General features: G+C 39.7%; 2 protein-coding genes across 4 annotated transcripts; both read right to left on the reverse strand.

The window, feature by feature from the left end:
- Window positions 1-953: 953 nt before the first annotated feature.
- Window positions 954-23,801, reverse strand: slc45a2 (solute carrier family 45 member 2). Of its 2 annotated transcripts, XR_013910360.1 has the most exons (8): window positions 23,040-23,745; window positions 20,316-20,492; window positions 9,701-10,062; window positions 8,290-8,433; window positions 6,182-6,305; window positions 6,029-6,084; window positions 5,500-5,705; window positions 954-1,237 (listed from the first exon to the last, which is right to left on the reverse strand). XR_013910360.1 is itself a non-coding variant. In XM_026173515.2 (7 exons), the coding sequence occupies exons 1-7, from the start codon at window positions 23,509-23,511 to the stop codon at window positions 1,016-1,018; spliced, it is 1,707 nt and encodes a 568-aa protein (XP_026029300.2). In that variant the 5' UTR covers window positions 23,512-23,801; the 3' UTR covers window positions 954-1,015. The 2 variants fall into 2 exon arrangements, 1 of the variants encoding a protein (XP_026029300.2); XM_026173515.2 differs by lacking the exon at window positions 6,029-6,084 and having other exon boundaries at window positions 23,040-23,801.
- A 13,291-nt stretch (window positions 23,802-37,092) lies between these two features.
- On the reverse strand, window positions 37,093-60,350 carry amacr (alpha-methylacyl-CoA racemase). Of its 2 annotated transcripts, none has more exons than XM_026161512.2 (6): window positions 60,215-60,350; window positions 56,313-56,569; window positions 55,747-55,890; window positions 53,274-53,434; window positions 39,733-39,919; window positions 37,093-37,797 (listed from the first exon to the last, which is right to left on the reverse strand). In XM_026161512.2, the coding sequence occupies exons 2-6, from the start codon at window positions 56,557-56,559 to the stop codon at window positions 37,388-37,390; spliced, it is 1,149 nt and encodes a 382-aa protein (XP_026017297.2). In that variant the 5' UTR covers window positions 56,560-56,569; window positions 60,215-60,350; the 3' UTR covers window positions 37,093-37,387. The 2 variants fall into 2 exon arrangements, with proteins under 2 accessions (XP_026017297.2, XP_026017296.2); XM_026161511.2 differs by lacking the exon at window positions 60,215-60,350 and adding an exon at window positions 59,874-59,961.
- Window positions 60,351-68,766: the final 8,416 nt, after the last annotated feature.

Here is a 68,766-nt window from a genome sequence, read left to right on the forward strand (position 1 = left end):
TCCTATACAGGAAGTTGATTTTGGCTCTCTGAAAAAAAAAAGTCTTAATCTATGAGTCTTACCTTGTAGATAATACAGGGTTCTGGAGCTGATGTGGGCGAGCCTGACTTGACATCCAGGTGTCTTACCCTTTGTCCAAAAAGCTCTAATTGGTTGTTCTAGCCTTTAATATCTTCCATTGGGGCCAATTGTACAAGCCTGTAAAACCAACCCACACTAACAAGTGCCACGATCTAGGAGACGGGAGCTGCATTAACAGGTGTGACTGATAAAATTTGACCTGCAAGGCTACTCTGGCTTTTTTGTAATACTGAATGAAATGAAATGAAATGAATGATATTATGGCTCAGACGTGGCAGAGCAGAGATGAGTGAAGTTATAGCATACAAAGAGCTGAAGCAGAGTTTTAAAAGTAATGAAGTCATCCACTGCAACCACTGTCTATACTTCTGCTGTGCTGTTGATTTTTTCGATCTTATTGATCTGTTCCTGTCCAATTCCTTCACTATTGGTCCCTTCACTATTCCGGGCCATTTGTCAACCAGTCATGCCGGCGCACAGATCATTCAGCAATGTGGATTTCAGTGAAAACCCCTCTTGGTTTGGTGTCTTCATGTCATGAACCCTTTGCAGATGGGTGGTGAAATGTCTCCAAGAAGCTAAAAGAGATCCAGATGCCTGCAAGCACTTTAGACTACTGCTGTGAAACTTTGTTGCTTAATGAACTAACAGTATCAATAGCTACATGAAATTGTTTATGTGCATTGTAATGTGGCAAATATCTGGCCTGCAGCACCACGAGACAAGAGCTGAAGAAGATATCAGTTGCTGTTTTAGCCAAAAAAGACAATTTTTAGGATCTATCAGACCAGAGAAACCTAAAAAAAATTGTCATAATTAGCAGTTAATTGGCCACTGAGGTAAGATTAAAAATTGCAGACGTTATGATGATATAATTAGCAATCATTGTTTATTTAAAACAATATCATTAAAATTTGTATTTGAGCAGAATCATTCATTCCACATATCTGATGAAGAGGACAATGAAGATGCAGCCGAGCAGAGACATGGTTGAAGCTGAGAGGACCACCACGATCACACTTCCTGCCGCGTTGACCAGAGCACCGAGCCCCACGCCCACGATGATCTGAGCCAACTGGACCATGCAAGTGAGGGCGGCACAGTCCATTCCCGAACCTCGAGGACTTTTATTGCTTCCGTGCAGCTTCAGTTGTTGCTGGAAGCACAGGAGGTTGTAGGTTTATTAGAGAAGAGGAGGATGGCGGGGAGGGGAAAACAAGAGAGCAATATATGGAAACATCAATTTCAGTTTAATCAGAGAGGCTGTGGCAAAAAACACAAACAAACAGCTGGATAAACAGACGGCTCTGAGAATATGAAGAAACAGCTTCTTAAAAAGATAGATTCTTTTCAGCCTCGCTTCAGTTGTTGCAAGTTGAATTCCATCAAACTCTCACCTGATTTAGTTCAATCAGGTATTGATTGACCGTGACAGAAAAAAATAAACAATTGATTTTTGAGGCAACCACTTATGAATGACATTGCAGTTTATCAGAATCAGAATACTTTATTGATCCCTGGGGGAAATTATTTTTTGTTACAGTGCTCCATTATAAACCAATGTTTTATAGATGAACTATATAAACTTTTTTGAGAATGTTGCAGCAATACTATAAGCGGTATTAAAACATTTATGTGGACACTTAAAAAAAGGGAAAAGAAGTTTAGTGTTATTCCAAACCTTTAAAATGAAAATCTGATCTTTTATTTTCCGTAATTGTCGGGCTATAAGCCGCTACTTTTTGCACAAGCTTTGAACCCTGCGGCTTTTAGTCAGGTGCGGCTTTTCTATGGATTGTCCATGATTTTTGTCATATCGTAAGACGATTTGTTTTGTTTGTTCCGCTGTTGTACGGCACTACGTTGCCTGGCGGAAGGGCATGTGATCAGACACACAGTATCGGGGTTCAAGAGTGGTATGTTGGTCACATGTCCATCCGCCAGGCAACATAGTGCCCTACAAGTAGCGCGAAAAACAAGCTTCAAAGTAGCGCTACGCGTTCAGCGGGAGGCGTGGATGACGAGCGGCAATAAACTTGCGAAAAGCAAGTTATGCTCAACTTCGGTGGAATCTGACAGCGTGGAAAAGTGTGAAAACATCCACGATCACCAACGGATTTCGAAGGGCTGGACTGCTGCATGATGGAGAGGAGGACACCGCCACGGCCCTTCAGAGGGTGTTCGACTCTGACACTGACAACGAGGATTTCTTTGGTTTTGAAAGTGACAACAAAGGAGAGAAGCGGAGAGTGGATGACGAAGCCACCCTGAGCCTGTTCATATCCGACACTGGAGAAGAGGACTTTGGTGGTTTTAGTGCGCAGGAAGATGGTGGTGAATGACTGACTTTTCTTGAGCCTAAAAGGTAGTCCGAATCTATTTTTCTGGTGTGCTGTAGGTTATTGTTATGTACTACATTTGTTACTCATTTATGAAGCACAGCACATGTTTCGTACTTGTAATTACCGCTACTTTTACATATACCTAAAAAGTTGTGCAAATATGTACCCATAACTTGTTTTTCAAAATATTAATAAAAGGGATGTCTCCAAACAGCCATCTCTTTCCTGACAATTCCCTTTGTGCATATTCTCTTACATATGATAAGTCAACATTGAAACACCTGCGGCTTTTAGTCAGGTGCGGCTAATGTATTGTAACGTTCACAAGAACCAGACGGTTGGGGTCTCAGTTTGTCCGTTTATTCGGCACATAAGCCAGCGGGTTGTTAACTCAGGGGGAAGCGCTCTCGAACTACACCTCTCTTCAGCCTGGCACCCACACAGAACAACCAGGTCCCCCCACCCCTTCCTGTACACCACCCTCACTACTTCCTGCAGCCCAACCAAACATGAATCTTAAAGGAACAACAACAGTGTGCAGAGAAAACCAACATGTCACTGTCCAGTAACACTTAACCATCGTTACAGTATGTACAAAACAGGATTTTCCCCTGATTTTAGCTTGTGCGGCTAATATTCAGGTGCGCTTTGTAGTCCGGGAAATACGGTTATTTTTTTGGTATTTAAATGCATAAATGTAACTTACATAAGTGGCAAAATCTTGCCAAAAATCTTGTTCTGCAGAACAGCCTCTAACAATGATGTAACACTGAATGATGCAATTTCAAATTCACAATAAAATATGAATGCCTGTGTACTTGACTGACAGATGATTGCTACTGTTTGATATATTTAAACCAATTAATTCCCCATTTAACAGGTATAAAAGGTGCATTACAACAATTTAACACAAAAACGTCAGTTCAGTCGTTCGTTCTATTGATGAATAAATAATGACATATATTTATGGTTTTGGAGAGCCTCGTGAATATCTCTGGTTTCCATTAGGACTTTAAATACTTCTACAGAAAACCGCCAGAAGGAGTAGAGTCAGTTGTGTTATGGGATTAATAGTTAGGATAGTTTTTTCGGGGGCTTTAAAGTGCCTCATTCTTGATCTGTCTTTTGTAAATACTTGAACTTTAAAGGAGTAAAATATGGGACTGTGCACAAGTCTTAAGCCACACCTCACTTCTTTATATGTTGCTTCCAAGGAGCCAGATTTTCCTGGAATAGTTCTTTAGACTTTCTGAAGATCTTTCAGAGTTTGTCTGTGCATGCTGGCTACCTTTTCACTCATTTTCAGTCCACATTTTTAGAAGATTGACTGACCTTGTTTAAGAATACAAAGAGACCTAACTCAAGAGATGAACCAGCGTCGTGTCTACACATATCAGACAAAAAAAGAACCAGTTTTTAACTTGTTACTTTAAACACTTTGTTACCAGCAGCCTGATGAAAAAACTTTGGATTGTTTTCCTCATTTCCTTAGTTGAATCTATGAAAAATGCCAAAGATAACACAGATACACAACATCCAAAGACTCAGAATATCTCACCATGGCGTGCAGTTTGTGCTTAAGAAAACTATACACCAAGTTGAGGACAAAAGTTGCAGGCCTAAAGGAAAAATAAAAAAAATCTGCAGCAGATGTACAGTATCTGAAAGTCATGTCCTTAAGAAATAAAAAAATAAAAAAGAAACCAGCAGAGACCTGACATACCTGACAGATTTAGCAGCCTCAATGCAAATGTTCTCAGTCGAAGGTTAGCAGGAAGGGAAAAGGAGAAAAGGCAGAGGAATACCAAATTATAAAAACTGGAAAATCAGTGGCAGCAGGTCTTATGCAGTGATGGATCCATATTTGAAAATTTTGGTTCAAATCAGAATGTAAAGAGGAGGTCAGGAGGCATGGTCAACAGTGACTGGTACAGCCATCTGTAACAACACAGCGGAGGCTCTGTGATAGGTTGCATTTCTGCATGAGGTGTCTGGGTTCTTATCAAAATGAATGGAATTATTAATACAGAAAAGTACCCTCAGATTTTAATCCTCCATGGAATACCATCTGAAAAGTTGCTTATTTGCAGAGGCTTCATTTTCCAGCATCAAAATGATCCCAAAGACATTGCCAGTGCAGGGTAGAAAAATCGGATAGAAAAACACAAAATAAAATCAGCCACCAAGGACCCCCCTAAAGCCAAGACCTCAACATAAATGAAGCAGTGTGGGATCATCTCAACAGACCATGGAATAAAGGGCAGCCAACATCCAAAGAAGGGCTTTGAATGTCCTTCAAGGCGCCTGGAGAACTTGCCTGAAGACTAAGAAATGACAAGAAAGCCGCCTGAGAGAGCTCAGGCCCTATTGAAGCACCAAAGTGGTCGTACGAAACATTGACTTTCAAACGAATTAGAATCAGACACACTCTGTTTTTGCCTTACATACCGTGTTCCCATGTATATTGACATATTTTTCCACATTTTCTGACGAAAATATAAAGATTGAGGTGTGGCTTAAGATTTTGCACATCACTGCAATGCTTTATCTTAGTCTCCAATTTTGATCGGAAAGCATGATTAAAGGAAGTAGCTACGCTAAATGTTCCAGTCGTTATGTACCCTTTTAAATCGAAGTTTTCATTCACATCATTCAGAAATGTTCGATCATCTTAATTCTTACAGTATGCTTCTTAAAAAACACCAGAAATAATCATTTCTTTTTATGTTTTTACTGTAATCTGCAAATTATTTTCTTGATTGATTGCTTGTCAATCAATTTGTTCCTGTTACAGTTTCACATAAGGACACATTAGGGCTACATTTGATTCATTCCCAAAACCAAAAGTTATACTAGGAAAAAGATAATTATTTTGGAGTATGGGGTTATTATTTATCTGCAAACTGACAACAAAACATGTTTTACACTGTGGAAAAAACGGAAAATCAATACTATAGTTATGCAGTATCGTGTACAATATACAAATGTGCTCATTTAAGAACCATGTGATCCTTTTAAACTGAGGAAACCTGAACAATTCCTTAGCTAGTGAGTGTTTCTACTGCCAGTTTATTACCTCCTCCTCACGTTGATACTCTGCTATCAGGTTGAATGGGATGGTGTAGAGTGTGCTCGACATGACACCAAACACACTGCAGAGGACGAGCGTTGCTATGATGTTGGGGAAAAGGCCAATCAGGCTGGTGCCCAATCCAAACACAAGGTAGCCCATAAAATATAATCCCTTCAGCCCGATGTATGAGAGGAGGAAGCGCTGCACATCTGAAAACACACAGACATGTACGTCACGGAAAGTTAAAATTACTGGTGGATCAACAAACCCGCATGAGGCGTGTGGAGTCAGGGTAGATAATTATGTGAACATTAGATTAGCGTACATTAGATGTACCAAAACCGTCTGTACATATAATTGGACATTTCCTAGAAGCCAAGACTCCTTCTCAACAGCAAAAGACTAAAAAAGCTGAGTTCATGCCAAGCCTTCATTATTTGGCTGAGCTTTACCCTGTATGTAGCACAACAGTTCTCTCAGGTTCACATGTGCTGTTTAACAGGGGATGTTTGAAGCATACATGTGGACTTACGTGTTCAGAATAACGCAGGTCAGGATGCCTTGGCAAAAGCATGCTAAGGGAGTTCCCTGCAATCCCAAAGCAAAAGCAGTAATTTCCCTTTGTTATCCATTTCCACCTGCCACTCTCTCACATAGCTTCCCCTCACACATTACTGCCACTTACATGAGTAGAGAGCAGAGGACACTGCATTAATGCACAATCCCCAGCAGCCAACTTCTACTCCCCTCTCATATGTGGCATAGGCGGTAGAGTTGTGATCGGCGTACGGATTCCCCTTATACACAATCTGAAACGAGAGGAGGGTCATTTAAAAAGGAAGGATTTGTATATCAGATACTGGCCAACTTCTTGTTAAAATCAGGCTTTTATTTTTTATTTTCCTTATGAACAAAACATCTGTAGCCCTGTTGCAGAACAGGGAGCCTGACTATGCATTTCTCATTGCAGATAAGAAATAAGCCTGCAATTTTAGATAAGTTGGTGCATCTGTGCTTAATGAAGCGAGGCAGAGTCATGGTGTGAAGAGCATCCTTTGATCAGCATTCACACTGTGACACTGAAAGCATTCATCATAATGGCACATGTCAACAGAGGATTGCACACAACAATAACAACACGCCGCACCTCCCTTCACCCTCCATCTGCCCCCACACAAGCAGGCAGCTTAATGGAGCTTGAACGCAGATACATGTTGCAGTATGTTGCTTTTCCTCTCTAATGTTGTTGCTTTGAATTGCTTTGAACCTTACCTCATTTGAACGCAAGTCATTTTAAGGGATATCACATAAGTCTGATATGATTTTTGTTAATTGTTTCTGCCAAAGACTAAATTGCCATATTCAAACAAACTAACTGAGTAAATTAGATAATTATATGTTATTTGTTTTTGTTTTGTTTGCTTGGATTATTGAGACGGTTTCCACATGCAAGGATTTTCTGTTTTTATTTGGAAAAATTATCGCTGTTCATATGAAAATTCAAAAAAATCACCGTCAAGAACACACCAAGGCCATTGAACAGGTGGTGATTAAACCCTGACTCCTAGATCTGATGGCCAATCAGAAGCTCACAAGCACTAATGCTGCTCACAGTCTGACATCACAAAAATCATTGCTAATGACTATGTTGTTAGCCAATGAGTGTGAAGGAAGGAGTCTTCCAAAAGCCAATGGTCACCTATAGACAGACCACTAGCTGTAACAGACTGGAATAAAAGCAGCACCTTTATATTTTACTTGACACATTTAGATCACAACACACACACACACACACACACACACACACACACACACACACACACACACACACACACACACACACACACACACACACAAATTGTAAAACAATTGATAAAATAGAGAAAATAACCTTATATTGGGGAAAAAAACCCCTCTATTGTTCAGATATTGTGCATATCTGTTTAAAAATTGACACTTGGATATGCAAAAAATAACAGTAGTTCTTTATAACACCACTTGAGTTTATCCACCAACAGGTACTCTGCAATTTCCTGTCGGGAAGACGTGTTCAGAACACCACGAACAACAAATGGTGTGTAATATCGTGAATAAATAAGTATTAATGTAAGGGGAATCTTTTTTAGGTTTCCTGTATCTAAAAGAAGAAAACAGCAATATATCAAAATATTTGATTTTTAATTCATCAAATATTGCATGTTGGCTGGGCTCTATTCATGACCTTTTTAAAAAATGATTTTCTTAACTTGCTTAAATTGCTTGTTGGTATGTAAATTGATTAAAGTAATGCATCATTAAGGGCTTTGAGATTGGTAGACCTTAGAAATCAGCTCAGTTAATTTGAGAAATTGAACTGGATCCATTTTTGTTAGTGCCTTTTGTAGCATTTTTAGTGCAAATATAACACTTGCAGTGTGGTTAATTGGACTAATATCCAGCTGAAGACATCTGCTCTGAAGTTTTATTGGTACAGTTTATAGTTGCAGCTGTCTAGCAACAGCTGGCATTTTAGCAGTCCTCATTCAAAAACGTTGTGGTGAGTTGGCTGTAATTCTAAACTCAAGGCTTTAGCAAAATAAACACTTTTTTCTCATCTATTCCACCAGACAAAGGCCTTGGCGAGAAACACAATCTGACAGCAACATGTGAAAGAAAGGACGCAGCGATGATAAATATCAAGTAGAATTGTAACCTTTATGAGGTCGCAAATGGCCCAGCTTTCTAAATAAGATTATTGATTGGTTACTATTTGAAATTCTAAAAAGCTCACTGGAGACACATGCAAATCAATACCTGTCCCATGAAATCGGTAAAGAAAAGCATATTGCAGAGGAACGCTGTCCATCCCAGCAGGTGGCTGACACACAGGCAGCGGTAGTGACTTGGCATATTGACAATAGCTTTTATCAGCAACCTGAACGTCATCTTCTTCTGGTCCTGCAAATACACAAAAACATCACAGACATCAGTGCCAGCAGCTAAAAAACTGACAGGAGGAAAAAAAACCCTCTCAGAGTGCTCATTAGTCTGCTGGTATTTCACGGCTAGTGGTGTTTTTAGCCCATGAGTGACAACACTTCAAAAGACTCTACAATTAAAAAAACATGCATGCCCCATAAAAGGCTGTAATTAGATTGAATGAAGGGATTCAGCATAAAGGACTACTACTAAGGAGTTGGCTTTAGGATTAAGGATAGGAGATGATTAAAGCAAAAGGAAGACTTGAAAAAGAAAAAAACAACTACGCTCTTTGGAACAATCATCCCTTATTAATTTTCTAGTGTAGCAGATATATACAGAGCAATTCTTTTAGCATCTTTTTTCTTAAACCTTTCTAATATAACAGGCAAAAAACAAACAAATGTGAAGCATCAATGGAAAGCTGAATCTACAAAAGAAGGAGGAAGAATATTCAGGCAAAAAGTCGACATCATAGAGATAATTCATCAAACACTTAAATGAAAACTGTAAAGGTGATTTTGAGGAAGGTGATCACATCAATCCCTCTGAAATGTAAAAGACTGAGATCACATCAGTCAAATATATAAGTCTAGAAAATCTTTGGAAAGTTTGGATATACTTTTAATGCAGGAACTTATAAAGTTGGAAGTTGTATTGTCTGCACTGAAGCAGTTGTTGAGATGACACTCGGGCAGATGTGTTCTATTGGTCTTTCCTGAACACTCCGCTGACCCCAGCCTCACTCTGTACTTATAGGGGTTCTTGAAAGGCATTCCTGCATCTCAGCGGCATTTGGGATACTCTGTGGAACCCTCTTAGATCCTGCTGGGATAGCATAGTTTTTCAGGATTTATACAAACTTGGAGAGTTCATGCCAGCTGCATGGCTGGTGTCAATAAAGCAAAAGGGGGGGGGGGGGGGAAATCAAGTACTAAGATATTCTGCAAAGCATTCAGCAAAGCAGGAGTAGTAAGATGAACTGGCAGGTGTATCAATAGTCTTGAAACTCCCTGAATACTGCATCCCACATCATTTACTACTGTAGAGAAAGTATTCAAACTCCTATAAGACTCAGTGTGTTATTTCCATAGTTGCGTCTGCCAAGCGTACCCTGACTAACCATTTGAATCTCAATATAGTCTGTGGCAACTTCAAGGTTTGACTAGTTTTATTGGCTCTCTGTATTGTGTAATTCACTTAATGCACTAAACTCTCTGAAAGACTTTTTATGCATGTTACATACCTCTTTGTTTGGCTGTTTGACACTTGAGGTCACTGAATTGGCTTCTCCCAGGGCTGAGAAAGATCTGGGCCTGAGATCTGTGACAGATGCAGAGACTACAGCAGAGACAGGCTCCTTAAGTGCTCCATAACTATTGCTATGAGAGCTCAGCAGGCGAAGAGGGCTGGATGGTGAATCAGATGGAGATGGTGCCTTGCCCAGAGGTTGCTCTGGAATACTGAAGAGGTGCACAGTGAGGAAGATGCCCCAGGTCAGCGCTGAGAAGAAATAGATGACCTGGTACTCGGATCCAAAGAGACGGCCCAACGTGGAGTGACCCCAGTCCATAGCTCCCACCAGGTAACCACATGCTCCGCCCAGGCCTGGTGCACACAGAATGAAAGATTGATAGATTCTGGTAATGTCATCATACCAAGATCTAAAAATCTCTATCTGATCTTTTATCCAGGCTAAAAACATCAGAAAAAGTGGGCTTCTGCTTATTATTAAACCAGTTTATCCAAATTCAAATCAAGAGCATCCAGAAGAAGATTCATCCCAAAATCTTCCATCAGGTAATTCTTAAATCTGTATGTCATCAGGACTAGACTGGTTAAATTTGACCTCTATGGAAAGGGTGCAAAGAAAAAGAAAACATTTGGTGAACATGTCATTGAACATACAATTATGTGACTCAATGCCTTGACATTTCCTTTATAATGGTAGAAATGTTCTGGTTTGTTGTTGCTTCAGTGCCTGAGGGGCTGCTGTGTTTGCGATCTCTGAAACGACTATGAATTTTGCATCATATCAAAGAGTGAAGAGAGGAAGATGATTAGAGGCCATCTGCAGGAAAGTGTAAGGTGATGGATTTGAAACAGGCAGCACATGAAAGACATTCCCCTCCAAAAAACCCTGAAACCCTGGGAATTATGCATTGAAAAATAGTCAAAAGCAACAAGCTACAAAAGCTAGTTTTTGCTAACAGCTTCTGGTGCCGAGAATAAACGTACTTTTTCCCATAAAAGAAAATTAAATTATTAAATCAGTTGGATCAAATAACCGATTGAAAAGTGGATTTTATCTGAGATATTATTCAAGCAAACCGCATTTATCTGTTGACACTCTTTAAAAGAACCAAATGTGACTGTACATACAGTATGTTCCATAAATGAATAGAAAAGTAATTTTATTACTTTTACTGGCACACACCACTGGACAAGCACATTTCAAAACTCATGACAGAAAAAAATTGAATATTTTCAGATGTGGGAAAAGTAATATGTTGTTACTGTACTTACATAGAGTTTTTGGATACCTGTGCTTTATTTGAGTATTTAAACACTTGTTACTTTAGGTTTATTCAAACGGGAGCTATTTGACCTCACTCACCTTCCAGACATCAAACTGATTTCACTGTAAATGGAGAAACAGTAACATATAAAAGGGAATCCTTTTGGTGTATCCCACATCGGTTCTTATGACACATGACGAGATGAAATAGCGCTGCAGAAGAGGAGCGAGCACAAAGGGAGTAATATTTTTTTAAGTGGCAAGTCATTTTAAATGCATCTTTTAAAGAGCTCAACAAATGTCAGCAAACACAACAGTCTGTGCAGTTTGTCAGACAGTGTGAAGGATCACTGCTGTATTTCCCAGGGTGAGAAAAGAATGAGAGCGAAGTTTACTCAACGATGAGGAAAGAGGAGAGGGGGAGGAGAGATTGTTTTTAAGTGCTGCTCAGTGACATTTGATAGACTCAGAATTTAAAGCTTAAATGTCCTCAATTTCATAAGCTTTTGATATCAGCTTTATACCTGATGTGTTGATGAAATTAGTTGTTTTTTTTTCATACTGTGAAATATCCTGCAAAACAACTTTAAGTATATCTTTGCGCTATTCAAAGATAACATGAAAATACTGGGCAATTTAGTGCAAGATACACTGGTTACTTTTCATTGCTGTGGTGAAGTTTACAGTGATGCACTGTTGAACTGGTGCAGAGAGTTTGGTTATACCAAGGGTAGTAGGCATCAATATAAATTTAAGATGATAATGCTTATTAGATTTACTCACTGAATCCCACCTTTATACAAGGTTTATGCTGTCTAGGGACTGGAAATCACCCACTGTGGATCGTGTGGTTATATCTTGTTAAATTCGGTGGGTTAAATCAGACCTAAGGCAGCGCTGCTCAACTGATCACGTCATGCACACAAACTCCACTGGGACTCACAAAAGAAATGAATGTGACTTACTTCTAGTGTTTTGTTTTGTTTTGTTTTTGTCCCAGGCTGTACCACTAACATTGATCTTTTAACGTTAGCTTAAAACTTTCATTTTTGCTAAAGCATATAGTTAGGGCTGGATCAGGCGACCCTGAATCCTCCCTTAGTTATGCTGCAATAGACGTAGGCTGCCGGGGGATTCCCATGATGCATCGAGTGTTTCTTCTTCTATTCTATGTGTTAATAGACCTCTCTGCATTGAATCATACTTGTTATTAATCTCTGTCTCTCTTCCTAGCACGTTTTTTACCCTGTCTTTCTTCTCGCACCCCAACCGGTCGCGGCAGATGGCCCCGCCCCTCCCTGAGCCTGGTTCTGCCGGAGGTTTCTTCCTGTTAAAATGGAGTTTTTCCTTCCCACTGTCGCCAAGGTGCTTGCTCATAGGGGGTCATATAATTGTTGGGTTATTCTCTGTATTTATTATTGTAGGGTCTGCCTTACAATATAAAGTGCATTGAGGTGACTGTTGTTGTGATTTGGTGCTGTATAAATAAAATTGAATTGAACTGAAAATTGATCTTAGTGTTCCCACAACTTCTGAATCCATTCCTAACTTTTTCTGTTTAGGCAAAGTGGCCCATCTATAATGTAGGTAACAGCAAATAGAGTTTTTTTTTTTAATTCCCTTGTTTTCCTCTGCTTGCGTTCTACATAGCAGATGTTTAAGCAGAGTACATTCATTAGAGTCAAGGCTGAAAAAATATTCCCACGAATTAATATTTTTTTATTAACTCTGCCAAAGTGTTTATGTTTTTGGTAGCATGAGTCATGTTGTCTGTAAACACGATAGCTTTTCACAACAGCTTGAAAAGCTTTGAATGAATTCTGGTAAAACTGTGTAGGGGTGTAGAGTGGGGTCAGGCTAACAAATAAAAGGTCTTCAAGGTCAACTTAATGATTTGTTGGTCAAAAATTGACAAAAAAGCTTTACAACTTAGAAACTATGATTCTTGCAAGTGTGTACTACAGGTTTTAACTGTTTAAATACATTATACAGACTACAGTATAATGCTCCTGAATACATTTTAAATTTATTTTATTGTATTGTTTTTTTGGAAAACCGAATAAGCTGGTGAGCAAAAACTTTCACTTGGCATTTATTATTGCATATTAAAAAAATACTAAATGAATGCTACACATGTACTATATCCATAACAATAAAATTGATAAAAAATATATATATATATATATATATATATTCTAAATTTTGTCAAGTATATCAAAATAGGTTTCAACAAAACGAACAACAAAAGCCTGAACTTTGCAATTTTTTTCACTGCACTACAAACGTCTGAAAGTGTGTTTAAAAAACCCCAATGAAAACAAAATGAATTCATAAAAAATACAACACTGTTTTCTTAAATACAAATACTGCCCAGAGAGTGAACTGCCACGGTGAAGGTTTGCACTCTTGCAGTGTTGCTTGTTAAATGAAATTGGCAGGTGGAGGTTCAATGAGGTTTGCACAAAAGCTGTTTGTGGAGTTGAAAAAGAGTTACTTTTTAGTGTTTCACTTTTATTTGCATGAAGAACCTGAATCAATACTTCCATTTTTACCAGAGTATTTCTAACACAAGTGTTTGTGCTTAAGCTCAAATGTAGATTGTCTGTACTTTAATGTCAGTGTTAAGATTAGATGACATAAGCTAAGATCAACATCCAGGCAATGGATATATCTCATCAGGAATCTGGATTTAGCCTGTCTGTCACCGTCGCAGCGTACTATTATGAAGCGAATTATCACCCGCACACAACGCTGGAGAGACATATCACACCAGTCTTTGATTAACGACACAGCCTCCACACTCGAGATGGACCGCGTCATTATCGAGCATTTTGCTTAATGGAGACAGCTGTCTCTTTATGTCAGCGTCATAATTTTGCTGAGCTATGGATAGCTCAGTGAACCTTCAGTGAACCCTCAGTGAATCACTGCCTCTCTATAACTTGGTGGCTTTTGCAACACATAAAAGTACACCACTAATAGTTTTTATAATGTGATGAAGTTATTCTTATAAAGCGCCTATTCTAAAATGGCAGGAAGAGACTGAGTTTTCTTTTTTAACGTGATTACGTGTTTAACTGACCACATGCCATAAGCAAAATAACCAAATAACAAAATTAAAAAGACAGAATTACACAGCAATTCAAAAAAAATGTAGGCAATCACTGTGTAACATGTTAATCAAAAAATAGATTTCAGTGATTTACAAATTTCATCAATTTTATTTTATTCACATTAGCACACAGAAAACTTGTTTAGAATGAGGACAAAGAAAGATGTAGGGGCCATCCTACATTAGAAAATCCCATGATTTTCTAATTTCCACTTTGCCCGTTTGCAATGAGCTTCGATCATGTTCATATATGGCTTTTTTGTGCGTTTCTGAGCCCCTGCAGTGATTTCAATGATCGCATCATGCCTGTTTTTAGTGTAGTGCAGTCTGAGGTCCAGACGTTCACGGGCAGACAGTATTGATTTTCAGCCTTGTCCTGTGCCCACAGAGATTTCTCCAGAGTTTCAAATCTTTTCAGGATGCTATGAACTGTAGATGATGTTCTCTAAGACACTTTTTTAAATACCCAATCGTGTTACTGACATGTTTCCAAATAACCTAATTCATTGTAAAATGTTCATTCAGCTCTTTCTTTTTAGCACCTCTTACTTTGAACATTTTGAGATGTGTTCAAAATGAGCTCATATCTTATAGTAAAATGTTAAAATGTTCTTTGTGCTCTATTGTGAATAAACTTTATTAGACTTGCAGACTGTCTCATTTTGTTTTTACACAGCATCCAAACTTTTTATGAATTGGTGTTATAAAACTACTTGATTGTTTTTGTTGAATCACTAACTTTGTCCACTAACTCTTGCCTCTGCAGCCCTCTATAGTTGCTCACCTCAATAGAGGCTATTTTTCTACATTTTAGTCATTGGCAGGTACAGTAATAACCACTTCAGGAGTCACGCTTCACTTATGTCTGCATGACTTGAAGATTGATGTGGGATCAATTCCTGGTTCAAGAGAGTTCCTTTCTTTTCTTTCTGGTCTTTTCTACCACTGTAATAGTTGAGATTTCTATTGTCTGCACCTACAGTTTCACTCAAGTAAAAAGTAAAAAAAAAAGGCTGAAGTGGTTAGACTCAAGGCTGATTGTTCTCAGTCGTGATGGTGCTGCAAACAGCGCATAGATTTGTCATCATAAATACTGCATCCCAGCGTGAAGTATTTTATTAGGACAAATACCCCCTTGCCACCACAAAAAGTACAATAAAGGATTGAGCCATTGAGCTTTTTTAAACAACAAACCTGTTATGACAATCACTTACATACAATAGTTCAAAAAACATCTCCTTATTTATGACAAAGAATTGGCTGTATAATCTAAAAAACAGGGTTTATAAAGTCTTTGTCATTCTCTGCAATGATCACATGCTTTCTTAGGTCTTTTTCTTGGTCTCTTTTATTTCTTTGCTTTCTTTTGTCATTGCACAAAAAGGCCTCATACAATTGCGTTCTTTCACTATACTCTGAATACTGTTGTAACATTTAATCCTTCATTAAATATTAGAATCAAGGGTTCCTACTCACACATTGCCGTAGCAATGAAAACAAGAATGCTGAATATCAAATGCAGTTTATCAAAGCTACATTTAAAAAATAATCCTAATTCGTTTAGGAATAATGCAGGACTAACATTGTTATAAATAAGAAAAAAACCCAAGTTTCACACCTTTTCCAATTCTCCAAAGTACCCCTGGTGGTACCAACAACCTCATCTGAGCAAAACAGCAAGCTTTAAAAAGCACTGCTGCAAACAAAAGTCCACAGATAAAGTTCATCTCCTGACATTAATTACAACCCTAAAACTCATATCTTTGCACTAAATTATATCTTAACATGCAAATTTGTCCTTGCCTAACCCTCCCCTGTCTCCGATGGAGGGAGTCACAGCTCCACTGTGTCTATGTTTTGTTAAGTAGGAGAGGAAAACCCAGAGGTTCATTTGGAAATCAGGAGGTCTACACCCACAGAGAGCACGCTGTTCTGGTGATTCAGGGCACAGAAAAAGTCCGAAAACATTAGAAAACAAATCTTTATAGATTAATACTTAACATGCACATAGAGGTCTTAGCCTTCAGCTTGACTAATGACTCGTCAAACAGTTATTAGTATGTTGCTGATAAACTGGATTCATATGACCATCTCAGTCTTAGCTCAACCCTGCTATCGATGGAATTATTTTTTTACGAAATCCTGTTGTACAGTAATAATATGCATGTTATACTGATTAACATGGTTTAAAAACGTGACTTTCAGATGTAAAAGTATTCAGTACAGTACTAAAACTTCACATACCAGACATGGCAGTCATGTGCCTGGCTCCGGTCTCTCTCAGCTAAGACCCATGACTGTAACACATGACTAGCTCACGGCTGGATTACTGCCTCACTCAAATGCTCACACCACCCAGTGCCTGCTGACATTTGAGCTGAGCACACCACTACGCTCACACCGAAAACATCATCATCATGTCCATAAAGAAACTTCCTGTCTGTCTTTCTTTGTGAGTTACTTTGGGAAATATTCTTTAAGTTTATAATGCTTCATTAGTGCATCGGAAATAACAAAAATATACAAAGATATCACATTTACTGCACTACAATATGCTGCAGGTTTATCTGTTCATTGTGAACTCATCCAATGTGAAAATATTATGGGTATCGACATGGAAATTATATTCAAATTATATTCAGTTCAAATTATTAAAAAGAATTACACTGCCTTCCAGAAATGTTGGAAATGGAAATTGGGGGAAGCAGGGGGGATCTTAAAGTCTGCACATCAAACTATATTCAACTTTATATTTAACTTTAATCTTCAAGCAGGCTAGTATACATACTAACTTTTTAAAGGATATTTGAATTTATACCTCCAGCAACGTAGATAAAGTGATAATATTAATCTTTTACCCCTTTTCTTTGAGGTGCAAATGAATTTACCACACTGAAAAGCGTTTAACTCGCCCTCCTGCCAAAGAGTCTTGTCAAAAGCACAGCAGCAGCTTTGTGTGCCTAAACGTGTTATTTAATCAGAAGTAAGGATCAGACGGAAATGAAAACTGATAGGAGAAACTGATGTGCTGGTTGATGTCATGCTACATCCAATATGTGCCTGAGAACTTTTTGTAGTGCAAACCTGCTCAGCAAAAGGGAAAATATATTCATCAGTTCAACCATTTGGCCATAACATGAAGTGCTGGGTAAAAGCTAATGTAGTGAGCAAAGTTATGAAAGGCACGAGAGCACTCACACAAAAGCTCCACTGCAGTTCCATGCTCTGGCCTTGGACAAGAGGGTTATGCCCCAAAACTCAAAAATCCCACAACCTGCGCTGAGCACCTCACAGGTTACAGCGTTGCACCTGAGTGAACTACAAGACCTTTGAAACAGAGCAGTCCAAAGTGAAGATGTTTGGTCATAGTGTACATTGCAACATGCAGAAGTAGTGGAAGGCTGATGATTTGGGCTTGTTTTGTAGCCACAGGGCCTTTCAGTCATTGAGTCGACAGTGAACTCCTTTGTATACCAAAGTATTCCAGCGTCAAATGTCAAGCCATCTGTCCAACAGCGAAAGATTAATCAAAATTTGGTCATGAGACACTGCAACGTTTTCAAGCACAACAGCAAATCTACAACAAAATAGCCGAACAGCCCAGACCTCAATTTGATTAAAAATGCTGTAGTGGACCTTTAATAGAGATGTGTGTGAATGAAGGTCTGCAAACCTCAATAAACAGAAACAACTATAAAAAGAAGACTGGGCCCAAAACCCTCCATAATAATGTGAGAGACTGATAATGATCATCTCAATTTATTGCTCCTAAAAGTGGTTTTACAGGCTTTTGAATGATGGGTTGTGCTCAATTTTTCATTCACCTGTCCTGCATTTTGGTTTGGTGTTCGACTTTTTAACTGTAAAACTATACTGTAGAATTGAGCTCAAAAACACTAAAACCCTACAGTTTTCACAGTATTTGAGCAATCCCTTATGAATACACACAATCACCATCCTTTGTTAATGCTTAGACTTTTCTTATAGTAGTAATGAACAGTTTATATTGGCGTGTTTGCAATTTTTAAATTGAGCAGAGCATTTAAACTGTAAAGAGCATTATCCTCTCTACTAAACACAGATGTTATGCTTAACATGAGAAATATCATCAAATGAATATAAACAATAAAGCAAGATGCGCTGGAGACAGTTTTTTTATTTTGTTACTTTCAGATGCATTATATTGCCAAAAGTATTCATTCACCCATCCAAATCATTGAATTGCAGGTGTTCCAGTCACCGTGGTCACAGGTGATCAAGCAGTTATGCATGCAGACTGCTTCTAGAAACATTTGTGAAAGAATGGATTGCTCTCAGGAGCAAAATGAAGTCCAGTCGTGAAATTTCCTTGCTACATATTCCACAGTCTTTCCACCCAAGTGAATTGGAACAACAGCAAATGAGCCACAGAGAGGTAGGCTAGGTAAAAGAACAAGGATTTCAGTGTTGGGCTCTGCCCCTTAGTTTCAGTGAAAGGAACTGCTAACGCCATGTCAACACATTTTGGACAATTTCATGCTCCCAGCTTTGTTCCTCTTCCAACATGACTGTACGCCAGTACACAAAGCAAGATCTTAAAAATGGGATGTCACTTAAGTTCATATGCATGTGAAAACAGATTAACAAATGCTTTTGGCAGTAGATCCTGACTGATACAGAAAATTTGAGACCAACATTTGGTGATTTAAAAATTTAAAAAATTGGCTGATATTTCTTTTCTTCAGGCACATGACACAAACATTTGTGTAGATATTTATACATCTTATGTTTGGCTTTATATGAGTATTGACAGGTGTCCCAACCCTGTAGGAAAAACAGGGAGCAAACTGAAATTCATATGTGCCACCAACTGCATTTTGAAACATCCATCACATTGTATTCTTCTGATACGTCATGTGCGCATGGTTCTCACCAACAGCCTTCAAAGAGGGCAAAATACACCACAATTAAAACTAGAAGGCAAACAGTCAAGCAAGGACAGAAACACCAAGAGGCACTGTGGTGGTTCATGCCCTGACGACAAGAGCCAGGCAGTAAGCGCTGCAGTTTTTGCTGTTAGCCAGTAGCTCTAACTTTGTTAGAGCTCATACTATGTGGAAATATCATCACACTGTTAATCAAAGGGTGATTTTTAGAACACTCGAGCCTAAGATTAGCTGGCATAATGTTAGCTTATAACGAACTGTTGCTATTGTTGTTTAGCCAGCTCGCTGTCAGCTGTCCGGAGATGGGAGGGTAAATCTAATCTGCTGACAGCTAGCAATTATGACATTATCAGTAAAAAAAATAGCATGTGCATGCATGGTTCTGTTTGTCACAGCCCTGAGATGAGGCGTGAGGTAAGAAGAAAGAGGATTTTAAAATTGAAAGGAACTTATGGATGTATTATTTATGTGGTTGGCTTCTAGCAATATACATGAAGCATACAGTGATGGAATTAAAGATGACAGCGCAATATGATGGCAAACCGCATGTATTTTTAGTGAATTATTTCCAGAGTATGCATTACTTTATTGAAAGACAAAATTACACACAAATCAATGTATATTTATGAGTACAACATTCTTGTTTTCTATTAATTAACCTTAAAAAAATTTCTTTCTGTGTCATAAAGAGTGCCCGCTAGTGGGAAAAGGCCCAAACTCATAACATGGTTGAAGGACATTTATACCCATCTCTTCTTTACTTTTTTAAATTTTCATTTATTAGTTGATGAATGAAAATTATTTATCTATACCATTATATTGGCTAATATCATCAGCCAGCTGTTTTATCAGTTGTGCTCTTATATTCGTGCTTCATCCAAGCCTGACCTAACTTTTATTGTTACAGACAAATTTACTAAGAAAAGCATATATGTATATATCTGAAATTATCGAACATTTCCCAAGTGAACTCTTGTTTGCACTCACAAATAAAAAAAACAGACATAGCTTCCACCCACAGTTTAACACGCTGACAAACAGACACAGTTCACTGAAACTTTCACACTCCCTCTATATGTGCATCTCCGCCCACTCAGTCACAGCAGGAGAAGTTTTGGAGGCTTACTTCCATAAAGCGTTACTGTGAGTTGCTCAGATGCAGAATGAACATAAAATTATTGCCAAACTAAAGTCCAAATCCATCAAAAGGAAACAATCACCAACGTAACTGGCATTAATAAGTCTAAACAAAACACAAAAGCTGTGAGTATTGAAGCAAGAACCAAACAGTGTTTGTGCTACATACCTGTGAGGAGAGCATGGTAGTGTAAACCTCTTTCCTTGTCTTCATGTGAACATACATCAAACAGGTAGGCCTTGATGGGTCCATCGATGAAGTCTGCAGCAAAGTCAAACAGCACGACTCCAAACATCACCACCACGATGGCCCATATGCTCTTCAGAGACCTATCTCTGACGAGTGCTGGAAAACAACAGTACACATCAGCACTCAGCACGTACCACAGAGAAAGATTAAAATAATAATACACTGACTACATCAGTACACTAAGGAGCCTTATCTGTCACATTCACAAGTTTAATTAGGCTTGATACACATCACAAGAACCTCAGAGGACTAGCACGTCAGAAGGCACTTAAAATAACAATACAATAATTAAAAAAAGAAAACCTATTACAACTGACGCCATAGCAATAATATTTTAAAACCTGAATGCTTGAACACTAAGCTGCTCTTTTAGAGATATGAAAGATGTCAAATAACACCACAAGAGAAAGTGTAATTAGAAGTTATTAAAGACAATTTTACCATTTCATTAAGAGATACAAGTGAATACTGAAAGACAGGTTTATCATTCCATTAAAACTACAGGTAAAGGAAGGATTTTTAACTTGTCACTTCTTTAAAAAGAAAGTCTGAAGTCGCAAAAAAAAAAGAGTAAAAAAACAATTTAACACCAAAAGAGCAACTCTGGGAGATGCAGGCCAGCGTTAGGTTTTTCATCTTTAAGAAGAGGGCAGCTACAACAATAGAAAACATTATGTCAAACGACCGCTTTGGCATTTACTACGGCCCCGGGGAACATGGAGAGATAATCAGCTTATCCAGCCTACGTCAGGAGACATACTTTATAGTTCATAAGAGCGCTATAAGAAAGCCAGGAGCCTTTATCTTTAATTCCTTGGCTGTTTATTTGTCTATTTTTGTAATTTTTGCCTGAAAACACGCACAAAAAATCCTCTAACAGCTTCAGGCTAAACTGAACCACCTTGAACACTTTGGATGATATTGAAGAAAAACAATTCTCTTTGTGTGTGTATATCAGAACAGAGTGGGTTTTTTACATTTATTTTTGCACCATCAAAATTATAAATGAAGAGGTAAAAAACCCAACAAACTCATAGCAGTGACTTGTGAATGTGATGTTCAGCATGGTATAAAAACTCTCAACATCCGCGCTACTAAGTTTGATTGAAAAGGAAATTAACCACGACAATACTGCATCTAGTTTAATTGTGTTTTGACAGCTGATATCCAGGCAAAGACGGCACAAGAGTGAAAAAGGTTCAAACTACACACAATTAAGACACTTAACGAATGTTACTGTTGAGCTGATTGCTGCATTTTAAATGTACAGCTTACAGCAAATAAAGCTGCCCATACACACCGATTTCCATTATTCCTCACAAAGCAAACCTCTGAATCTGAGTTTGTCACATTTTTGCAGAGTGTTGCTTTCATGATTTTTCAATCAAAAACAATGATTCGGGTTAAGTGGATGATGTGCTTCAAATCAGAGTGACTTAAATTATGGCCAAATGTGCATTTAATCTCTGAATGATTCCACAGGATGCTGAACAATCACACACACGCTGTCACTGCCAGCAGTGAATCAGTTAGTGTTTCTGTTTTTTAAGAGAAGGCTTTTTACCCAACCTAATATTGCTTTTAATGGTAACAGATTCTTTCGTGTGCAGACGCTCTTGTGATGCTGTTTGGAGTCTAATGCAGCGGTCTCCAACCTTTTTTGCGCCACGGACCGGTTTATGCCCGACAATATTTTCATTTTCGGCCTTTAAGGTGTCGCGGATAAATACAACAAAATAAAACTTATACCAGGCTTATACCCCAACCCCCGGGGGTTGGGGACCGCTGGTCTAATGGATTCAAATGGAGCATCTCTGGGCCCTACTTTTTCCTTTCATGATGAATGTATCATTTTATCCCCCAAAATCTGTGCACAAGTAGAAATTTGGATTCAGAGTCTTTAAAAGTCTTACAAAGAGGTTGAAACTTGCCCTTAACCTTGTCCTGAAGGTAAAAGAAGACAGCAAAACCTAAATCAGTTCAGTTCATATGTATTTATATCAAACCAATTCCTACAACAATCACCTCAATGCGTTTTATATAAGGTATGTAACGTAAAGAATCTACAATATTCGAAAGAAACCCAATGATCACAGGAGCATTTGGTGACAACGGGAAAGAAAAACTCCCTTTTAACAGGAGGCTCACACCAGGCTCAGTGAGGGGCAACCATCTGCCCTGACTGGTTGGGCGTGAGGGGAAAGAGACATTCATTTATTGTGGAAGAGAGCCATAGATTAATAATGGCTAATGATTAGATGCAGAGTGGTGTATAAACACAGAGAGTGAAACAAGGTGAATGAAGAAAAAATGCTAAGTGCATCACAGGAAGCCCCTCCCAGCAGCCTAAGCTTATTGCAGTGTAACTAAGAGAGTGCTTAGGGTCACCTGATTCAGCCCGAGCTTTATCAAAAAGGAAAGCTTTAAGCCTATTCTTCAAAGTAGAGAGGGTGCCTGTTTCCCGAATCCAAAGTGGGAGCTACAGGAGTGGAGCCTGATAGTAAATCTTTGGAATACTTTTAAATCAAAGCTAGCGTGGCCTCAAAGCATTTTCTGACATAACAAGATTACAGATAGCACACTACCTCCACTCTTGTTCTGTCTGAATTCCTCACCCTCAAGTTTTCTTCACTGATCCCTCACCTGAGATGACAGCATCTCCATTAAGGAACAGGGTGATTCCCACAAGCATGAGGATGCCCAGTGCCAGGATGTAAGGCCTCCGCCGGCCCCACGGCGAGTGGCAATAGTCGCTGGCTGAACCGATGATGGGCTGGAGCAGGAAGCCCAGGATGGGGCTGATCAACCACACCAAGCTGTACAGACTCTGGGGCAGGCCCACACTCAGGAGCACCGGCGTGACAAAAGCTGCCTCCACGGCATAGCAGAATTCCCTTCCAAACATGACCAGGCCGTGGAGAATAAGGCGCCCCCGAGAGCGCCTGTGAGGCTCCACAGCTCCAAAGACAGAGTCTTCCACACTGTCTACGTAGTCCACATTGCTGCCATTGCAGTCTGTTGAGTCCTGGTGCAGAGAAGTGCTGATGTGTTTGCCAGGCTCAGAGATCCGGCAGGGTTGGGGCCTCACAGACTGATCTTCTGATAACAGAGTCATAATTGAAAATGAGGGGGGTAAAGGACAGAAGGAGAAAAAGAGAACAGGAAGGGAGTAAAGAGGAGATTTAGATGAAGAGAGGCAAAGAGGTAGCTTTTGGTAGTCTCTCTCCGTCTGCCAAGGGATGGATGAAATGCCAAAACTGGCGCTTGGCTTGAGTTAATCCTCTTCACTACTGCATAGCTGAGCAAAGAGTTCAAGCGCCACACAGCTTTATTTTGCATGTGAAGGTCTGAGCAAGACTCGGCGAGGAGGAGAGAAAGACAAGGGAGGAGGAAAAAGAAGGGAGTGTTTTAAAGAGATTACAGAATGGCTTTTCCTATTCTGTCTAGTAAAGGCCTCGGGCAGCTCATGGGGCTGAGTTAGTTTTGGCAATGGGTGGCACTACTGGCCACTAATGACTGGCCAGTAGTGTTTACTTTAAAACAAGTAAAGATGACTGAATTCACAAAGCTAAATTCATGTTTTTCTATCCAAACGTGAGCCGGCACACTAGTGTGCTGTACAACTGAAACAACAGCTAAAACAATATTTATCTGTTTAGGAGTGCAAGTAAATATTTGTAATGTGTGATCTTAATCCAAAAGTGTACTTTACTGTTTTTTATCAGCATATTTGTAAAGCAATTAATTTGAACATTTGTGGACAACAACACTAATTATATTTTGGCATTAAAAATAATACATTTGAATAAACAGCTTGTGCATACTGATGAATGAACAATTACAGAATGATTCTGGTCATTCGAAATATTGTTAAAAACTTAAATACTGTTAATTTATGGCAGCTATGATGTAAACCTAATTGTTGCAAATCTAATTTAGGGGGTTAGTTTAATTGACTGATTTTTTTTATGCAACTCAAAACTGAATAAATGTCATTTTGTGCAGGTATTCAGTTTTTGGTTGGAGGCAGGGTAAGGAGAGGGGTGGTAATTGTACATTTAAGCAGCCTTCCTTTGTAACATTACCGGTTAACTCTTGCATTTTGGTTATATTTCATGCCTCCACAGTATTATTGCCTCTGTGTATGCCAAATTTTGAGCTACAGATCAATTTAGAATAAATAAACACAAAATGTATGACTTGACATCAATAAATGTCAAGTAAGGGGTGTGGTTTTGAAACACTTGGAGAAAAAGGCCTATTATGACATGATATCATGTGCTGTTTTACTTAAGACATAGCAGCCGTGATAAATAGATTTGATTTCTTAAATCTTCAATAAGGGTTTTTTGTATAACCATTACAATCATTAAACACTGTCCTCACTACTATATCATAAAAAAAAATCCCTATAACTGCAATCCATAAGTATCAATATTAATTTAGCACTAATGGCAGCTCAGGTGCTTTTGTATTATTTTGACCCCCTCCCCAAACCTCTTGATTTTGTTTTAATCTCAGTTTAATCATAGTTAGGTCAGAATAAGTTAACTCTCTTTTTTGTTAGTTTATTTTGTTACAATATTGTTACATTTTTCATCACCCCTGTTGCTTTCATATCTACTATTTTAAGGAACATCTCCTTTTTTCTTTACCATTTAGTTTCAGTTCCATCCCTGCTTTAATTTAAGGTTATATAAATCACTTTTTGTGTAAACATTATAAATAACAATTGGGATTTTTACTTTGTTGTGTGGATCCACTGTCTCTCTTACTGTCACCATCTCATCATGTGCTTATTGGAGCCAAGTTTTTATTGGTGTTGTAGTAAAGAAGAAAAAGGCTGATTGTCAAGCTCTTCAAGTGTGGATGACGACATTAGATATAGCAGAATCTCTTAGAATGCTGTGACCTCTAAATACTTGGCAGTTACAGTTACCTAAGGCTGCTACCTAAAGGGCAGTCTCAAAGTTAAGCGTCTTTCTCAAAATTAGCATCTTGTGTGTATCATCAGAGGACATGAACCAGGAGACACGCAGTCTGCATGCAAGTGACACACAAACCATCCTTTGTTCGTACTTCAACCATTCAGACTTCATCCTGAAAGTATATCTTCCAGCAGTTGTCCCCAGTATGTATAAGTCCCCATCTCTATAATAAAGGATTAATCTTTTAGGACAAATCAGTGCTAAGCAGCGTGACAGGACACCCTGGAGTGACGTACCACTTCCCAGAGGTCCAGTCCAGAATAAAATGCTAACAATTACATCAAATGAAGTTAGGAAATCCTGAGCTATTTGTACTTGTTTCTTTTTTTATGAGTTTAAATTCATTTGAAATAGTATTTCATGCCCCTTATCTCATAGCTGAACTTCTCTTGCAACATATTATATCATCAAGATTAAGCGGTTTCCAAACATCTTGAGTGATCAGAAGAAAAAAAACCAGCATAGCATTTGATTAACTAAACCGCTTGATTCAGATTTCTGTGAATTATTAGCATTTCCACGAAAAAGTATTTCATGTGGTCTTAATCAAATCTCCATGACATCACAACAGGCTCAGGAGAATTTACTTTGACCGCCTGTTTCTTTAATAGTCACCACTCCTTTAACCTAAAAACAAACAAATAAAAAAAAGGCAGTTTGGAAGCGCTGAACTCATATTGGTAGTCTTTAAAAGATTCATATAAAGGACAAGTGCCAGTTAAAATACGCATCACGGGACAATGCTTTGAGCTAACAAGCTGACATTTATGTTTACCCAAGGATGCCATGTTAAGAGAACATTGTTTTTTCTCTAATTTACCCTCTAGACATAATAAAACATAGTTTAATTGTTGAGGTTGGAACAATTTACCCAGTGCAAAAAGACTTCCAGTCCTATGGAAGTATATGGGAAAACAGTCGTCACACGCTTGCCTGCATACACTCAAATGGTGAACCATGGCCTGAAATGTGCAAACTCTTTGCCGGCTGTGAATCCTGCAGTAGTGTGTTGGCCAGAATTGTGTTATATTTCCTCTCCTGTGTCTAAGAATAACAATGTCATCTTGTTAAGTTTATTCACCTTAAAAGAGGTCAGGGCCAAAGCTTCGGCTGCATGTGGTTATTTGGTGCTATTTTATAAAGTAAAAGTGTGGCTAGGCTATAACTGAAGCACTGCCAGTGTCATTCAGTAACATTTTGTTCAGACAGTTCAGGAAGACAGATGTAGGAGTAAATTTCTGCAATCTGTGACCTTTAAGTACGACTGTGCCCTTTAACGAGGACCATCTATTTCATCTTGGGGGGAAAAACATCCCCAAATTCATCAACAGCTTCACTACTACAATGGTAAAACTTCAAAATTATGCTGATTGTGTTTAAAGTAAAAAAGCTCAAGGTGTCCGGGATATGTCCCAGTTAATAACAACCAATTATGAATTAGGATGAATATGCCTTTTTTTAAGTCAAGATAAGAACTAATTTAAAAGAAAGGTGGGGGGGGGGGGAGGTTTTCTGTTGATGTAATAAATGTATGGAATAATACCAGTGATGACTTTAAGTGGCACAGTTTAAATATGTGTCAGTTAAGAAAACTACTTGATTTATTTCAAATGAATTTAATTGTGACATATTGTTTTCTGCATTGTCAGTTTCTGGTGGCGAAACATGGCATTATGTATGAGAGGTAGGCACAAATACGCTGTTGTTTAAGAACTAATGCCTATGTGCTTTCTGTCTGAAATATAGCTGCTCTTTTTTCCCCTCGATTTTGGAAAATACTCCTTGATGTGCTATAAGCAGACAGAAATAAAATGAATGGATGGAACAACCTTAGATGTATGGATAAGAGACACTTATAATAATTTTTAAGATAATAAATCTCTTTAGCCCCATCACCAATTTCTCAAAGATTCTTTAATTTAACTTTCACCTAATCAACACTGTAAATTACAGAGTAAGAGGTACTTTTATAATGATGAGTCAGTAAATACTGACAGCGGTGAATCTATAAGATAGTCTTTCTTGGAATCTGATGCATCTATGTGACCTTTATTTAAAAAGCCGTGCTCGACAGCCTTTGAAAAATGGAGACAGGCTTTAAGACTTCAGAACCTCCACTGGACAAATGATGCACTGAGTGAACTGGTTTGCTTTAAATGACTGCTGAAAACTAATTATGTCAGCATCTACTCAATCCTTTGTTTTACTCTTTTTGGAAATATTTTCCATATGATGTATCTATAAAAGTCTATATGTGTGACTACTGGAACACGTACACTTATATATAATGTGTGGTTTCATTTAAACTCTGAAGCACTTTGTACCTCCGTGTTTTAAAAAGGTGCTATACAAATAAAGCTATTGTTAATGCAAAGGCTCCTCAAAGCACATGCTATGATGGACGACTCGTACAATAAACCATGAAATCACAAGGGGCTTGTGGTTGACTACAGAAGTACTTTCAGTTAATCAAGTGATGGTGCATGTGATCCCTTGGGGTAAAGGTGGGAGCAGTCAGATGTAGGAAGTGAGAAGAAAAAGGTCATTTTCATTTTCTAATGAATGCTGCTCCCGGCAGCTCCCTTATGCACACAAGGGGTCATCATGGCAAGCAGCTCCACATGTTTGATTTGACAGATTTTTATTTTTTACACCAGATGCCCTTCTTGAGACAATGCCAAAGGGACTGGTTTCTCTTTGTGTGATCAAACTGGGGAGCTTTTATTATTTTAGGTGAAAATGTAAACCACTACACTGGAGAATCCACTTTCTTTGAGACATTGTGCATATGATATTACTTTATAGATTAGTTTGTGTTTGTCATGTTCATATTTAGAATAGACAACCAATATATCCCAATATTCAGCTTTACGAATGCTGAAGTGATACTTAATAAAAAAAAGATTAAAAAAAAAAGATCTAGCCTATTAGAAAAAGAGACAGATCCACAAAGTAAAGCGTCAAGACTTCTAAAGCGTCTGAAGTCTGAGGAACAGCTCAAAATGTTGCAAGGCAATTAAAATCCTTATTAGAGACTTATTTTTCCTCTTCTTTAACTTTGAAAACCCAAGTCTAAAGTTACCTTGCTAAACCCCATTCCTGCTTTATAGTAGAGACATCCGATGTAAGCACTATGGAGTCTGTGGGCATTAAAAGAACTGTAAGAGACATTCTAAATACAAAGCAGTTTTCACATTATAGTTGTGGTCAGAGCTGCAGATGCACTCATCATGGGCATAAATGTCACGGTAATTTTGAGCTTTTAATGGTAAATGGTAAATGGCCTGTATTTGCGCTTTACTAGTCCCTAAGGACCCCAAAGCGCTTTACACATCCAGTCATGCACCCATTCACACACACATTCACAATGATTTCTTTGAACTGTTCTTTTCCCAGGATTGTACAGCATACATCTTGAATAGCTTTAAAAACAAGAATTAGATGTACAAGTTTGAATTTATTTTGGATTTTCTCCAATCCACGCGGGGTCAAGAGAGAGTTGGTGGGGCTTTGGGAAGGCCATTTCAGAAGTTTAATGTTAGCCTTTTTTTTATCTATTCCAAAACACGCTTTGATGTGTGTGCCTTGCTGGAGCCGTATCCAAGTTTTCACTATTAAGCCTAATAGCTGTTACAAAAACATCTTAAAAAAACGGTAATATTCCGGCAGCTGGGGCGCCAAAATACTAGCGTAAAATAACAGAAAATAACTTTCTCATGAAAATACAGTCATTTTCAGTAATGAAAATAGAGTTTGTTGCGCTAATTTCACATGGGATTCTGCCTTTTCCAAGTGATTTTAGACATTAAATTAGGAACATTTTAACGTAACAATGAAATTACCTATAAACAAGGTCAATGAATGTGGCAATATGAATCATAATACGTAAATGTACAAATATACAGTTAACAGTTGGTTTAAATAATAATGGATTGCATGCCCTGGGACAGACTGACAGAGGCGAGGCTGCCATATCGCACCAGGTGAAGAGTCTGGACCACGGACACAATAGCGAGAGTGTCCGAGCCAGGGCTCGAACCGGCAACCTTCTGATCACAAGGCGAACTGCCAACTCTTCAGCCACGATCGCTCTAAATAGCAACGATAATAATACTTATGTGATGTAACACAAGCTTATAGGAATCATGTTATATACTTTTCCATAGCATTACATTTGAATTCAACAGTTCGATCTTTCAAATAACGGACAGATATTTGTGAGATCATGATACATTTGTGAATGTATTTTTACAATCTAAATATGCATATGTACAAAAAATATATTTAAAAAACAAGTAAATTGTGTTTTACTATATTTACAGTGATGTTATGTTATTTTACCTTTGACATGTAAAATCACAGTCTACTTATGTAAATTTCATGATATTCTAGAAAGACAGTACAAAACAAAACAAATCAAATCACTTTTTATTGTCACATCACATGTGCAGGTACATTGGTACAGCACATGTGAGTGAAATTCTTGTGTGCGAGCTTCACAAGCAACAGAGTTGTGCAAAATACAATAATGTAAACAAGCAAAATACAAGAATGGCTACATCTGAAACTAATAAATATATGTACAATATATAATAGTGTATGCATTTCTGGATGTGTATACTAAATATTTTTCTACGTGTGTGTGTGTGTGTGTGTGTGTGTGTGTGTGTGTGTGTGTGTGTGTGCACATATTTTACAAATTAAATAGAGTAAACAATAAATAAAATATATAAAATAAAATATACAGAGTGAGACATGTGCAAAACAGTGGCGTTACTGTACAGTATGGAGTGCATAATGTTGAAGTTCCAGTAGTGAAGCTGAGGTGTCTATGACGTGTTCAGCAGTCTGATGGCCTGATGGAAGAAGCTGTCTCTCAGTCTGCTGGTACGGGACCGGATGCTGCAGAACCTCCTTCCTGATGGAAGCAGTCTGAACAGTTTATGGCTGGGGTGACTGGAGTCCTTGATGATCCTCCCCGCTTTCCTCAGGCACCGCTTCCTGTAGATGTCTTGGAGGGAGGGAAGCTCACCTCCAATTATCCGTTCAGAGCACCGCACTACTCGCTGGAGAGCTTTGCAGTTGTAGGCGGTGCTGTTGCCATACCAGGTGGTGATGCATCCAGTGAGGATGCTCTCAATGGCACAGTGATAGAAGGTTCTGAGGATGCGGGGGCTCATGCCGAATCTTTTCAGTCTCCTGAGAAAGAAGAGGCGCTGCTGCGCCTTCTTCACTGTTTTGTTTGTGTGTACTGACCACGTAAGATCCTCAGCCAGATGTACACCAAGGAAGCGGAAGCTGCTCACTCTCTCCACAGCAGCGCCGTTGATGGTGATGGGGGTGTGTACTTCTCTGCACCTCCGGAAGTCCACTATCAACTCCTTTGTCTTTGCGACGTTGAGGGTGAGATGGTTGTCTTGACACCAGTGGGTCAGGGCGCTGACCTCCTCCCTGTAAGCCGTCTCATCACCGTTGGTGATAAGACCCACCACTGTAGTGTCGTCCGCAAACTTCACAATGATGTTGGAGTTGTTAGTGGCTGTGCAGTCGTAGGTGTAGAGTGAGTACAGGAGAGGGCTCAGTACACACCCCTGTGGAGCACCAGTGTTCAGTGTGATGGGGGATGAGGTGATGCTGCCCAGTCTGACCACTTGGCGTCTGTCAGACAGGAAGCTAAGGATCCAGCTGCAGAGGGAGCTGCTCAATCCTAGATCCTGCAGTTTCCCGTCCAGCTTCGAGGGAACGATGGTATTGAATGCTGAGCTGTAATCTACAAACAGCATTCTCACATACGTGTCTCTCTTCTCCAGGTGTGACAGGGCAGTATGTAGTGTCAGGGCTATGGCTATGGCTATTTAAAACTGTAAAATATACAGTAAGATACTTTGACATTACTATTTTTTGGAACAGTGCTGTTGATATCAGGTGGAGCTAAAATTGGAGGTGTTTTTCCTTCATTGCTCCATCCAAATTGTGCAATTTACCAGTACTACCGGCAGCAAAACAGTCCCAGAGCATGATGCTACCACCACCATGCTTACAGTTGGTACAGTGTTCTTAGGTCTAACTTTTCTTCTTCTAAACATATCTCTTGTCATTGTGACCAGATAACTCAATCTTTGTCTCGTCTGACCAAAACACTTTTCTTCAGAAGGCATTTGGCTAATCCATATGCTGAAAATTTTAATCAAGCTTGACGGTGTTGACTTCAGAGCAGGAGCTTTGTTCTTGGTCAGCACCCTCTCGGTCTATGACGATGTAAAACTTGCTTCACTGTGGACAATGATGCTGGTTTTCCAGCAGTTTCATGGCAGGGTTAAGCTTTGGTGCTTCCTGGGTTGTTCCTGTGCATGCTAAACAATTTCCTTACATCTGAGGGTGACAGTTTATATACATCAGTGACATAACTGAATAACTTGTATTTATGTACAATTGTTTGCACTGATGGCCTGCAGTTATGTAAAAATGGCTCCATTAAGCTATTGGAACTGCCAAAGCCACGACATCAAGCCTACTGAAAATTTGTGGATTAAATTTTTGACATGTAAACAACTGTACTGACAACAACTGTACTTGGAACAGCTACAGCTCAAGCAAAGCATCCTCATAAAGCCTCCTCATAGCAGATCACTTGTTTTTCTCTGTACACCATAACAGCTATAGTTAAAAAATCACAGTATTATTTTTGAAGCCATTCTCGCTTTACATTATTCCTTAAAACTTCTGACAGTCGTTCACATGAAAGTGTGTTTAAAGGTAATCCCATGATGCAAGCTCACATTCAGTTGCCCTGTATTTGACCTGACATGATGAGAGTCAGATGTTTCAAGTCACAACGCAGACATTCCTCACATTCTTACATGTCTCAAGGTCTTACACTGCAGCACAATGTGTAATAGCAGAGGTGTGGACTCGAGTCACATGACTTGGACTCGAGTCAGACTCGAGTCATTAATTTTATGACTTTAGACTTGACTTGAAAAAATGTTCTAAGACTTGTGACTTGACTTGGACTTTTACACCAATGACTTGGGACTTGAATTGGACTTGAACCGGTTTACTTGAAAAGACTTGATATTTTACCCCAAATATAAAATTTAACATGCATATTATATAGAGATTGGAAATGTGACGTCATTCACGGGTAGAACCGCAAAGGATTCTGGGAACTCGTGGCAAGCGGTACTAGCGCACGCAGGCTTTCAATTGAAATCAGTCACACAGCGATAAAAAGAAACACAAAAATGTCAAGAAGCTGTTGTATTATTAACTGCAATAGCCGGTCGCATGACAGCCACGGGAAGCCGACGGGTAAAGAGATCGGTTGTTATCGGATTACGTCATTGAAGAGAAATTGTTCAAGCCATGTTTCCGAAGTAACAAAGACACGACGGATGGCCTGGATTGCAGCCATTCAAAGATCAAATATAACGTCCCAGAACACTCCAGCTCACAGGTTAGTCTGCTCCAAGCATTTACACGAAGGTCAGTGTTTTTTAGTAGTTAATACGTCATTTTCATAACATAATTAGTGATATAGGTTACAAGCAAGTCTGGCGCTGAACAGAAATTGTCGCGCTATGCTCCTTTATTTATTGTGCATAAATAGTGAATTGTCCTGACACAATATTGCGTTTCGCTTCTGTTATTATGGTACATTGACAAAAACATATACTTTTATTCACAGGATAAAACAGGTTTTTTGTATCACTAATTGCCCAGTGCGATTACAGACTGCGGTAAAGTGAGCCGTCATTTGTGAGCCGCGGTCAAGCCAGCCGCCTCCTATCCGCGCGGTGATTACAGCATACAATATTGTTGTCACTGCTACATTTCTGTAACGCTACCAGAAATTATTTCCACTACTAATTAATTACCGTTGAGCTCAAAGGTCCTATTAATAAACGGTTAACGAATGTGTATTTATGACGACAATTTGTGAGACTGGTAAACTTATGATACGTACGATGGTCTTTCGTTCTACACGGTGCATTTCAAGGTCCTGCACCCATCCGGCGGTAAACTGTACCTGGGCTTGTTGCAGTGACCTGAAGTTACTAAACTTCATGAGTGTATGCACTCACTCCAAGAAGCGTATAATTATAAATATGCATATAAATATGCTAAGATGAGATAGCTGACTTCATCTAACTAGCAAATGTTTTCCAGGCTACGTTGGTAATACAGTTTTTTTTAATGTGTATGATATTTTTGTCATGCAATTTTAAAGCTGGTCCTACAACCGCATCCAAGAATAACATGCAGCTTATCTCAGAACTGTCGGTGAAAATTATTCTTGGAGCTAGGTTTAATTGAGCTGCATTTTAAAGAGGTGCAATTTCACAATTTGTGTATATTTTCTAAGTTCACTATTTTGTCATGTGTTGAGAAAAACACAGATTTTAAAATTACATGGTCTAATATTTACATTTAGCATATAACTGCAACATTATTTTTTCGTTTTGTTTTTTTTTTAAAGACTCGAAAGGACTTGAAATTCAAAGTTTCAGACTTGTGACTTGACTCGGACTTTTACACCAGTGACTTGAGACTCGACTCTGACTTGCCTGACATTACTTGAGACTTGACTTGAGACTTGAGGATAAAGACTTGAGACTTACTTGAGACTTGCAAAACAATGACTTGGTCCCACCTCTGTGTAATAGTAAATGCAGGAACAAGTAAAAACTGACCAGGTAAACAAAGCTGGCAACTCTGCTATTGCTAGATGGAGGGAAACACTCAGTTGTAAAGAGTCAAAGATGATGTTAGCTTTACTGGGAAGTAAATTTGATTTTGAATGCCACAAATTCCAGGTCATCATCATCTTAGAGGTAAACATTTCAGCTCTCTGTCTACGAAGAATAAAAAATGTCTGTCAATAAGGAGCAAATGAGAAATCTTGATTTCTGAAGGACTGACCTTAAATCTTTGCACACTTCTGCTCTCTCTCAATCAAATGACATTCGTCCTTGTTTACATGTATTCCCAACACAGCCAATTATTTTAAATATATGGTGAGTCATTAAAGCTTTGCTAGTTTTGCAGACATTAAAGCACACCGCTCGGCACACTGGGTCACTGTTACTGCTAGTACTTCCTGCTGTACTTCCCTGTTCTGTCTTTAAAGGATGCGATCACAGTGGAATGATATATACTGTACAGACAGACGTGTTGCAATACTCCAGGGAAGAGGAATATGTTTGCATTTTAAAAAGGCATTGTGGAGGTGTTTGCCAACTTTCGATGAAGTCGGGGGGGGGGAAAAGACTGATTTACTTCAGGAGCAAAATCATTCGAACCTTTAGCGGCACCAGTGGGCTGCAGTGAAGCGATGCAAATATGCAGCAAGATGACTAAATAACTTGTGATGTACAAAATGTTACAGATGAGAAAAGAAATGAAAGCTCCTAAAGAATGCAATATCTCCTGTGAGGATTTCCTTACCCTCCTGTATGTGTATTTTAAAATTTTCAGCTTCTTAGGAAATACTTTAGGGAGCCATCTGTAATAAGACTGTAATATACGCACACCTACGCTATTTTTCTTTTACGTTTTAGACTGTTGTGAAACTATGTTTATGTTTCATTTATGTTTTCAATCCTCTGGAAATTCGTTAGCACTTTTAATATGCACGACTAACAACATCTATGAGTGATTGCAAGTATTTATGAATACGTAGGGAGGGAAGTATCTCATTTGCACATCTTTTCTTTGCTTCACCATCTTCTCTGCTGAGCAGATTGGGGCTCTAAAATTTAAATTTAAAGGTCTGTATTTATTAGTAGTGGGCTTTAAATAAATATTTAATAATATTTCTGAGATGTTACTGACTGTCTCGAGGCATACTAAACATAACTATGGTAATTTCTTATGTTCTTCCACATCATTTGTATTTAGGTAATGCAGTTTACTTGTTCTCTTCACATAACTACAAGGTTAGTCAATCAATCATACATACATGGTAAATGGTAAATGCCTGCATTTGTATAGCGCTTTTCTAGTCCCTAAGGACCCCAAAGCGCTTCACACTACATTCAGTCATTCACCCATTCACACACACATTCACACACTGGCGATGGCAAGCTACATTGTAGCCACAGCTGCTCTGGGGCGCACTGACAGAGGCGAGGTTGCCGGACACTGGCGCCACCGGGCCCTCTGACATACATGCATGCATGTATCTATGTAACTCTTATCCAACACAGGGTCACAGAGGGGGTTGGGCCAGCTGGCATGGACACATTGGTATTTAAATGATGCTCAGTTGCTTCAGGGGTCCAGTGTGTCAAGAAAATATTCCCCACACCATTACACCGCCACAACGATGAACCATTGATACAAAGCAGAATTGTTTTTTACATCAATTTCTGACCATTTCCTGCAATTCGAGACTCATTGGAGCATGCAATGCGTTATCATTCTTTCACTGTCAAATTGCAGCCTTTTTCCTGTTCTTATCTAACAGGAACAGCACCCGGTGTGGTCTTCTGCTGCTGTAGCCCATCAGTTTCAAGATCTGAGGTGTTGTGAATTCACAAATGCTCTTCAGCATACACTGACTGCAATGAATGGTTATTCTAATCGGGGCTCTGGCATCAACCAAACATTTTCACCCAAATAACTGCCATTCAGGGGATATTTTCTCTTTTTAGGACCATTACCTTTGAACTTTAGAGAGGGCTGAGCAGGCAGCCAGCCTGCCGGGTCAGCCGTTTCTGAAATATCAACATCTGTGCCCTGTTTAAAATCACTTAAATCAGCTTCCATCTCCATTCTGATGCTCAGTTTGAACTTCAGCAGGTGACTGGCTAATTGGATTAGGATTAACAAGCAGCTGAACATGTATACCCAATGAGCTACTGAGTAATTTATTTAGTCAATCTGAATCATCTTCAGAGCCTCCTAACTTGAGCTTGCAGAGTTGCATTAGTAGCTTGCAAGAGAGATATTGGTAAGTGACTTAAACTTCACTTACACGAAAAAGGACCAAGTTGCCTCCTGTCAACATAATCAATGCAGTAGTTTTACTTTCACTTTGTAGGCGTAACGTTTCCTGTCTCTGAAATGTGCAGTTAGTGCAACACGAAAGTCGGATCTACTGAATGTTAGACACAGGTCTCCATGTGGTTTTGAAAAGTTAAGCCCATGGAAGTCCCTCAGAACTTCATTCTTTCAATTAGCCAGCAGGGGGCAGCTCCTCTGGATATAAACAAGCCTAATGCTAATTGAAAACTTCAGTAAACAGTTTACCGATGAATCACGAACACTGGTTTCTGATCTCATTTAATACAGCTTGACATTCATCGTGTAAATTATGGCCTTCTTTAGAATAAAAAAACGCAGGGTGAGCTTTGAAACCCCAAGCCAACGTCTTGAAAAGATGATTTTAGTGGGTGACATCATGTCTGGCTACAACCATTTTTTCTAAACAATCTGTGTGTCAGAATTAGTGCACACAAATCAAAAGCTGTTGTGGGAGAGCAAAACAACAACAAAGTCTGATTAATTTAAAGTTATTGGTACTGCTGAGCTTTCAGGAGATATCCAATCCTCTTTTGCTATGTATGACCATTGCTCACCCTGAGCTGGATAATTTAGCAGATATCAGTAGTTTATGATTAATAGAGTAGGTGTGCTTTGCAAAAAAAAAAATTCACTCACATATTCTGAGGGCGTCTTGTCCAATCAAGACACATAGGCAGAAGTGAATTAGTAAAAATCTTTGTTTACTTTGCACACAGCAGCCTCCTGTGAAATCCTAGCTTATGAAAAGAAAATAACTTTCTTAGTTTCTCTTTTGATTTGTTCGCAGTTATGTTAGACATAATCTTACTGTTAGTCACTCAAATGTGCTCTGCATGTAGCTTTGCTTTATCCAAACCAATTGTTTATTTCCAGTATGTCAATCACATGTTTAATTACTGATTCCTTCAAATCTTAAAAGGTGGTGCCACTGTGTGATTTTCAAACATTTATAACTTGACTGTTTTGATTGTTTGTTTACAGCTTTGCCTTCACAGCATTGCACTCTATGACTCCTGCTGACAGCATCTGGTTTATCTGTGGGGATGTGAAGCCGTACTCCTGTAGGACCTCAGCCGTGTGTTCTCCAGTAACGGGGTCGGAGGTGAGGCAAGGCTCAGCAGGAGTGCGAGACAGAACCGGGGCTGGTCGGGGGCTTTCTTCCCCACTGGAGTCCTTCATGAAAGAGCCTCTTTCCCGGTTATGTGGGTGTGAGCTCACCTGGTCAAAAGACAACACAGGTGTAACACAAGCATCAGTCCCATCAAAAATCTCTGACCACTCCGCCTGGCTCTTTGAGGCAAAACGCTCTGTGAAGATTCGTCTGAGCTCTGGCCAATCATCAAAGCTCATCTGAGAAGGCAACTCTCCAGCATCCAACTCTAAGCCTAGAAAGAAAAAACAAAAAAACAAAACTTTTTATGACCCAAAAGTAATATCAAGTTAAATAAACTTCAGTATAACAAGCTGGTGCAGAAGCAGCCAACACTTTCATCTCAGTATGGGCTGCTGATCTTGCTGAAGGTCCAAGTTGGCCACATGATGTAATCATTTTAACCACTCGTTACTGCTCTACTAAATAATGAATAATGACTCCATGTGCAGGATTTAAGCACTGACTTTAATATAGCAGTTTTTTTCTGTAATTTCTTATGCACAATTTCTCTTTCGGCCAAATACGACAGACAGGAGTGATCAGCAGCGCAGTATTTTCATATAATGAATACATAAAAGGTATATATATATATATATATATATATATATATATATATATACACTGAACAAAAATATAAACGCAACACTTTTGTTTTTGCTCCCATTCCCCATGGGATGGACGTAGAGACCTAAAATTCATTCCAGATACACAATATAACCATCCCTCCCAAACAGTGGTCACAAATCAGTCCAAATGTGTGGTAGTGGGCACATCTGCCATATTGAGATAATCCATCCCACAACGTGGTGGCACTGTGAATGCGGGGTCCTGGAAGTGCGGGTCCTTAGAATGAGGTCCCGCCAGCTCTGGAAATTCTCTGGAAATTCTTCCCACGGGACATTTCCCACTGGGGCAGTTTCATGATGACAAACTACTCTCAGGCATTGACCTAGAAATTGATGGTGACATGCTGCACCCTGAAGCCGTGCAGACCTACCAACGCTTCATATTACTGAGAGATAAGAGGCGGCTCGTCATTCTTTTTTGGCCATTTTTAGAGAAATGTTGTGCCACATAATACTGACCTATGAATCGCCCAAGCCTCAAAAAGGCACCTAACTCAGGGGATGACAGTTTGACAGGTCTTCAATAGCTTTTGCACCATTGAGCCATTAGCTGAAAACTTGACACATGTGCATGATGTACATTATGTAAAAAATATTGAGGAAACTGGACAGGTGGATAGGAAAAAAAAGTGACAGGACCAAAAAACTCTGCAGCAGATGAGCAGTATCTGAAAGTCACGTCCTTATGAAAAAGGTAAAAAAAAAATCCACACCTGACACAGAAGCTGAGAGATGCATCTGGCCCTTCAGTTGATTCATCCACTGAAGCCTCATCAGAACTAGTCTCAGTGGAAGCGTGGCTCTAAAAACGCTGTTGTTGAGGAAGGCAAACAGGGAGAGAAGGCTGAGGTATGCTAAATTTTCTGTTTCTGCCTGCATTTCCGCCAGAGGTGTTGGGCATGTTTTCAAAACCGATGGAATTACGAAAGTAGAAAACTACTGTCCGATTTTGATCCCCCATGTGATTCCACCCGGAAAGCATCTGATTGGCAACGGCTTCATTTTTCAGCATCAAAACACACTGTCAATGCAGTAAAAGAATACCTGGATAGAAAGAACCCAGACCTCAAGATTACTGAAAGAGTTATCACTGAAAAAGATATTACTGAAAGATCATCTTGACAGAGAACAAAACAAAAAGCAGCCAACATCCAAAGAAGGGCTTTGAATGATCTTCAACAAGTCAGGAGAAATATTCCTGACGACCACTTAAAAATGACAACAAAAAAAAGCTTGTGTAGGAGAATCCAAGCTGTGTTGAAGAATAAAAGTTGTTATAAGAATTCAGTTTCAGTGTTTGCCTGTTTCAACAAATCGCTGCATTCATTTCCAATTTTCCAAGTAAAATATGAAGCAATGAGGGTTAGCTCGAGACTTTGGCAGTGTACTGTAATGCTTCACTTTGCTCAAATATTGATCAGAGTCATGATTGGATGGGTTACAGGCAGTTTTCTGATTCATTCATTTTTGGATTGAACCTTAAACTTGATTCTTAGCCACCATAAATGTTTCCTATGGTTGATTCAAATAAGTCAACAAACCTTTAAGCAGCTGTTTGTAGAACTGAGGTTCAATGGCACCAACAGCCATGAACTGTCCATCCGAAGTCTGGTAGGTATCGTAGAAGGGAGCTCCACTGTCCAACATATTTTCTCCTCTAGACCGGTTCCACAAACCAATACTACGAGATTTCCATAAAAACGAACCCATATATGCTGCTCCTTCCACCTGAAGAGTATGAGACAGGAAGACAGGGATTCATATTTCATGTCATTGAAAAAAAAGAAACAATTTTCTTTTCATTTTTATTTTTTCCTTTAATTCATTAGTGTGAGTGTAGATAACTGTCACACATATGACAGAGGATATTGTTTTTTTAAGCAGGTTGGCATGAAAATCTTTAGAGAACAGAAAATACAAAGCAAAGATGAAATGTGGTGTCAGTGCAACAACGACACGCACAAATCACATTCTAAATACTAACACAGCTTTCTGTATTCAGAGCTTATTTAAACTGGTGCCGCTTCCACTGCTGCTGAGTAAACAGAAAAAGTTTGATCAAAAAAATAATGAATGCATGACATAAAAAATGCAAATAATAACATTGCTGGGAGGGAATCAGTCAGCAATAGTGCTTCTGCAAAGGCAGTAAGAGAGTAACTACCATCACTCTCTTACTGCTGATTACAATCACTTTGTGTGACCTCTAATTGACAGCATGCTTATTATTAAGGGTTACATGAGCAAATACGTTTAACTGGATTTATCAATACATCAGCTAAACATACATACCACATAATTAACATTTAACTATTTAACTATGGCAGTGGCTGAAGTTTAAGCTTTGAGTCACATTAATCTTGTGCTTGGACTTTGTTTTTTCCCCTCACGTTTTTTTTGTTTTTTTTACTTGCCTGGCACTAGAAGGGTCAACGACAGCACTAAATTAGCACAGAGGCACTAGTACCGGCCAAATGGTTATCATAAAAACCAATGCTGGCATCAGCCCCGGATTTTACAAGCTGTGCATCTATATAATACAGCTCTGTGAGCCGTCAGAGACAAAGCAGAGTGGAGAAAGATCTCCAGCTAGTCGGGGCTTCAGTGATTTCACTGTTACTCGCTGCCAAAAAAACCCCCAAATTATTGTTTGAAGAATATTGCTTTCTCTTTTGATGATCTTCACTCATGAAAAATGCATTTCTGGTTTAGAACAATGAGACCATAAGTGTGGAGTGCAGTGTTAATAGTCTGTTTTCTTGTGTACCTCATACTGTATACAGCAGCTGAATCCACTCATCCCCTCAATAAGATCTCTAAGAGCAAGAGCTGACACAAAAATAGGAGAAAAATAGGAGATCATTGTCTGTCTTTATTTAAAGCTATAAAACCTGCAATCATTGATATCTTTAACCGCTTGGAAGCAACGCAAATAACTAAGGAACACAACACTGACATATCATAGATTTTTAAATCGATTTGGCAAACATTAGCAAGCAGCTGCTTATTGGACTTGTGTCTGTATCCACCTGCTGAACAAGCACCCAGTATTTATTATCTTGAGTTATATTTAGCTGTTTTTGTGGTTTCTATTATCATCTAAATACTGCCTGTCTGTTGTCTGCTGCCAAGTATAAAGTGTAGTGTTGAGCGAGCCTTCCAGAGTCGTTTCACTGAAAAGAGCTCGGAGGGCAGTGAGAATGAACACTGAAGCTTCAGAGTAGATTACTAAACAATGGGGGGAAAATCAGCAAAGCAAAGGAAGCTGCACACACAGGTAATCATACCTTCAAGTGACTCTTTCACAATCAATGTTTCTAAATTCCCTGAAATTGTCTGTAAAGTGCCCACAGGTGTGAATTTAAATATGTCCACGTATGTCAGAATGGCAGAAAAGCACACGATGAGCGTGTAATGCACCCTGCCTTCAGATACAGAGCGTGCTGGCACTGGCTGCAGCCCACCTAAGCATCAAAACGATAGGCATGTCAGGTACGGACGGACAGTAATGGACACTAATAATATAATTGATAGCAGACCAGTGATGTTGAGAGAAAAATTAGAAATCATGTCGAACATGTGTCACAGTTGGTAGTTGTGATGCAGTTGGTGTACTGCTGGGCATTTAATCAGCTCCTGCACTGACACATAGAACAGGCCACAACAGGTGTTTCTACAACCTCACGCTTCATTAAAGAGAATCCAAGGCAATATAATAAACTAATCAAATTGATGTTCTGTCTATGTAGTATCATTAACAACTTGAAAAACAACATCTGCATTATTCTACTTATAGAATAATGAAATTTTTTATTATTTTTATGGTTTTTTGCCATTTTTTCTGCATAAAGCTTAACTTCAGTTCTTTTCATAAATATAAAATAGTTATTACTTTTAAAAATTTTAACCCTTTAAACACCAGTTTAATAGTAGAGTCTGGCGCATGTCATTGATTCACATCAACATTGATTATTGAATACCATTGAATACCAGTTAGATCACATAATCCTAGGAACTCATAAATGGAAAACATCATAAAACCCCAATTTCTTTTCAAAATAATACATGCCATCTGATTTCTTTTCTAACCATGATGGAGGTTAGATGTGTAGCAATAATTAACAGTATCAATGAATTTTATGCGTCTTTGTTTTTTTGTGCAGTGACAGAAGAACATAAAAAATTCCCTCTCAGCTTGTTCGTGGCCAAAAATGGCCACCCCTGTTTATGTTACAAATGTCTATAAAATTCATATATATTAAAGCATTTTTCTACTTTCATTGACTTGATTTTTTAAATTAGCACCAGTCCTAGTCATGAAAACCAAAATATAATTCAAATTCAGATATTATACCCTTTGAATACCAGTCAGATTATGTATTATTACTACGCTTTTGGGGGAAAATAGTAATAGAGTTCACATTTTTTAGCATATGAATGATGAAACCTAATATTTTTTTTTATCATCATCGCAGGTCAGTAACAGTAACAATGTTACTGGGGGGGGGGGGTTGAATGAATGGCCAAGAAGAAAATCACAATTTTATATTCCAGTGTGTGCTTCTGTGTTCATCCTCATTAGCAGCAAGATGTACTAACCACAGTAGAGTGGTTTTTGTAGCACACTTTCTACACCTGGTGCAAGGGGCTGCTGCTGCAATCCTGGAGGTGCACCTTTTGCACCTTCTTCTCACTTCATTCACAGCAAAATCTCCAGTGTTAAATTAACACTGGAGAGTGTCTATATGGGTCCACACCTCTGAGTGTTAAATACAACACTGTTGAGTGTTAAATTAACACTTTTGACAGTGTTATATGTTTAAAAGTAACCTAGTCAGTTTTGAAGATTAACAATGGCTAACACTGAGCAGTGCTGATTTTCTAACACTGGAAAATAACTCAAAATGTTAGAAACAGTGCTGTTGTCGTTTGAGCTGCAGCTGCAGCTGCAGCTGCAGGTTTGAACAAAATGTCCTGTGATTGGGTTTTGGTTTTTTTTAGAGTTAACATTTTGGGTATGGTCTCTTTTTATGAAAAATACTGAGTAAAAGTGCTTTTAGCATGTGCTTCAAAGCTGAGTTTGACTGGGCTCAATAGCCTGCATCGACAGAAATTCACTGCAGCATCATTATTTATTCCAGTCTGTTACGTTCTGTGAGGCTGTGGGAGTGTGTGGGTGGGGTGTTTGCCCACTCCTACCCCTCTCTGTCTCTCTCACTCTCCTCTCTCCCCAGGACACAGCTGCTGCTGATTAGCCTCGTTTGCCACCTGACTCCAGTCAGCAATCATCCTCTGAGGCTATTTAAACTGGGGATGAGCCGTGAGCAGGGTGGCTTTTTTCCTCGGTGGCTCTACGCATTTCGGTGCTAGATGTTGGACAGACAGCCTCTTTCTGACCAGTGAGCAGACGGGCTTGTGGGCCCTGAGAGTGTCTCCCCGTGGTGGGGAGTAGGGTAGGAAGTGTGGGAAGTGCCGCCTTTTTTATTGTGTTTGTTTGGTAGTCTTCCTGCCTTTCGTGGCTGCGAGCGTTTTCTTTGTTTCTTTGGCGTTGTTGGTAAGACGGCGTTAAGTTAATGTTAATGTCGTTTGTAATCCACCTGTACCATTTCGTAATAAAGTTCTATTAATACAGAACAACTCTGTCTGTTTTCCTTTTCATTCTGATTCCGGACTCATTTGTTACTGGTCCCCTCACTCATATGCCTAGACCCCTTCGGGGGGAACGTAACAATGTGGGGGCTCGTCCGGGATATGAATGGAAGGAACAACAATTGAGTTTTAGTGAGTTGTTTGCCGGTGGCTTGTTTAGTTGTATGGTATCTGCTGCGCTCTCTCTCCAGTTAGCAAAGGGGAGTGTCTAGCTGAGCGTAAGCTCCTCCTTCAGGCACTCATTTTTTATTTTTCCTTTATTATTTTCGGAGTAATCCCGGGTGGGGATTAGTTCCCTGTCGGGGGTAGGCTTGTCGGTGCTTTGTGCACTTGATGCTTAGCCTTTAAAGTTGCCTCGAGCCTGGTACACTCCAGAAGCTAACTAGGCTAAGATTTTAGTAGGCAGGTCTGGGGAGAGGGTCGGCGGTACTTTTATTTATTGGTTAACCTCTGGCCACACTTTTCCCGCCTGTTTTCTCATTTGTGTATTGGAGGTGGTGCTTCTTTGTTGTTATTGTTAGCCTCAGGTAGTTTTTTGTTTTTAGAGTTGATGGCTACCTTTGATATTGCCGTGTTTAATAAAAACCCCTCGCTTGTCCAACTGGACGCCTGTAGGAAGAGGGATTTGCATGAGGTGGCATCAGGTTATAGCATTTCTGTTTCCACAGCTCTGCGTAAGGCTGAGCTGAAAGCTGCTCTTGTGGCTGGCTTGGTGGAGAAAGGGATAGTGGCCTTGCCAGTATCTGCCAGTCCACTTGAGCATGGTGCAGCGTCTCAGCCTGTTCCGCAGGCGTCAGCTCAAGCTGTAGGTCCATTGGTGTCGACACCTGTTGGTCAGGGGCTGCCTGTGGACAAACCCATGACATTGCCTCGCTTCGAACCCCTCTCCATTGAATCAAGTGAAGGCTCGAAGCAGGATGCTAAGCTCCGTGTACGCCTGGCTCGTCTCCAGTTAGAGAAGGAGGACCGTGAGAGGGAGTTCCAGCTAAAGAAAGAGCTGGAGCTTAGGCGTTTAGACGCAGAGCTTGCTAGAGCCAGAGAGGTCGAATTGAGGAAGGTGGAGGTGGAGGCAGAGACAGCTGTGAGGTTGCGACAGCTGGAACTCCGGCAGGTTTCCCTTCCTCCGACCGCCTCCATTCGTCAGGCAGACACCCCGTTTGACGTAGGGAAAAACAGTCGTCTGGTTCCGATGTTCCGTGACACTGAGGTCGACAGCTACTTCGAGTCGTTTGAACGAATAGCCACGGCCTTGCACTGGCCACGGGATTCATGGGCCATTTTGCTCCAATGTAAGCTGGCGGGTAAGGCTCAAGAAGTTTGTTCCTCGTTGTCAGCTGAGGACAGCTTGGACTATGACAAGCTGAAAAGGGCTATCCTGCTGGCCTATGAGCTGGTCCCAGAAGCCTATAGGCAGCGTTTCCGGGGGTTGAGAAGAGGTCAGGGTCAGTCCTATCTTGATTTCGCCAGGGAAAAAGGTGTTCTTTTCGATCGGTGGTGTGCGGCCTGCAAAGCCACTGACCTGGCTTCGATCCGGGAACTAATGCTCATAGAGGAATTTAAGAACTGCATTGCTGAGCGCATCGCGGTATATATTAATGAACAGAAGGTTTCCTCGCTACAGCAGGCTGCGACGCTGGCTGATGAGTTCGCGCTCGTCCATAAAACCAGTGTCAGTAGGTATGACCGGCGCGATGCCCCAGTGAAGGCTAGCGAGGTGCCAGTTGCACAGCACCCAAAGAATGAGGTACTTGTGTTTCGTCCCAAGGCAGACCGAAAGTGTTTTTTCTGTTTTAAGTCTGGCCACCTGATCGCAGATTGTGAAGCTTACAGACGGAAACAATCAGTCTCGTCTTCACGTAAACCAAAAGGGGTTGGGCTGATTAAAACCATGCCTCCTGTCAGTAGGCCCCCTTCCCCTGAGACCCCGGATGAGTGTTTTAAGCCTTTCATTTTTAGGGGGATAGTTTCGCTTTCTGGTAAGACCGAGGATAAGCGTGAAGTGACCATTCTGCGTGATACTGGTGGCTCACAGTCCCTCATACTAGCTAGTGTGCTTGAATTTAATGAGAAGTCTGACTGTGACTCTAGCATCATTGTAAGAGGTGTTGGGATGAGTTTTGTGCCTGCTCCCCTCCATCGTATCTGGGTACAGAGTGAGCTGGTGAGTGGTTTCTTCTCAGTGGGTGTGCGGCCTTCTCTCCCGATTAATGGGGTGGATTTTATAATGGGAAATGATATCGCGGGTGGGAAAGTTTACCCTACCCCTGAGGTGACCAACAATCCTGTTATAGAGCCTGTGTTAGATGCCCTCAGCCTGCAGCACCCGGATGTGTTCCCGGTGAGCGTTCTGACTCGTTCACGTGCCCAGCAACAAGGTGGGGGGGTTGATTTGTCAGAATCAGTGATCGGCTCTATTCTAGAGAAGGATGTGATGCCCTGCACCGATGAGGGAGATAATGGAGCCTTAGAGTTAGCTCACAGTGTGGTTGAGCCAGCTCCTGTGTCTGGATCTCCTTTTCTGCTCACCCGGGAAGCACTTGTGAAGGCTCAGAAAGAAGACCCTTCATTAGTTCAGTGTTTTACCGCAGCAGCTCAGGATAAGGGAGGTGAGGGGAGCAAGAGGCAGACATTTTTCGTTTGGGAAGGTTTATTGATGCGCAAGTGGACCCCAAGGCCTGGAGAAGACTGGAGCGTAGTGCGGCAGTTGGTGGTTCCGACCAGTCTGCGGTGGCATGTGCTGCAGTTAGCACATGATCACGCATGGTCAGGTCATTTGGGTGTCACTAAAACATATGACCGTATACTGCAGCATTTCTTTTGGCCGGCAATGAAAGCAGATGTAGTGCAGTTTTGTAACACCTGTCACACTTGCCAGCTTGTGGGTAAACCGAACCAGGCGGTGCCCCCCGCCCCCCTACGTCCTATCCCTGCTGTCGGTGAACCTTTTGAGCATATCCTGGTAGACTGTGTTGGCCCCTTACCAAAGACGCGGGCAGGGAATCAGTTCTTGTTAACCATAATGTGTGTGTCCACTCGATACCCAGAGGCGATTCCTCTGCGGAAAATCACGACAGCAAGCATTACCAAAGCACTAGTCAAATTGTTTACCACCTTTGGCCTCCCGAAAACCGTGCAGACAGATCAGGGTACCAATTTCATGTCCAGGGATTTTAATCGGACTCTACGGTCCCTTGGAGTTTCTCATTCTGTGTCTAGTGCTTACCACCCAGAGTCACAAGGTGCACTGGAGCGGTGGCATCAAACTCTCAAGGCGATGTTGAGTAAGTATTGCCACGACACCGGAAAAAGCTGGGATGACGGGGTCCCGTTTGTATTGTTCGCTATACGTGATGTGAAGCAGGAGTCTTTGGGGTTCAGCCCAGCTACCCTGGTGTTTGGACACGACGTGTTGTTGTTGTTGTTGTTGTTTTGGTAGGGCTTCAATGAAAGGGGGGGGAATGTTACGTTCTGTGAGGCTGTGGGAGTGTGTGGGTGGGGTGTTTGCCCACTCTCCCCGCCTCCACCCCTCTTGCCACTCCTACCCCTCTCTGTCTCTCTCACTCCTCTCTCCCCAGGACACAGCTGCTGCTGATTAGCCTCGTTTGCCACCTGACTCCAGTCAGCAATCATCCTCTGAGGCTATTTAAACTGGGGATGAGCTGTGAGCAGGGTGGCTTTTTTCCTCGGTGGCTCTACGCATTTCGGTGCTAGATGTTGGACAGACAGCCTCTTTCTGACCAGTGAGCAGACGGGCTTGTGGGCCCTGAGAGTGTCTCCCCGTGGTGGGGAGTAGGGTAGGAAGTGTGGGAAGTGCCGCCTTTTTTATTGTGTTTGTTTGGTAGTCTTCCTGCCTTTCGTGGCTGCGAGCGTTTTCTTTGTTTCTTTGGCGTTGTTGGTAAGACGGCGTTGCCGGCCCTTTAAGTTAATGTTAATGTCGTTTGTAATCCACCTGTACCATTTCGTAATAAAGTTCTATTAATACAGAACAACTCTGTCTGTTTTCCTTTTCATTCTGATTCCGGACTCATTTGTTACTGGTCCCCTCACTCATATGCCTAGACCCCTTCGGGGGGAACGTAACACAGTCTATCTTGCAAATACATGTTTGTGCTGCAATGTCATGCTCAAACACAAACTATTAGATCCTTAAGATCAAACCTATGTCAAAATTGTTTCATTATTTTTGGTCCATTGGAGTGTGGTAAGCCATCAAAGGCCGCTACTAGAAACTCGGAATATTACATGAAATCGCTTGCTTGGCCAAAAATGGGTAAATGATGTAATTTGGTAAAAAACATTAAGTCAAGTCAAGTCAAGTTGGCTTTATTGTCACTTCAACCATATACAGTTTAACAGTACACAGTGAGGCGAAACAACGTTCCTCCAGGAACCAAGGTGCTACATGCAACATAAATTTACAACATAATTTAACAAAAAAACTCTAAACTAGCTAACTAAGAGGCCTAGTTAGCTGGCTAGCTAGACAGACTAGACAGACTGACCTAACATAAATTACAACATAAATTAACAAAAAACTACAATTTTCATGTGTTGAGTTTAGAATGAAAGCATTTTTACCTAAATCGCATGATATAGTACTGTCAGTAACAAGGAATCAAAAAAGGTGGTTATAATGGGTTTCAATTGGCCAAAAATAGCCACGATATAATCAAGAGGAACAATTTGGTGTATAGTGAATATTATTGATATTATTAAGGAGCTGATGTTGAAAATTAAAAAATCCAAAAAAATACACACCTTTGGGAAGTTTCATTCCATTTGCATTAACAGAACGAAAATGGTTGAAAAAAGAATAGTGAAGTACAAAAAGAGCAACAAAAAGACAGTAAGCTGGATAGTGGGGGAGAGAAAATGCCACATGCTGAAAGGTTAGTGAATAATCAGAAGCTTATCCAGGGACTAACGAGTGGATAGGATGCACTTCACCAGGACCAACAAAACTGCAGGAACTAACCTCAACCTTCAGCTTGCCTCAAAACTCAAGGCTGAAGAGCCGTGAGACTGAATCAGGTCATTTAAAGCAGCAGAGGAAGGAGATGAAAAACAGGTGGGCGAAGGAACTGATTGAGACTGCATAAAGAACAACAGGACAGAGCCACAGCTCTGGCACCACCCCACAGCTTCAAGCAGTCCACCTGCACCAACATAACATTCTCCTCTTGGAAGCCCAAATGAACAAATGCTCCTAGCAGCAATACTGACAGCCATATCAGGCACAAAATAAAGCTGTAAGTACTGGCACAAAATGCAAGAAGTTGCCACTCTGCCAGCCTCAAACCTTTGAAAATCAAGTTAGAAAGAATAACATAAATACTACAGTATCTTAATTTTGGGTTTTGATATGATATTTTCTATAAATTTGCACATCACAAATAACATTCAAAATTGCCTTTCAGTCGCAATTTATCACCATGCCTATTTAGGACATCTCAATAGTAGCTTATCAAAGTTGCTTATTCTTTTTGGTAGTTCAAAAAAACTAAACAACCCCCCACCCCAACAAAAAAAAAACCACTAGTAAATCTGGCCTTAAGAATTCTACAAGTAAAATAAAAATACGTTAAAATTAATTAAATACAATACGAAAGATGCAAGTTTCAGTGTGCAGTCTTACGTTGTGGTTATTAATGGTCTTTTCCCAACACCTCTACAATCTAATCAACTGTCTCTATTCTAATTGGAGGATAGATTTTTTTAAGCCATCATAAAAGTGCTGTACCTGACTGGATTATACTACAGTAAAATCCAGTCAATATATGTACTGATCATGTTTGTATAGGATAGGTAGGTAGGGTAAAACCATAATTATGTATGCATTAATAAAAAAAAATTATTTAACACACATATTATAAGTTTCATAAAAAGGCTGAATTTAAGCCAAAGATTTTATACTGAATTGTAATACTCTGCATTTCGCATCCCTCATTAAGTGGATGCTGACATGCATATGCTTATGCCACTAACAACCTGAGGGTGAGGACACTAAGTAACACAGCATGAAAATTGAAATTACACCAGACCAAACAAACATAAAATGCATTAAACAGTTCTATGAATTTGAATACAGCGCTAATACATACTCTATATTGCCAAAACTATTTGCTCCTCTGCCTTCACATGCACATAAACTTAAACATCCCATTCTTAATTCATAAGTTTAGTATGATGTTGGCCCACCCTTTCCACCTGTAACAGCTTCCACTGATCTGGGAAGGTTTCCCACAAGGTTTTAGTGTGTTTATGGGATTTTTATGGGGTTTGCTTTGTGCACTGGTGCACACAGTCATGTTGGAACGTGAAATTGTACAAAATATCTTGGTATGCTAGTAAGAGTACTAACAGTTGGTTTCACTGGAACTACGGTGCTGAGCCCAACTCACTCTGGTTGCAGCATGCTTTACACTAACGCTTGGATGCAGCTGAGAAAACTACTAGATGTAGTCAATCAACATCACTAACAAGAAGTTAAAAGGCCTTTGCCTTGTCAGGTTTGTTGAACTGCATAAGCAGGGTCTCTCGCAGTGCACCATCGCTGCTGGATGTGGGATGCAGTAAGACAGTCATTTGGAATTTCTTAAATGATCCTGAGGGTTATGGAACAAAAAAGACAAGTGGAAGACCCCAAAAGGTTTCACCAGCACTGAGCCAGAGGATCCAACTGGCTGTCCGTCAAGACACTGGACGATCCTCGACCCAAATTAAGGCCATTACTGATGCCAACTGCAGCCCCATAACAATCAGACGGCATCTGAGACTGAAGGGCTTCAAAGACCTCGTCTCCTTGAACACCACAGAACTGACCGTTTGGACTTTGTAAGAGAGCATCAAACATGGGACAATGAAAGGTGGGAGAAAGTTTTATTCTCTGATGAGAATGTTTTCTATGCGCCAAAGTGGAGGAGGCACCATAATGGGGTGCTTTTTCCTTCAGTGGAACAATGGAGCTTCAGGAGGTGCAGGGGCATCAAACGGCTGCTGGCTATGTCCAGATGCTGCAGAGAGCATCCCTCGTGGGCCTTTGTTTGCATGGTAACAACTGGGTTTTTCAACAAGACAATGCTACAGTGCACAATGCCCACAGGACAAGGCACTTCTTCCCGTGATCTAAATCCAAATGAGAACCTTTCGGGATGGATGGCAACGGAAGTTTACGAAAATGGACAACAGTTCCAGACAATAGATGCCTTTTGTGTGGACATCTTCATCACTTGGAGAAATGTTCCCAGTCACCTCATGGAAAGGCTTGCATCAAGCATGCCACAACAAATTTTTGAAGTGATCAAAAACAATAATGGTGGAGCTACTCACTACTGAGTTCATGTTTGGAACTTTCATTTATGTTTTGGGGGGGTTTACAGTTTTTTTGGAGGTGTGGTCCTAAACTTTTCATCTGCTATAAAACGGCCTGTTTCAGCTTAAGCATTGTTTTCAAACAATTGTATGCTCAGAAAAATGTTTTGTCTCAGTCCCACTTCTTCTTGTTGCATGTTGAAGCTCTACTTGGAACATTTTTAAGGTCCAAACATGCAAAATATGATTTTTGCCCGTTTTCAAGTGGTGTTAAACTTTGAGCCTGTATTAATACCTTTTACCTTAAGTGGATCTGATAAAACCCCAAATAAATTCAAACTTGTGTACCCAAGTTAAAAATGTAAAAATATTAAACTTCATCCCCTCTCTGAGCTTTAGCACTGCATCTCAAATCTCTCTACAGCCAAAATAACTTTCACTTTCAGAACTTGTGATCAGTGAACAGTTCCCCACAGGGGTGAGATGTGCAGCTTCTTTCAACTTGCGAAACTGCAGCTATCTACTACAGCTGCTGTCTGGCACATCCTTCAGTTATGAAGGGCATCTCTGAAATTACATGTACAGTTTGTTGGCTTTGCAGCTGATGGCACAGCTGCTGTGCTGAGCTGATAGAGTGCGTGAAAAGACAGAGTGAAAAGATCATCTCTAACTTGACCGTCATTCCCGCCGTCAATTACCTGCGATCCATGAGTCTGTAAAACACATTACAGAGCTGCATCATTTTCACGTATTTATGACTTTTAATCTGAAAGGTTTGCTGCTGATCTCAGTAAACATGATCGAGTTTTATCCCTCCCTGTCCAGAGATTTGCAAATATGAGTTAAAGAGAAGCGGTGAAGTGCAGAGGATGCTATGTGGGAAAACAGAAAAAGTCCATCCTAAAAGCAGACTGTTGTCTTAGGAATGCAGAGGAATATCTATCTATCATTTTATAAATACACAGCATTTTATACCGTTGCATTTTTACATGATTTCACACACACACACACACACGCACGCACGCACGCACGCACGCACGTACACGCACACGCACACACGTAACACATTACAACATACCTGTAAATGTTGTTATATGTTAAAGTTCTGAAGTCGTTTAGTTTAAGTTCATATTATTCTATAACATTACACTGACAGCAGCAACAAATAGATAAATAGTCTAATAGGCTTGAGAGTATACAGGACCGCTCAGTTAGTGAAGTATTTTATATAATTATTATTTAAAAGTATCCCACTTCTTGCCCTATGGCAGCTGCTATGGGCTCCAGATAGCCCGATCCTGAGTTGGATAGGCAGAAGAGAACAGAAGAATGGATGGATTATGTAAAAACTGTAGAACTGCTGCAACTTCAAGCCACACTGGTAGCTATTTTTTTCTAACAGGATAAAAGGGTTGCAAACGTATTGCACTAAACAAAAATCTCCAAAGGATGTTGTGATGTTCCTGTTTAAAGACAGACTCAACTCTGTTTATCTGAACAGTGCAGCGCATTTGACGTGAGGGCTGTCAGTCTGTAGCTGCACTTCAGAGCAAAGAATACTGCTCTTTTTTTTCAGCATTTTGACAAATCATTGTAAATACTTTAACACTTTCTATCACTTTAATTCAGCCGCCTGGTTCTAAACATTTTTCTGTCATAAGACAAGCTCAGAGCACACATTTATAACTGCTTCACACCCACTAGCATTTTTCTGTCTTTGCCTAATAAACCAGATGTTTGCAAGGAATCCACCTAATGACTTATCCTACTATCACAGGAAATACAATCACTTGAAGATACTCACACGGGCAGCGGAGTGGACATCGCACTGATTACTTTTTTATTATACTACAATAAGTACATTAAACTAATTTTTCATAGTGTGCTTAGTGTTTCCTATGCTCTTGCAGGGGGAAAGGTATAACAGCCACACAGTTTACCACAGTGCAGTGCAACATAAAACAGAACACATAGTCTTAAGTTTGCAGGGCTTCTGTAAGTCTGAATATGTGCCAAGCACTTTGTACCAAGCACCTTAAGCATGTTATGATAAAAACAAAAATTTCTAACTATTACATTTATACAGTTCATGATAGTAGTTGTTTACATCAGTGGTGCTTACCATGCTAGCATCAATGATCTGTCCTTTCCCTGACTTTGTCCTCTCCAGCAGCGCCAGGACAATCCCCAGAGCGCACGTAAGACCACCGCCTCCAAAGTCTGCTAACAGATTCAGTGGAGCGTAAGGCTTCTCGCCGCTGCGACCCAGCCGGGATAAAAGGCCTATGACAGGAATGAAAAAGTAGAAGCTTTACGCAGAAAAACAAGTATTGTTGAGCTCAGTGAAAACAAAAGAGCCACAACAAACAGCAATGCATGAAAGATATTTAGTGGTGCGCAAGTGAACAGAACTCCTTCAATGGGTTTATTTTTCTTCTAGTCTGTCAAATCCATTGCTGGCATTGCTAAAGCAGCATGTAACCTTTGCTTTGTATTTTTTCCCTCCTTTTGCTTTTCCTGTAACAAAGGAATAGCATAAAAGGACCTTGGGGCACCGACTTAGCTTACTGGGATGAGGCGACGACCATATGCTGTATAGCACAGCGTGGCCGGCCCGGGTTCATATCTGACCCGTGGCCCTATAATAAGGCCAAAAAAAATCGTTTCTGTTGTTTTCTCACAAAGTACCATATAAGACAATATTTTTGGCTCGGCTTACATTGATGTCATCATTCCCTTTAATCCTTTATAAACATGGATAGTTTGGCTTGGTGTGCTGCAAGATAAAGCCCAAACAGACTATCAAAACTTGTTATCTAGACCTTTAAAATGCATCCTTGTAAGTGTAAATGTATGTATAAAATATTTCACCTCCTTTGCTGAAACTAAAATGATATTATTAGGAAACCACTAATGGGCTAATTATAACAGAAATGTGTTCTTGAACAGAGTTTTAGGGTGACTGCAAAGACTCTCTGAAAAAAATAAAATAAAATAATGCTGCAGTTAGTGAGTACAATTTATTACCCAGCATATGGCCATGAAAGTGCAAGAGGCCATGCAGATGGCCTTTTTTCATTTCGTAAAGACACCAAACGTAGGTGAAAGAGAGGGGAATGTGTGTGGGGGGTTAAATGCTTTTTAATATATTTTCAAAAATCCATCAAGTTCATCTGGTATAACCGGTGCCAACTGATTGATATTAACAATATGAATAAAAGAAATATCTAGAACCTCTTCTAAAATTCTCATTAATGCTTTAACAAGACTGAAGAAGAACCCTTTAATAAAGCAGTAAATCCTGCTTTATTAAAGGTTTCTTGGGGCTTGTTTAATTGGAGGCACAACTAGAAAGTACGTTTACATTATCAGACCTCATTTGGGAGTTTGTAGTCATACGCCCACTTGTCCTTTTAATAGATAGACATGCTCAACTGCTCATTAACACAAATATCTGAGTGAGAGCACGTAAGAATGTATGTACGCTAGTCTGCTGAAATGCAAGCTCTGCTCTAATTACACCTTACGATGCCCAAGTATAGCGACAATAAAGGAATCTTTACCTTTATCTATCTGATCAGCCAATAACAATTGAGTGTATTTCGGCATGCAGACATGATCAACACAACCACCACGACATCAGAATGGGGAGGAAAAGTGATCAAAGTGGCTTTGAATGTGATATGATTTAGTTCCGAGATGTGCAAGTCTATATTTCAGAAACTCTTGATCTACTGGGATTTTCCCACACAACCATCTCTAGGCTTTACAGTGAATGGCCAGAAAAGGTCCCTGCCTCCGGTTCTTCTGGTGAGATGCCGACATCTTTATGAGTGACTTAAACCCATTCCCACTGTTCTCAGAGATTCACACATTACACTCTTGTTAAGATTTTAATTTTTTTAGGGTTATCCCAACCTCAAATTATCAAGTTCATGAAGGCTCCCTTGTCATTTCAAACCCTTTTATTCAAACCCTGTGTCAGTCTGCAGTCCTTCACACAGTTTATAGCGCTGCCATGAAGTTTTAAAATGGGAACTGGGAATGTGAGTACATACCTTTTTATATATGAATTTTAAGTTTGAAGAAATGGTTCTAACTACACTGTTTTGAAAAAAACGAAACAAGGAAACAGTTTAATCACAAAGCCAGAGAAGGATAAAAAAAAAAAAAGCCTTTGTGGTTGTTAAGGTAACGCCACATGGTAGGTAAGAAAATGTTAACATTTCTATTTAAAGAATTTTGAAATGATGCTATTTAAATATGTTGGTGTTTAATGGATTGGCCCATATTCTCTCAGTGTATCCTGGTTCTGCTGCAAAACACCTCACCTTGGAAGTGACCAGGAAGCATCCTAGATCAGTGCTTAAACCACCTTAACTGGCTTCTTTTTTTAAACATGAAGGAGCATTGAGCTCATTTCTAACTGTGAGATGCAGACACCCTTAAAAGGGCCTGTTTTCACAGCTCATGTGCACACGTAAAAGAAGGATAAAATAAATGTCAATTAATAATAAATACATATAAATATTTGATGAAGTCTGCAGTCTTATGAGTCTAAAATTTTGATCTGAAAGCATTAACAGTTGTGTTACCTGACATGGCAGTGTAGTTGATGTCATGCCCAGCTACGGTGGCATAAGATCCACTCTGACCATATCCAGTCAAGCGAGCGTAGATCAGCCGAGGATTTTCCTTTAATAGCTCATGTGGACCAAGGTCAAGTTTCTCCATAACACCTGGGCAGTCAAAATTAAGTCCACATGTAAATTTAATCACACATTACCTTTTCTGTTTCTGCTACTGCTGATGTTGGTTTTCAAAGACTTTCATATTCCTACGTGGCTTGTCACCTTATGTAAACCCTTTGAAGACACATAAGAGTCAATGGCATTTAAAAATTAAGAATCTTCTATGTGTAAAAAAAATAGGAGTATAATAAAACACAAAGTTTTTTTATATAACTCAAAGAGCCATACTTCTGTGTTACATTAGGATATATAGTTTTCTTTCCCTAAATTGCCAACTTGTTATGTAAGTGAATTTATAAGAATTAAGTTGATTTTAAACATTATAATTACTTAAGTAATTCTGTACATAAGTACAATAATGTTGTAGAGAGCAAGACACCTTGCTGGCACTATTGTGCTGCAGGTCTCACCTTTGCGATACGGCTCCAGGACCACATCAGACTTTATGCAGAGCTTCCTGAGCAAAGCTATACCCTCCGTGGTCTTCAAGTTGATGGCCACAGATCGTTTCCCCCGCGCTTGTGTGTCCAAAGACGTAGGAACTTTGGTCCGGTCCACACGGATCACCTTGGCACCAAAGTCTGCCAGGATCATGCCGCAGAAGGGTGCGGGTGCCAGGCCTGCCAGCTCAATAACTCTAACCCCAGCCAGTGCCATGATTAAAGGACTATAGGATCAAATAACAGAAACTTCTTTCAGTTTAATGCAATCCAATGCAACACCAATAGCAGTAGTTGGGGGGGATGGGGTGGGGAGGCTAATATCAGAGCCTGTGATGTTAGGAGAAATTTAAGTTTAGCTGACAAAAATCTGTTCAGACACACATACAGTCTAAAAGTCTGCCAGTCTATGTCAAAGTGTTTGCAAGAATATGTAGTTCATATAACAGTACATGTCTCCAGAACAGCAGTTTTCCATGATGACTCACTGACAAACACACTCAAACTGAGATGAAAACAATAACAGCAACACTGTACTGGCTGTAATGAGGAACCTTTAGCACTAACTGTAAGTGCAGCTTCATTTCTGGACTCAGTGCCAGAAATGGTACGGTCTGATTATGCCCTGCAGCTCAAAGTGGGTGTCACATTGTGACAGAGGAGAAAAAGCTGTTAATAACAGCACAGTAGCAGCCCCATTCCTGGACCGGTAACATCAGTTGATGTGATCTCATTTCTATGTTGCTCATGACCTGCAATCACATGATCTTTTATTATTGTGCCTACATTTTGTGGGAAAGACAGAGAAAGGGGGCCCATTTTATGCTTTGCACATCCGTCAAACATCTAAATTGATGCTGTGGTCATGCTGCAACACAGCAACATCATTTTTTTCTTTTTAAGATGGAAAGCTTTGCAGCGCATCAAAGGGAAACACACAGGCAACCGGGACAAATCTCTGAAAGTGCAATTTCGGGTGAAAAATCCTTGGGCGACAAACCTTCTGTTTAAGGGGAATGAGGTCGACCTTGGCAAGAGTGAGAAATCAAAAAACAGATTTCAAAGCCACATCGTATCAGAGGATCCTTGGAACACTACTCTCTGTGTGAATGCTATTGGCAATGGAGCCAGACTGTGTTAAGAGGCAATAACACACAGCTTCAACACTGTACCTGAGCTGTACTATAATGTGAATTTGCCTGAAGATAAACAAAATAGTGAGTTTTCTTATGGCAGACAGTTTATATATGAAATGAAAGAAACACGCATTTTGGTTTATATAAACATTGGTAATCCAAAGACGAAGACAAATTTGAAGAGAGTTCAGAGGGATGGATGATGCTCATTCAACAGAAACACTCATATTATGAGTGTTGATATTGCATCAACCAGAGCTCTGGAACTTCTCTATTGGGACAATAAAACAGTTTAATTTATACAGCACTGTCATATTAGCTTAATAAGGACTCATAAATAATTACATGTAGCTGCTATGTTTTCTGAAAGAAAAAAATGATCAGACTTTTACTAAATATCAGCTTCAATATTGGTCTTAAAAGTCCTATATTGGTTCTATTGCGTATCTGCGGACTTTCTTAAGTGACCTACCCAAGGTTAAGTGTAAAATTGGTGAGGTTTTAATGTGGTTGGTCTGCTGAAAACAAACCAAGAAAAACTGGATCTGCTACTATTAAGGACATTGCTGTTGTGAAAAAGCAATCAGTGCCAGAGTGACTCCCACAGTCGGTGGAAGTGGAAGTGATTGGGAGCAACAGCAACTCAGCAACAAAGTGGAAGGCCACCTAAAATCACAGAGAGCAGTCAGTGGATGCTGAGGTGCATAGAAGTAGCCAGGTTTCTCCAACTTCCTGAATCAATCACGACAGGCCTCCAAACTTCACATGGCCTTCAGATTAGCTCAACACCATTGCATAGAGAGCTTCATGGTATCGGTTTCCATGGCTGAGCAACTGTATCCAAGCCTTAAATCGCCAAGCGCAATCCAAAGCTTCAGTTAAAGCGGTGTAAAACATGCTGCACTGTGTGGGGACTTGGACTTAGCTCCTTCCTGTTCCAACAAAACTGTACATCAGTCCACAAAGCAGGTTCCACAATGCCATTGGAGGTACAAGTTAACATCTTCCGGTTGAGTGAACGCTGGCGCGACTTGCTGCCACTACTCACCGATATCCTTTTATCTTTTTATATATATTTTTCGATATATCTTTTTTTCGAATGAGTTTGGTGTGGACGAAATTGACTGGCCTGCAGAGACCTGACCTCAACCTGACAGAGCACCTTTATAGCTGGGTGGGCCAACATATTTTAAACCCCATGGTTTTTGAATAAGATGTTACTCAACTTCATATGCATGTGAAGGCAGACAAGCAAATACTTTTGGCAAGTAGTGTAGAGTATACTGACAGACTATTTTCTGTTTCAATGTTTCCTATGCATACACCATGTATATAGTTCACTCACACATATATGTATAAAAATATATTGCTTTTTATTTATTTATTTATTTTCCCCTCATTGTATATTGTTTTCCCTTCTTTACTTTTGCACCTTGTGGTCCAGCTGCCCAATTTCGCTGTGCAAGAAACTGCACAATGACAATAAAATTCTCTAAGTCTCTAACATATACATGTAAATATGTATTATAGTAAAAACATAAGATGGATGTCTGTGCAGGTCCTCAGTCATGCAGGTCATAGTAGATGTTCATCTTTTTGACCAAGAGAAATTGTTTAAGAAAAGGATAAAGGAGGCTGTCTACATCCACTCTGAATGACCGTCACTAAGCAGACACTAACTATCACCCACCTACAATGCAGTCTTGAGATCCCTCCCCAGTCACAATTTGACCCATGCGCCCTTAATAGCTTACATTGTGGCAGAGGGTGGTAATGTTTAAAAAACAATTCACACCTTGAATTATCCTGGGGTATCCACAATAGTGAGTTAATGAACCAGGATCATTAAGAATCTCCAATAGTTGTTTCAGAACTAAAGAACAAGAAAGTCCCGTTGTCTTCTTTTCAAGCACCCAAGACTACCAGAAGAGGACAAACTAAACCACAGTTGAAATAGCCTTCCTGGTGGTCTGCAGCGACAGAGACGTTTAAACTTTAGACTTTGAAACTGGACCTGAGTATTTTATTCAAAGGTCAAAGTGACATCCATTATCAGTGAGTGCAACCATGCACACTACAGTACACAAATGTCCACAGACAGTATAAGATTCTACTTTTATACTGAAATCCTTTCTTTCCGTTACTTTATACTGTCTATGGCACCATGCACACGTAGCTCCGTTTAGTACCCAAGTAACGACACTACTCTACCAACAAACTCAATGCTTTTGAGCCAATCACTGACTGCAGTTTGGCCCAAAACGGGCTATTTCTCGGTTACGTTATGCGTCATGAACAGTCGAAGCAACAAGGAGAGGCTACAGCACCACAAGTGGAGCACATCTTCATACTGCGTCCGACACTTTGTATAGCACTAAGGAGCAGTTTGGCTTACTTTCAAGGAGAAGACAAGACACCTCTGCTGAAGCTGCGTGCACCGGGCGCCTGAGCAGACTGACGTTACAGTGACCGCTGGATATGTCTGAAACACTTTGGGGTGAATCACGTGTGTACTAAACAACAACTACATGCTTACGACATAACAGTAACAAACTTAAGAAAGAAACACACACGAAACAGTCATACCAAACCGCTCATAACTGTCATAGAGTTACTATCGTAGCTAAATGTATAAAAAGTAATTCTGGCCAAATTACACAGGTGCAACCAACAGGCTGTATAAAACCCAACTCTCACTCAAATATACCGTCCTCCAAGCCTCCTGCTCGTCCTCACCTGTTCAGCTGAAAAGATGTTTTTTTGTTCAGAAGAGGTTTATACGAAGTAAACAACTCCGAAGGAGTTCACTGGGGAGCTAGTTTTAATAGAGTGGTTAACTCCGCCTAGCTGGGCTGCTTGCGGTGTACGCCGGTGAATAATTAGCGAACACCGTCTGTTGTGAAGAAGCAGCTTCCTGGTGACCTCAGAGAGACAACTGCTAGGTTTTCTGGGAATTGTAGTTTCCACGTGTCGCTAACGTATAGGGTAATTTTAAGTGAGTGATTGAATGAAAGAGCATTCAACTCCACAAAATAAAATATATAAAGACAAAATATTATTTATTTCCATCGTTAAAGGTTATTCTTAGTATATAACAACTTACTTTAGGTTTAAAGACAGTATTCTGAACAAGCTCAGAAAGAAAGCTCAGATTTAAAATGATTGATAATATAAGACAAACATCACACAAACAATGACTTTAGCATTTAGAAGCTGAAATTAATTAATTTTGCTGCATCACTTTGGGTAATTAGTATTGTTAATGTATTTAGGTTTTGCTGTTTTTTGTTTCGCATCATAATACACACGGTACACCAATCATTCATCCTTAATTTTGATCTAACTGTCTATCGATCTATCCTGTTGAATACTTTTTGTTTTGTTTTTGTTTTATTTTAAAAAGAAAGAATAAAACTCTTCTGGGAATTCTGATATGTTAAGCCTTGAACCAGATGGGCTACAGTACCAGAATACCACACCAGGTATGGTATCAGCTAAATCAGCTAAACATAAAGATTGAGGCTATAAGTCACACAGGTTCACCAAAATTGGATAATCGAAGACTAGAAAATTGCCTGATAAGTCTCAAATTCACTAAATACCATGAAAGCCTGTATCCATCCTGCCTCATGTCAAAGGTTCAAGACAGGCTTGTTGTGGTGGCGATCGTGGTTCAGGGGGTTGGGAAGCTCATCTTGTAACCGGAAGGTTCCCAGTTCGATCCCCAGCTCTGTCTGTCTTGGTCGTTGTTTCCTTGGGCAAGCCCCAGGGTAGCTGTGGCTACAACTGTAGGTCGCTTCCACCATTGTGTGAATGAATAGTGGAATTTTAATGTAAAGCACTTTGAGGGTCTCAAAAAGTGCTATATAAATGCAATCCATTATGGTGTAATGATCTGGGGAGTATTTTCAACCAACTGAGCTATCATTTAAACACCAGAGCCTAGCTGTATATTGGTGCCCACCATGTTAATCATCCTTTTATAACCACAGTTTACCCATTTTCTGACAGCTGTATGTGTAGCATAACATGTTAATATGGACTAAAATCCCTGAGAAATGTTTCCGGATCTGTTGAATCTGTTCCACGAAGAGTTAAAGCAATTCTAAAGGCAAAAGTAAGCCTACCCTAGCACTACCAAGCTTTACCTAATTAGTGAGTGTACTTCATTTGTGGTCAGCTGTTGGCAGCAGTAAGGTAATAACCGGTCATCTTTTGAGTTGGTGTGCAAACATGCAAACATTTATTTGAATAAAGTAATTTTTCAAACTGTTGCTTATGGATTGATTATAGCATGATTGGTCATTTTTCAGCTCTCATCTTCAACATGAGCATTTTTGTGAGTAATTTTGTCATTTTCTATATAGTACAAAGTACAGCTTAGGTTTAAAGGCATTTTGACAAACAAGAAGAGTAAGCTAACAGCAATGCAAACAAACCACATGATGAGCTCAAACTTTAATTCAGAGTGAAAATAATAAAGGCCCTGTGTTAGAAGAAGTGATGGTGTGGTTTTCTTCCACTGCTCCTCTAGTATGACCCACTACCAGTAGTTAACAGTGAGGAAGGCCACACACACACCAGAGCAATTTTCTGAGCTCACATATAGTCTGTGCTGGCGAAATCCAGACATTACTTTCATTCTTTTTGTTGTCTCACTCCTTATTTTCCAATGGCATACTTAATCTACAGCATTTAAATTCAACACAAGAAAAAAGAAATCATAAAAGAAAAGTGCACCAGAGCAGCAAATAGTAGCTGAAAACCCTGTGAAATTATTTTGCATTTATTGTGTTTTGGAAAGGCCTTCATGGGAAATGGTTTGACTCAATTTAGCCACTTTTAATCAATTATTGGTCTGATATTTCACCACCTGCAGTTAATATCAGATGCATCAAACAACAAATGTGCTACTTTTGTTTATTAACCTGTTAAATTACATTCCCCAGAAGCCAGCACTTAAGTTATTCACTATTTCTCGTTCAATGAAAGTCATAATTTCTTTCAAATTATCTCTCAGACATACACCATACACCTTCAGGATGCACTTTGAGATGATGTTAAACATCCTGGTTTCAATGTCACTGACAGTGAGGTCATTAGTTTTTTTCTTTGATTCTTTTCCCATGTGTTTTCTGCTTTTATCGGTATATTCTGTTCATCTGTACTTTGTGTTTTCCCATTTTTTAAAATCTAAAACCTTTATATATCTTCAGCACATGTGCACCCCATACCATCAGTGATGAAGGCTTTTGACAGTTCATGGACAGTTCACTTAACCACAGAACAGTTTTACTTCTCAGTCTATTTAAAATTAGCTCTGGCTCAGAGAAGTCAGCTGTGTTTCTGGTTCACATATGGCTTCTTCCTTGCATCTCATTTCAGTCTTTTCCCTTGGACACAGAGATTTCTCCAAATTCTCTGACTCTTTTGAAATAATTTTGTGTTGAGGAAGATTATTCAGAAATTGTTCCACAATTTGTATACAGTTTTTGAAGATCAGTGGTGAAACTCAGCCCATTTTGGCTTCTGACAAACTGTTGCCTACCTAAGATGCTCTTTTTGTACCCGGTCATGTTACTGACATGTTGGCAGCTGACCTAGTTAGTTGCAAATTGTTCATATATCCGTCAATTTTTAATGTCACCTACTTTTCCAGCCTTTTGTTGCCACAGTCTCAGTGTTTTTAAGAGGTTGGTGCCATCAAATTCAAAATCAGCAAGTATTTTCCATCAAATACTGAAATTTCTCACTTTAAACATTTCATATGTTTTCCACGTTCCAGTTTGTGTTGTTTAAAGTTTCAGCAAAGCCTTTCGTTCCTCGTTTGGCTCTTGACAAAGGTGGTCACACTTTTCTCCCTCTCCCTTTCCCTTATCTTTCCTGCTTGGCTTCTCATGTCCTTGTCTATGTATCACAGATTTTTACTGCCCCTAATAATAGTTGTAGTTAACACAATATAACACACCTTTTAGCTATTATTATATTATTATATTTTCAAAATGTTTTTTCAGTACCTGTAATTTGAATGTGTCTGTCTTTAAACCATGAGTCAAATTCTGTTTTAAACATGTTATATAAATAAAACAGACTTCACAGCCAACAAAAAAGTATTCAGAGATTTTTCACAAATGAACTGGAATTATTTCCAATTAATTTCCAAGAAATAAATCAACAAAAATAGATAGCAAAGGAGTATGGAGTATCAGTGTTGGTGTCGATACTATCATATTTTGATCTATTCACCCGCTTTTACCCAACACATTTTACCAGCCAAGGAACAGACAGGGAGAGAAATAGGAATGGAGACAAGGGGAGGTCAGGTAACATGAAGTAAGAGTGAAAAAAAGGTTGAGCACCAAGTTAACAACGCACAGCTGACTGGTGAATAGTGAAGAGTTCAGCTGGCTTTTTATCCACAGAAGATAATAACCTAATGAGTACACCTCCTCAGCACCTCGTGGGTGAGGTGTTCCGGACATGTCCCACCGGGAGGAGGTCCTGGGGCAGGCCCAGGACATGCTGGAGAGATTATATCTCTCAGCTGGCCTGGAAATGCCTTGGTTTTCCGCCTGACAAGCTGAAAGGGGGAGGTGGCTGGGGAGAGGGAGGTCTGGGCTTCTCTGCTTAGGCTGCTGCCCCGCGACCCGGCCCCAGATAAGCGGAAGAAGATGGATGATGTCTTATTTAATTCCTTCTGTAATTTAGATCCAACGACTTAAGTGCTGAAACTGTACATTTCATTCCATTTTCCATTGCAGCCAGCAGTTCCAAATTCACAGTGGTCTGTTACTTCAGATTACCAGTATAAACTGCTCTTGCAAACCTAGACTCTGGTCCTAGCTATGTATCTACAATGTCTTCATGTTTCTGGTTTGTTTTTTTAAGACTATGTTCAATTGTTCTTTCATCTATTTAATTTTTTAATCCAAATGTGAATAAAATCTGTGCTTTTCACCAGTCACCAGTAAATAATGCATTTCTTTATTGGATGAGTCAAACCAGCAGATCACGACAGATACTATAAAATGTAAAACGTAAATATGCCGCCCCACCAACACACACAGCTATTACCCGTTTGCTGCTTTTATTCATAAGATGAATTATTCTTGAATGAAGAGACATTGATTTGACACGAGTAAAAATATGGTTGATTGTGTTTATTGTTAGTCAAGAATAAGTTAAGTGAGGGTGAAAAAAGAAAAGAAAAATGATGAAGAAGGGAGGGGAGAAAGAAAAAATGAAGAGTGATGGAGAGGATGAGGAGAGATGGTAGGAGAGAAGAGGGGAGGTGAAAAGAAAGGGATATAAGGAAGGAAAGAGAAAGGAGGAGAGAAAACCCCAACAATCCCCTCTGAGCAAGCACTCGGTGATGGTGGATAGGAAAAACTCCCTTTAAAGGAAAAAACCTATTGCAGAACCAGGCTCAGGGAGGGTCACCTGCCTTGACTAGTTGGGGGGGTGAGGGGGAAAAAAGAAAAGAAAAAGGATGAAGAAGGGAGGGGAGAAAGAAAAAATGGAGAATGATGGAGAGGTGGAAGGAGAGAAAGGGCAAGAGGGGAGGTATAGGGGTGAGGAGATGAGAAAAGCGGTGGAGGAAGACCAGGCTATGCCACCTTATGATCCAGTGTCTTTCCCTGCATTTTTTACAGTTGCTCTTTTTCCTGAAGAAGCTCTTGGTTTTTGTTGAAGCTGGTAGCTGTTCTGCTTCTTTTCTATAATCAGTCTTACAATGCGCTGCTTAGCTTGATTAAACATTATTCCCCAGCCCTTATTTATGTTGGGCTGCTTCTGTTGGTTCACCAGCATTTAGTGTCCAGTTGTTTCTTCTCATGAAGCACTTGTGCATTTCTGTGCAGTGCTTCATTAATCTTTATGTTACACCCCAGCCTAGGCAACCGGAGTGCAACACGAAAAAAGTAAAAATAAAGAAAAAAAAAACCCCACAGAAAAAACCCCACTAAGGCTCTCCACCAAAATCCCAAAACGAAAGTATCGACAAATCTATTTACAGCTATTTACAACAAACTATTTATTTACAACAAAACACCGAACTATTTACAACACGGGGGAGATCGCAACCATGACACACTGAAACACAGGGTTTAAATACCTAGAGGGAGCAATCAGGAAAATGGACAACAAGAGGGAAACACAGCTGGGGCAACTCAGAACTGACGAGACAGGGAAACGTAAACTGAAAACACTAAGATAACACAGACTTTCAAAGTAAAACAGGAAACACATAACAGTCACGCCAAAAACAACACACTGACAACACCGAAACGTAACATTTATTTGCAAGACATTTTGTTTCTTCATGTTGTGAAGTTTGCATTCCATGTCTTTCTCCTTTATGTCCTGCTGTTTCTTCTCTTGAAGAAGCTCTTGGTTTTTCTCCTGGGCTTCATCAAGCTGTACTTGCATCTCCTGCTTCTTTTTCTCAGCGTCTTGGAGATTCCCATGGAGCTCCTGATTAACAGCTTGTGCTTGTTGAAGCTGGCAGGACATTGTTCTTAACTTATGGCTGTTCTGCTTCTTTTCTGTCATCAGGCTTGCAATGCGCTGCTGAGCTTGATTAAACATTATTTCCCAGCCCTCATTTATGATGTTCACGTTGGGCTGCTTCTGTTGGTTCATGAGACTTTCCTTGTGCCTTTCTTCCAAGTCTTTATTTCGGCCTTCCAGTTCTCTGTATTTAGTGTCCAATTGTTTATTCTCATGAACCATTTCTGCATTTCTGTGCAGTGCTTCATTAAGCTTTACTTGAAAGACATGTTGAATGAATTAGGCTAACTATTCACTTTAGCTAAAGTTATTAAGTTAGCTAAAGAGTTGGGATGCTGTGTAAGACATAAATAAAGCTAAAATACAAAGGTTTGGACACCGTTTTGCATGTTTCCCTACTGTAGGGGTCTCTGCAAGCATACAGAGGGGGTATTCTGAGAGGGTACAAGATGACAACTTTGGAATTCTACTAGAAACAGTCGATCATATTAGGGCTGGGCCATATTATACCGTTCACGGTAATACCGGTATAATGTTAGGCAACGATAGGAAAATGAAATATCGCGATAGAATGGGAGTAAAACGCGCGTGCGCAGTGCCTTTGTTTTCATACGCACATGGCCGATTGTTGAGTGAAACAGATGAACCAGAATTGGTTTGTAAAAATGGTGCAACTTCCGTGATGTGGAACTGGTTTGGTGTTTGTCCGTCAGATACACAACAAAGCACATTTTTTTGCAGAACATGCAAGCGGCCGTTGTTATTGTCATATTTGTCGGACTAAGATGCTCTTAAATCTGGGAGTAATCTGGGTCCTAAACTCCGTATGTTTCAGGTCAAACAACACTGCAGCATCACTTAGAGTTAAAAACTGTCTAAATTCTTTCATCTTTAATAAAACGATCAGCATTGCTGCTTTACCAGGTGTAACTATAAAGTTTAACTTCCAGGCATCCATGAAAACAAAAGTTATTACATTTAACGGAGTTAGAAGTTAGCAGGAAGCTAGCGGAAGTTAGCTCGCTAGTTTCGCTAGTTACCTAAGCATGATATTGCATGTTCTGACTGAGAGATTTCTGAAAAAAATCAAACGTACAGCTCTGCTATCACTTCCAACATAAATGAAGACAGGAAACTAAACAGCAGTGACGTTTGTAGGGTTACTGAAGTTGGGCTAGCTGGTATATAATGATGTGCTACGTGATCGCTAGCGACACAGCTATGTTAGCATAACATAAACAGTGAAGCTGGAGGACGAACACTAACACTTTTCCACTTATAAAAGTTAATGTGAAGGTTCTTCATGGTTAGAGACAAATGCAATCGCATGGCAGGATGCTGTAAACGGACCAAACTTCAGTCAGGAGAACAACTGAGATAATCCATCCACAATACGAGGTTAGTCATTAATATACTGCAACAACATGGGAATAGAGCAGCTGCCAGAGAATTCAACATTAATGAATCAATGGTACAGAAGTGGAGGAAGCAAGAAGAATGAGTTTAATAAAGTTTGATTTATCTGACTGCTTTGTTTCGCTTAATGTGCCTTATAATCCCGTGCACCTTATGGTCCGAAAAATGCGTACTGCACACTGCAGTTTAATGTTGCAAAGCACCTCTTTTTAACTTCAGTGGATATTATACATGGTTATGCTCAGGATATGTCAGCCCATTTCTACTGGAAATGCCTTTTGGTTAAACTTTCAGCAAGGAATTTGCATTTGCACTGTTACATTTTTATAAAGCTTTAATGTACATAAAAACCAGCTTCTTGTTTAAGTGAAAATAAATGGAAGGTTGTCTTTTTCCGCTAGTAATGTTGTGGAGTTGTATTTTGTCTCGCATCAATTATATCGTCGGTTATATCGTTATCGCAAATTTTCAAATATATATCGTGATAAATATTTTTGGCCATATCGCCCTGCTCTAGATCATATTTGTTTGTCAAAGCTGAATTCAGGGCAAACTACGCTAAATTAGCGATTTTAGCTAACAGCTACAATAAGCATAAAAGTTACCTTACGGCTATCATTTGTTAACATGACGCTTGGTCTTATACATGTAATACATTTATTACCAACCTGAGAGTTCATCCGCTGGTCATTCGACATGACAAATGACTTCTGAAGTCTTAATTCAGCTCAAGACGCTGTAGATTCCCGTCAGTAACACTTTCGGTCCGCTAGTAAAACGTAGTTCTATTAATCTGCGCTTGAACTGGAACCGGATGTAAGTTCCAAAAAACTGAATTTTGGAACTGAAATTGAATTGTAGAACTGAAACTGAATGGTGAGAAGTGAAACTGAAATTATTCGAGAGCTGAATTTTTAAAGGATAAAATGCAGTTTCAAAGCAAATCAATTCATTTTCAAAATATAAAATTCAATTTCAATTTAGTGATGATCATTTTCAAACCGTAAATTCAATTTCAAATTAGACTAATTCAAATTCAGTTTTCAAAAGCATTTATTCAAGTTACAATTCAGATTCAGTCTGAGCAATTCAAATTCAAATTTAACTTATTCAAATTCAGTTTCTGATGGCACAGATTTCTGCCCATACAAAACATCACTAGCACCAGTTGATATTTAGACTAATACTTGATAACTTAGCGCTAGCATGCTAGTTCAGCTGAAAAGCACGGGCAAACTTTTTAAATACTAAAAATGGTCACCTGCGTGTTTTGTAAAAGGATATTGGTCACATTAAGAGGGTGTGTACAGTGTTCTCTCGTTTATCGCGGGAGTTACGTTCTAAAAAATAACCCGCCATAGGTG

Source organism: Astatotilapia calliptera, chromosome 7 (assembly GCF_964374335.1).
Source record: "Astatotilapia calliptera chromosome 7, fAstCal68.1, whole genome shotgun sequence".
In the NCBI taxonomy this organism is placed as follows: Eukaryota; Metazoa; Chordata; class Actinopteri; order Cichliformes; family Cichlidae; genus Astatotilapia; species Astatotilapia calliptera.

Excerpts from the sequence above, each read along its gene's own strand:
- slc45a2 (XM_026173515.2), bottom strand. The coding sequence starts at position 23,511 with ATGACTCTGTTATCAGAAGATCAGTCTGTGAGGCCCCAACCCTGCCGG. Across the intron at positions 20,493-23,039 it reads TGGAGATGCTGTCATCTCAG|CACTCGTCAGAGATAGGTCT; the intron begins GTGAGGGATCAG and ends GTTGTTTTCCAG. Across the intron at positions 8,434-9,700 it reads TCAAACAGCCAAACAAAGAG|GACCAGAAGAAGATGACGTT; the intron begins GTATGTAACATG and ends GTGTATTTGCAG.
- amacr (XM_026161512.2), bottom strand. The coding sequence starts at position 56,559 with ATGGCACTGGCTGGGGTTAGAGTTATTGAGCTGGCAGGCCTGGCACCC. Across the intron at positions 53,435-55,746 it reads CAACTACACTGCCATGTCAG|GCCTTTTATCCCGGCTGGGT; the intron begins GTAACACAACTG and ends TTCCTGTCATAG. Across the intron at positions 37,798-39,732 it reads CTACAAACAGCTGCTTAAAG|GCTTAGAGTTGGATGCTGGA; the intron begins GTTTGTTGACTT and ends TTTTCTTTCTAG.